This window comes from Cygnus atratus, unplaced genomic scaffold, assembly GCF_013377495.2.
Source record: "Cygnus atratus isolate AKBS03 ecotype Queensland, Australia unplaced genomic scaffold, CAtr_DNAZoo_HiC_assembly HiC_scaffold_66, whole genome shotgun sequence".
Taxonomy (NCBI): Eukaryota; Metazoa; Chordata; class Aves; order Anseriformes; family Anatidae; genus Cygnus; species Cygnus atratus.
The window spans coordinates 33,698-90,499 of NW_026110191.1; the positions used below are offsets into that span (position 1 = coordinate 33,698).

The window sequence follows — 56,802 nt, forward strand, 5'->3', positions numbered from 1 at the left end:
GTGTCAGTGGTGACTGTGATGAAGAGCAGTGACAAGAGGTTTTAGCACATCCTCGTGGATTACCAAAATAAATAAAAATATAAAAGGAACTACTGCTTTAACATTGCTTTGCATCACGTTTAGCTTTCATTGCCATCTTGGCTGTGCTTATTCCAGGTGCTGCAAACGGTAAGATGACTGTAGGTATTTTGTGTTTGTACAGGGGGCCAGAAGCTGTCTCGTAGCAGCAGCTTTGAGGGAGGTGAGAGGCAACAGCAGCGAGAGGTGGGAGCTGGGAGCTCCAGGCTTCCACTCTACCTGTGGCTTCTCCGTGGCCTCTCCCAGCCTCACTTTTGCCGTCTGCAGGTGGGAGCCCTGTAGTTGGCTGTTGCAGCGTGGGTTTGGGGATTCCAAGAAGTTAATGTGTGTGATGTGCTTGGACAGCGGAAAGGCTGGCAAATTATAACTTTGAAGGATTTCAACCCTCCAAACCAGGAAATCTTAATGAATGGCATGGCACTTGATGAAGATGGCCGGTATTGTTATTCCCTTATGGACAGATGAAGTCACTCACCTGTGCTCATCCACACAAGCTGGACCAGGCTCCCTGTGCCCACTGAGCTTGGCCCTACCCAGGAGAGCTGGAAGGAGAGCATCCTCGTCCCTGCTGGAAACTGGCGGAGTTGGTGAGGACCATTGGCGGGCCAAGGGATCGGTTGGCAAAGCAGAGTACAGCTGCAGCTGTGCAGCTCTCGCTGAATTTAACAGAAACTGCCCAGAAAGGAGCTGACCCGGGTTTCAGAGGCGAGGGGCTTCGGTGGGATGCATACAGTTAGCACAGCTGTGCAGGGAGCCTCCCCGGCTCTGCCTTAAGCTGCACTGGGATGTCATCCAAACCTATCAGCCTGCACTCTGGTAAAAGATAAAATTCGCTCTTGTAGATAGCAAAAAATGTCCTGAAATCCTGTGGGACTTGGTCTTGCTATTTCTTCAGAAAGCACGTAGCTTCTATTTAACAGTGAATGGAAATACTGATGGTAGAAGGGGGACAGAAAAGAGCCTTCCATAGAATTATGATGTGTCGGTGCTTCGGGTTCCAAAAGAAGCAAAATAGGAACCGAAAAGTTGCTGTTACGCTGACAAAGTGGGTCCTAGGAATGGAAAATGCCTCAAAGCTGTGAACTCCACTCCTTCAAGCAGTGAAGTAATTTGAGAGCCGTATCCTACCGGCCTGGTGCCAGCCGTTACATGATTTTGGGGGTACATCTGGCAAATCTGCCTGAAAATTAATGTGAGCCCCCACGGTGTTTGTTTTGGGCCACTCGACTGAAATGATAACCTCCGTTACCATTTAGCTCTTCGGAAAAGAGAAGAAAGAAGTTGGGAATTTTCACCACGTAAGAACAGAAGGCAGCGCTCTGGCAAGACGCGGCTGTCTCTGCGCAGCTGGGTGAGGCCAGAACTGAGCCCACGGGCAGAATTGGTCCCGCAACTGAGGCTGAGCAAGGGGCGCGAGGCAAACTGCTGCAGAAGCAGAGGTGAAGTTCTGCGAGGTGAGCACGGCAGCCCCAGCAGCGCCCGACTGTATTCTGCCGCTTGAAAAGGGGACAAATTTCAATTACATTACAGCATGGTACGCCGGGAGGCCAATTTGGCTCGTTAAAGCCGCATTGTTTTCAGTCGCCTTATTTCACTTCAGAATAGTCAAAGCTATAAATAGCAAATAATGGAAGAGCTGGCAGCTTTTTAAAACAGATCTCTTGGTAAATGTTGGTAGTATTTAGAAATAGAAGGAAAAATGATTAAAAAAATCATTTATTTATGTATTAATATTTCAGGATTGACTCAAGGCATTAAATACAGGGCTGGGGCAGGGATGGGAGCTGCCAAGGTACCCAAGGGTATGGAGATAAATGGTACCAAGGGCAAGAGGTACCCAAGGGCATGGAAATAAACGGTACCTGAGGTACTGGGATGAGCAGTACTTGGAGATGTGGGGACAAGTGGTACCCGAGGGCATGGGGATGAGCCTGGGGTTGTGGGGACAAACGGTACCTGAGGACATGGGGATGTACCCGAGGATGCGGGGCTGAGCGGTACCCAAGGGCACGGGGATGAGCAGTGCCTGAGCCCTGAGTGCCCGTGCTGCTGGGGGCCCGCTCCACCCCTGTATCCATCTACGTGTTCCACAATAAACCCGGACCTCAGCTGTGTTTTTTGCTGATTCCCATCAGCTCAACTGCAAAACTCCTCAGGCAACCGGGAGGGGAGCGAGAGCTCTGTTCCAGCCATGGAAAAACTTACTAACGTTAAACATGGCAAAAAATGACCAGCACTTTTCTGCTTGGCTTCCTCTTAGGCGATCAGGCCAGATCTGATACGCAGCAGCTAAGCCACCTACGTGCTGTCACGTGTGCCGGGTCAGCTTCCTTTGTCCTGTTTACTCGACCTGCAGTGATTTCAGTGCTGATACCCGTAAGCGATACTCCTGCTGTCATCCTCACGTTTGGGTAGTCTCACATCGACCGTATCTGCTGCAGATTTTGCAGGGCTCAGGATCAAGGACGGTGAGAAAAGGTTCCCTACAGAACAGCACTGGGCAGAGGCTGCAACGAACAACGAGCTGAGCACAAGTAACTCATCGCCAGCTCATCGTTGTCCTCCAGAGCTGCAGGTGCCCGGGGCTCCAGCAAATGCCCGGGCTGCTGAGCGGTTTCTGGGAAGGAGCCGCCGAAGTCGCTTTCCTCCAGTTTTAGGGGGATGCGCAATTATCGATCCTGCAAATGACCCCTGCAGAAATGCATCGATCCCTTTGGAGCAGCAGATCATTAAATACTTGACCTCCAGATCTTTCAAAAGGTGCCAAAGAGCTGACCGGGCACAATAATTATTTTATAGTGGGCTTAATTTTCCCAGCGACTATTGGCACTTGTGTAACTCCAAACCTGTCTTCACGGGAGCCTGCTGCATAAAATGCTCTTTTTGGAACGATGCTTCACATCTGCCTTTCCTTTTCTTTTATGTTTCCTCCAAATATGGGAAAACTAATTGGGAGAAAGCACGCCGAAGCAGGGGCTTCTCCTTTTGGCAAGACCCTGGAAGCCTCAGCACAGGGAGCAGCACTGTGAGAAGTAATCCCGTGGCTCATGGATGACAATCTAGGTTTGTGACAGAAACGAGCTCAACCCTTGATGGTCTTCACAACGTTCAAAGCGTTTTGCCAAAGAACAAGTATTTTTAAAAATTTCTGTAAAAACAGAAGCTCATAAAAATGCCCAGCCACAGCTTGCTTTCAAGCGCTGCTCAGTTCGGGCGAGCTCTGAATTGCTTGAATTAAAAACACATAGCTGGGCTCTATTACTTCATATTTTCTGAGCACATCTGTAACTGCAATAAGGCTTAGGAAACAAGAAGATGACTCTGCATATGTATGAAAAAAAAGCCATTACCTCACAGCCCAGAAATCTCTACTGCCAGCAAATATTTTCTTTTTAGACTATTAAAAAAAGGGAAAGTGAGAGAGAGAGGCTCAAACACTCATGCATGACTGTGATTCCTTCCCAGACTAGGTCATTTCTTCTGCTTAACGATTCTGGATGTTCTCCAGAAGCAAAATGTGTTTTCTTCAAATAAATAAAATGTGGAAATATCGCAGCAAACTTGTATCGATATCAAGTGTGCTGTCAGGCATCCCAGTTTCCATGTCACAGTTAACTTACTCCTTTTTATTCCTTCTATTCAAAATAAGCATCAGCAAAGTTGGGTCGTGCCAGTTCTCCCCCTGCAATACCTCATTGCGACTGGGACTCGAACCCTTCGATCTGTGGGAAGGCTCCCGTTCATTCACCGGCTTTGGCCGAGGCTTCCAGCGTTACAACTAGCGAGCGGCTCCTCGCACAACACTCACACAATAAAGTCGCTCGTGTAATAGGCACGATTTGCTCCCATGGCTGTTTTCCTTCTGAGCCAAAGGTATTAATTTCTGCAGATGATCCAGGATTATGGCCGGGGTTCAGCACCGTCCAGGAGCAGGGGTTTCGTTTCGAGGCCCCTGCTGGCAGCCCATCGGGGCGGGCACGCTGCCGGCCGCGGTGTTCCACTTCAACACACCAACGCTGAAATACATTAAAGCACGGTAACAACTAAAAGGCAATAAAGAACAATTTGTCACAGTTGGAAGGATCGCTGCCGTGGCCTGGAATAATGAAATATCTTTTTTTTTTTTTTAAACAGGGGGCAACATTTTTCCAAGCCACAGTCCTCGTTAGTCACGCCGGTTCTCAAGGGGCGGCAGCGATACAGTCATGAATTTCTGAGATGATTTCATCTCACTGTTATTTACAACTTAGTCCAAAAGCTCAGCCTCTTCCTATTATTTGTGGTTAAATATAGCAGCGGATTCTTTCCCATTCCTTTTTCTCTCGGAGCGGTTTCTCTGCCACCCACACGAATCGCATGAGTCAGAAGGCACACGAAGGAGCCGTTCCCATCTGGCCAGGCCCTCGCTGGCTGCATTCGCACATCCCGAGGTCACCCCGAGCATCGGGAGGTGAAATAATGTCTGTCTGCTCGCAACCGGGGGTTAGCTGGGGTGCCACGAGCCCGGGGACACGGGGACGGTCCTGTCCTCCTCCGGCTCCACATCCCCTGCCGCGTCCCAGCCGCTCTCCTGCATCCCCGTGCAGGGGTTTCAGGTGCCCCAGTTTTTTATCCCTGCCAAGGAGGGGGTCACCAGGAGCTGGGCAATGCCCCAGGCAAGCTGGAAAACCTCTCCTTTTCCCTTCTTGCCCTTCCCTTCTGCATTAAGATGCTTTCATCGAGCAGAGCATTTCCCACCCCAGTGCTGCCAGCACCACTCCATCCCCTTTGGGATGTGGCAGCCAGAGGGGTTTTTGCTGGGGATAAATCCAACATCCACCCGAAACGAGGTAGGTCAGGGCATCACCTGAGTAGCAGGTCAATAGGATGTTAAAAAATCAGAAAAAGGAGAAAAAATGCCGGTGGCTTCAGTGGGAGGTGAGGGATGTGCTCAGCCCCGGCACGGGCTGGCGGCCATCCCACCTCGCTCCCACGGAAAGCATCCCTGCGCGATGCTGCTGGATAAAAACCACGGAGAGCTCAGCAGCGAGGCCGAGGAGGCTGCGGTGACGGGGGCAGAACGGAGGCTCGGCCTCCGCGGGGGAGGACGGCGGGGCGGGGGCGGTTTGACCCTGCTATTTTTACCGCGGCGTTTATTCGCCGTAACTAACCGTGCCGGCACGGAGGCGGCGCAGCGGGGTTGCGATCGGCTCGCAAAAACAGGAAGGGCCTCGGCGTGGCCCCCGGCCCCTCCGTCCTCGTGGGCTCCTGCCGGTGACCACCCAGCAGGGCTCCAGCGGGGCTGTTTTCGGCAGCCCACGGGGTGCTGGGCCCTGTTGTGAAAGGGCAAACGTTCAGGGTTGGGAAATGAGGTGCGTGGGTCCCGTGAAGCCGAAATAGCTGATTTGCCATCTTCCCTCCACCTCTGAACCGGCCCTGGGCTTCTGCACACGCCGGATTTATTAATTCAGTCACATCTGGGGCAGCTGACATTTATGTTTGGGAAGTCAGGACAAAAATATGTGAAATGCATCACGGTTTTGCTGCTGAGAGAGGAAAACTGCAGGATGCTGTGTAAAGGGTTCTGCCGTGAAGCTCGGTCCTGTTCTCACCTGGGGCTATAAGGGCAGGAGAAATCGGATGTTTGCAGCTGCAGTGATGCACCACGTACATGGAGGAGCTGAAAACAGGGGCCTGGTACCCTGGAAAGCTGCTGGGTCTGCACAGGGACACAGTGGGTGTCCCCTCCTGGGGCTGAGTGTGTGGGTCCCGGCAGGATGGATGCATCCCTTCCTTGGCCCCTGGCTGAATTACTTACACGGCTTTTTACACTGCCTTTTTAAAGCCATTATTAAACGTCTCTCCTATTGATTTGCCACCTGACCAGTACACTGCTAACTTTGTAATCCCATTCTGTGTACCGGGAACTGGAGTAACGTAATTCTGGCCTTTTCACCTCACAGAAGCTGATGGCTGGTGGTGATTTCTTCTCCACGAGGGCGCACACCGTCACGGCTGGCGGTGTACGTGTGATGTATGTGTGATGCTCTCAGTTGCAGCCTGCCAGACAAAAGCCTGTCTTTGGAGCAGAGGGTGGAAATTCATAACAGCTAGCGCCTGTAGATTGTCCAAATGGCTGTACGCAACCAGGGAATCAGAAATAAAGCAGCAGGCAGATGAACTCGTTGTGATCAGTGGTATTTTTTCAGCTAAAATCCACAGGTATTTGTCGTGGCCTTGCTCATCCCACTGTCTGCTCTCCTGGGGGTCTCTGGATGACATTTGGATGGGAAACGCTGGCTCCCTGACCACGGCTGCCCCAAACCCAGCGCCGCCCCTTTCTATACATTTTATCAAACCGATGTGTCTGAGGCTAGAGCTCCGTTTTTCCTCTTTTCATTTTCATTTCCCCCTCGTGTGCAGGCGGCCTGGCTTGCGGCCCGGCTTCCTGTTTGCCACGGGCCGCGGCCGGGCCCTGTCCGTCCTTCCTGCTGCTCCCCGCTCCCTTCCCGGCCCCCTTTCCCCTCGCCGTGCCCTCTGTCCCCTCCTGGCTCTCCTGCTCCCTGCCCACAGCAGCCAGGAGCAGCCAGTCCCTGCCTTTTATTTAAGGAAAATAAATTTAAAAAGCACCAAAAGCAGCAGAAAGGTCTCAGCTCGCTGCCGTTATTTCCACCGGGCAGCACCTGCTCCGCCAGGAGAGCCGAGCCTGCAGCACCTTGGTGCTTCATTGAAATACAAATTATTGTTATCATTAAATTAATAAATAAACAGCACTCTTCCCAAAGGTCCAGCTGTCGCCAAAGGAGAGGGTGGGACTGATCTATCAAACGCCAGGGCGTACAGAGGGCAGTGCCTGCGGTGCACATCGGGTGCCACCTGCCCACCAGGGAGGTTTGGGCTCGGCGCTGCCTGGGGTCGGGCCTGAAACCACAGAAAAAATAGGGAACCAGAAGGCCCCGGTCTGCTGACAGCTGGGCACAACCTGCAGATCCCCGCTGCCACATGTGCCATGCCATGCTGTGCCAAGCCGCGCCGAGCCGTGCTGTGCCGAGCCGAGCTGTGCCAAACCGTGCTGTGCCGCGTGGAGCCATGCAGAGCCGAGCCGTGCTGTGCTGAACCACGCCAAACTGTGCCGAGCCGTGCCGTGCTGAGCCGTGCCAAACCGTGCCACGCAGAGCCGTGCCGAACTGAGCTGTGCCGTGCTGAGCCATGCCAAACTGCGCCGTGCCAAGACGTGCCGAGCCATGCCGTACTGTGCCGAGCCGTGCCGTGCAGAGCCATGCCGTGCCGTACCATGCCAAACCGTGCAGAGCCGTGCCAAACCGTGCCGAGACAAACCGTGCCGAGCCAAATCGTGCCGAGCCGTGCCTTGCAGAGCCGTGGAGCCGTGCCGTGCCAAGCCGTGCCGCGCCGTGGCGAGCCGAGCCGTGGAGCCGTGCCATGCCGAGCCGTGCCCAGCCGTGCCGTGCCGGCCCCAGCCGTGCCGAGCCGTGCTGCAGGCGAGGAGCCGTCGCCCCCTGCCGGCTGCAGCCGTGCCCGCGAATAGGAATATATCTATTCCTATACCTATATCCAGAAGCACCAGGCTCCAGCAGGTCTCCTGGCCGCTGCCTCCCGAGCTGAAGGCAGCCCGTTCCAGGCCGAAGCCAGCAGCGAAGGGCTCCTGGGCAAGTTGCGTGCCCCACTTGTTGTTGGGATGAAAAGATCTGGATTTTCTGACAGAAGGCGCTCAGCAGCACAGTACAACGTACTGTCCTGGGCAAACAATAAAGCCCACATCTCGAGCTTGGCACAGGACGCGTTCACAGCCGCCTGTATGAATGAATATGTGAGCCACTATTCTTTGAGTACATTCAGGCAAATTCTCCCACTTTGCATACATTTTAATGACCCCCATACATCTCTGGAACACACGCACCCTTGTGCTGGTGCACAGCGTGCCGAAAGCAGCAGCAGAATCAAATGCTGACTTAGCTTTTCTTAAAAAAATATGAGCCCGCTGTGGAGGTAGGCAATGAACTGGAGCTCTGAAAATCCTGCAGTGCTGTGACTTGGTGTTCTGGGGCTGGCTTGGGCAGGAACATCTCTGGGACCACCAAGTTCACTAGTCGGGAGCGTTTGTAGCAGTTTCTTTGTGTTTCCCTCTCCCTCTCTTTTTTTACAGCATATTGACAAATACATTAGTTGCTCAGAAAGAAAATGTGTAGACTGACTATAATAATTATATAGTAGTATATATGATAGTACGTATTTATTTATTTTATACTTATTTCTGGCGAGGAGAGCCCTGCCGCAAGGTCCCCATGGTGCAGGTAGCAGCTCGGGGCTCTGGCCCATGGCAGCTCCCAGGTTCGGGTACCCCAAGCCTCTTCCAGGATGAAAACCATCCTGCAAGCAGTGCCGGCCGGCCGAGCACGTGTTCCCGGTCCCAGCTGCTCAGAAGGAGCAAGTGCCGTTACAGCTGCCCATAAATCACCGCTAATTGTCTGCTGTCCTGGAAAGAAAGATGACTTCTGCCTCCAAAACTGACTGCAGGCCTTGCTCCGCTGCTGCGTGGCTCCAGTTTAAACTGGTGAAGGGTTGCTGATGCAACGCTGGAATAGTATTCCAGTGCTGGGGAATCAGGCCCGCTGTGGAAAAGGCTTAGTTGAGTGTTTTGGACCGGGCACTGGCACTTTGAAAGGCGATCTAGCTGCTCTGTGACTCTACAAACAATGAGTGCTGGGCTGGGCCTGCCCTGGGATAATTTAAGAATACTTGTGTTGGCATAGTTATCAGGGTGTTTATTGCGTGGATATATTTCTTCACCTCTGTGTGAGGGTGCCTGGAAATAGTCGGGAAAATAATGGCTCCAGACAGCTACCCTCAGCAAGCTGCTCGGCAGCCAGGGACGACACCAGGACCATCGGCTCTGCTTTTGCCCCTGTCCAACTCTGCAGCACTTTGCAGCCCCCCAGCAGCACTGGTTGGGTTACCTGATGACTGGCCCAGGAGCATGCCAGCCCCACACCACCGATGCCCGTGCACCACCTCCAGCTCTCCCACCCGAGAGTGTCTGACAGCAGGATGTGCCAGCAGTATCCTGCAATTTCGCTGTAAAATAAACACTCTGCTCTTCTTCAACGGCTGATTATATCTAGCCTACAGCCTTTCTGGAAAGGCAAAGCCACAAACCCAAACGCTGTGCATTATATGGCTGTCTTTGGTTTCTCATTTCTCCTGTTCTGTCTTGCTTTTCTTATTTACTCTTCATTGTATCCTATTTTGTGAGCACTTATTGTCACTTACACACCCATGTCATTGTTCCTGCTCCTGTGCTCAGGAACTGAACTTCTTCTGCCTCTTTTACTCTGTTACAGGCTTGACTTCCCGGTGCTGATTGCTAGGGGATTTCCTATGGCAACACAGCCATCCTTTTCCTTCTTCCCAAACTGACCCCTGTGCATCGCTTTTCTGGTGTTTCATGTGAAGCTGCTTTTCATTTCATCAGGTTTCCATCACACTTTTATGAACGCTCTTCGCAGCCCAGGCCTTGCACCTTGTTCCTGCAATGTCTGCACGAGCATTTTGGATTTTCCAGAGCTATTTAGTCCCTTGGGGTAACAATACTGGTGGCGTGCACGGCCGCACCCAGCAGCCAGGCTGGCAGGGTGTGAGGGCACAGGGGCAGTGCCGGGGGGGCTCCCGAAGCCAGCTCCAGCCCATTTGACCTCCGGAAGGGAGGGCATGGGAGCTGAGCACTTCAAAGGCGCCAAAGCAGCCTTCGAGACTGTGTTTACTTAAATACTTGTGCTTATTTATACAGCTAATCTTTTTTTTTCTGTCCTTTGCTCGGGGCAGATGCGCGAGCAGCGGGGTGTGCACGGCGGTACCCATCTGTGCCCAGGAGCTGCCTGTGAGAGGGGACAGTGACACCAGACAGTGCCACCCGCTCGCACACGCCAGCGCAGTGCCCGTGGAGGACTTTGTGCCCTGTTGCTGACAGGAGAGGAGAGGGTCAGAGGTTGTCATGCTTGGGGCAATGCAACGGAAGGAGGACGGCTGTGTGATCGGGGCCAGAGGGGCTCCTGGCAAACGGGACAGCTCAAAATGGACGTGCCTGAAGCACTTCCTGTAACACCCCTTCCAAAGGGCTCAGCCACGGCCCCAGGGGCCTGGTGGACACCCGTGTGTCCCTCAGGCAAAGAAGGCTGGTGGTGCCTGGTGGCACGAGCCCCGTACGGCCGGCAGCTGAGGGGAGATCCTGCCCCTCTGTTCAGTGCCGGTGAGGCCACACCTGGAGTGCTGGCTCCTGTTCTGGGCTCCCAGGTGCCAGGGGGACGTGGAGCCGCTGGAGCCCAGCGCAGGGCCACCAAGCACGGCCTGGAGCCCTCGGCTGCGGGGAGAGGCTGCGGGACCTGAGGCTGCTCAGCCTGGAGAGGAGGTGGCACCTGGGGAGCTCCCCCAAGTCCAGAGCAGAGCTCAGCGGTGCCCAGCACCAGGGGCAGAGGCCCCGAGCACAAAACCGGAGCCCAGGAGGCTTTTTTCTGGGCGCAGCACCCCCCCGCTGGCACCCAGGGCAGGAGGCTCCGGGTGTTTGCTGGACTCCGGGAGCACTCTGCCACCAAAACGCGCCAGGTGGAGAAGCTTCTACCTATCACCCTCTTGGTTTAATTAATAAGTCCCTGGTGTGCTGCTGCAAGTTTGGGCCGGCTTATTCTTTATTCCTTTTTTTTTTTTTTTTTTTTTTTTTTTTTTTTTTTTTGGTGCATTAGCAGCTGTGCCAGCACCACCTGCAGAGGCACGTCCCCCTGCAGGGCAGCCCGGTTCCGGAGGCGGGGGGAGCCCAAATACCCCCCCCGCTCCCCTTTCCCTCCCCCCCCCTCCCCTCAGCGCAGGGAGGGGGGGGAAAGGGGAGCGGGGGGGGTATTTGGGCTCCCCCCCCCTCCGGAACCGGGCTGCCCTGCAGGGGGCGTGCCTCTGCAGGTGGTGCTGGCACAGCTGCTAATGCACCAAAAAAAAAAAAAAAAAAAAAAAAAAAAAAAAAGGAATAAAGAATAAAGCCGGCCCAAACTTGCAGCAGCACACCAGGGACTTATTAATTAAACAAGAGGGTGATAGGTAGAAGCTTCTCCACCTGGCGCGTTTTGGTGGCAGAGTGCTCCCGGAGTCCAGCAAACACCCGGAGCCTCCTGCCCTGGGTGCCAGCGGGGGGTGCTGCGCCCAGAAAAAAGCCTCCTGGGCTCCGGTTTGTGCTCGGGGCCTCTGCCCCTGGTGCTGGGCACCGCTGAGCTCTGCTCTGGACTTGGGGGAGCTCCCCAGGTGCCACCTCCTCTCCAGGCTGAGCAGCCTCAGGTCCCGCAGCCTCTCCCCGCAGCCGAGGGCTCCAGGCCGTGCTTGGTGGCCCTGCGCTGGGCTCCAGCGGCTCCACGTCCCCCTGGCACCTGGGAGCCCAGAACAGGAGCCAGCACTCCAGGTGTGGCCTCACCGGCACTGAACAGAGGGGCAGGATCTCCCCTCAGCCTGCCGGCCGTACGGGGCCTCGTGCCACCAGGCACCACCAGCCTTCTTTGCCTGAGGGACACACGGGTGTCCACCAGGCCCCTGGGGCCGTGGCTGAGCCCTTTGGAAGGGGTGTTACAGGAAGTGCTTCAGGCACGTCCATTTTGAGCTGTCCCGTTTGCCAGGAGCCCCTCTGGCCCCGATCACACAGCCGTCCTCCTTCCGTTGCATTGCCCCAAGCATGACAACCTCTGACCCTCTCCTCTCCTGTCAGCAACAGGGCACAAAGTCCTCCACGGGGCACTGCGCTGGCGTGTGCGAGCGGGTGGCACTGTCTGGTGTCACTGTCCCCTCTCACAGGCAGCTCCTGGGCACAGATGGGTACCGCCGTGCACACCCCGCTGCTCGCGCATCTGCCCCGAGCAAAGGACAGAAAAAAAAAATTAGCTGTATAAATAAGCACAAGTATTTAAGTAAACACAGTCTCGAAGGCTGCTTTGGCGCCTTTGAAGTGCTCAGCTCCCATGCCCTCCCTTCCGGAGGTCAAATGGGCTGGAGCTGGCTTCGGGAGCCCCCCCGGCACTGCCCCTGTGCCCTCACACCCTGCCAGCCTGGCTGCTGGGTGCGGCCGTGCACGCCACCAGTATTGTTACCCCAAGGGACTAAATAGCTCTGGAAAATCCAAAATGCTCGTGCAGACATTGCAGGAACAAGGTGCAAGGCCTGGGCTGCGAAGAGCGTTCATAAAAGTGTGATGGAAACCTGATGAAATGAAAAGCAGCTTCACATGAAACACCAGAAAAGCGATGCACAGGGGTCAGTTTGGGAAGAAGGAAAAGGATGGCTGTGTTGCCATAGGAAATCCCCTAGCAATCAGCACCGGGAAGTCAAGCCTGTAACAGAGTAAAAGAGGCAGAAGAAGTTCAGTTCCTGAGCACAGGAGCAGGAACAATGACATGGGTGTGTAAGTGACAATAAGTGCTCACAAAATAGGATACAATGAAGAGTAAATAAGAAAAGCAAGACAGAACAGGAGAAATGAGAAACCAAAGACAGCCATATAATGCACAGCGTTTGGGTTTGTGGCTTTGCCTTTCCCAGAAAGGCTGTAGGCTAGATATAATCAGCCGTTGAAGAAGAGCAGAGTGTTTATTTTACAGCGAAATTGCAGGATACTGCTGGCACATCCTGCTGTCAGACACTCTCGGGTGGGAGAGCTGGAGGTGGTGCACGGGGCATCGGTGGTGTGGGGCTGGCATGCTCCTGGGCCAGTCATCAGGTAACCCAACCAGTGCTGCTGGGGGGCTGCAAAGTGCTGCAGAGTTGGACAGGGGCAAAAGCAGAGCCGATGGTCCTGGTGTCGTCCCTGGCTGCCGAGCAGCTTGCTGAGGGTAGCTGTCTGGAGCCATTATTTTCCCGACTATTTCCAGGCACCCTCACACAGAGGTGAAGAAATATATCCACGCAATAAACACCCTGATAACTATGCCAACACAAAGTATTCTTAAATTATCCCAGGCAGGCCCAGCCCAGCACTCATTGTTTGTAGAGTCACAGAGCAGCTAGATCGCCTTTCAAAGTGCCAGTGCCCGGTCCAAAACACTCAAACTAAGCCTTTTCCACAGCGGGCCTGATTCCCCAGCACTGGATACTATTCCAGCGTTGCATCAGCAACCCTTCACCAGTTTAAACTGGAGCCACGCAGCAGCGGAGCAAGGCCTGCAGTCAGTTTTGGAGGCAGAAGTCATCTTTCTTTCCAGGACAGCAGACAATTAGCGGTGATTTATGGGCAGCTGTAACGGCACTTGCTCCTTCTGAGCAGCTGGGACCGGGAACACGTGCTCGGCCGGCCGGCACTGCTTGCAGGATGGTTTTCATCCTGGAAGAGGCTTGGGGTACCCGAACCTGGGAGCTGCCATGGGCCAGAGCCCCGAGCTGCTACCTGCACCATGGGGACCTTGTGGCAGGGATCTCCTCGCCAGAAATAAATATAAAATAAATAAATACGTACTATCATATATACTACTATATAATTATTATAGTCAGTCTACACATTTTCTTTCTGAGCAACTAATGTATTTGTCAATATGCTGTAAAAAAAGAGAGGGAGAGGGAAACACAAAGAAACTGCTACAAACGCTCCCGACTAGTGAACTTGGTGGTCCCAGAGATGTTCCTGCCCAAGCCAGCCCCAGAACACCAAGTCACAGCACTGCAGGATTTTCAGAGCTCCAGTTCATTGCCTACCTCCACAGCGGGCTCATATTTTTTTAAGAAAAGCTAAGTCAGCATTTGATTCTGCTGCTGCTTTCGGCACGCTGTGCACCAGCACAAGGGTGCGTGTGTTCCAGAGATGTATGGGGATCATTAAAGTGTATGCAAAGTGGGAGAATTTGCCTGAATGTACTCAAAGAATAGTGGCTCACATATTCATTCATACAGGCGGCTGTGAACGCGTCCTGTGCCAAGCTAGAGATGTGGGCTTTATTGTTCGCCCAGGACAGTACATTGTACTGTGCTGCTGAGCGCCTTCTGTCAGAAAATCCAGATCTTTTCATCCCAACAACAAGTGGGGCACGCAACTTGCCCAGGAGCCCTTCGCTGCTGGCTTCGGCCTGGAACGGGCTGCCTTCAGCTCGGGAGGCAGCGGCCAGGAGACCTGCTGGAGCCTGGTGCTTCTGGATATAGGTATAGGAATAGATATATTCCTATTCGCGGGCACGGCTGCAGCCGGCAGGGGGCGACGGCTCCTCGCCTGCAGCACGGCTCGGCACGGCTGGGGCTGGCACGGCACGGCTCGGCACGGCTCGGCATGGCACGGCTCCACGGCTCGGCTCGGCACGGCACGGCACGGCTTGGCACGGCACGGCTCCACGGCTCTGCAAGGCACGGCTCGGCACGATTTGGCTCGGCACGGTTTGTCTCGGCACGGTTTGGCACGGCTCTGCACGGTTTGGCATGGTACGGCACGGCATGGCTCTGCACGGCACGGCTCGGCACAGTACGGCATGGCTCGGCACGTCTTGGCACGGCGCAGTTTGGCATGGCTCAGCACGGCACAGCTCAGTTCGGCACGGCTCTGCGTGGCACGGTTTGGCACGGCTCAGCACGGCACGGCTCGGCACAGTTTGGCGTGGTTCAGCACAGCACGGCTCGGCTCTGCATGGCTCGACGCGGCACAGCACGGTTTGGCACAGCTCGGCTCGGCACAGCATGGCTCGGCACGGCTTGGCACAGCATGGCATGGCACATGTGGCAGCGGGGATCTGCAGGTTGTGCCCAGCTGTCAGCAGACCGGGGCCTTCTGGTTCCCTATTTTTTCTGTGGTTTCAGGCCCGACCCCAGGCAGCGCCGAGCCCAAACCTCCCTGGTGGGCAGGTGGCACCCGATGTGCACCGCAGGCACTGCCCTCTGTACGCCCTGGCGTTTGATAGATCAGTCCCACCCTCTCCTTTGGCGACAGCTGGACCTTTGGGAAGAGTGCTGTTTATTTATTAATTTAATGATAACAATAATTTGTATTTCAATGAAGCACCAAGGTGCTGCAGGCTCGGCTCTCCTGGCGGAGCAGGTGCTGCCGGTGGAAATAACGGCAGCGAGCTGAGACCTTTCTGCTGCTTTTGGTGCTTTTTAAATTTATTTTCCTTAAATAAAAGGCAGGGACTGGCTGCTCCTGGCTGCTGTGGGCAGGGAGCGGGAGAGCCAGGAGGGGACAGAGGGCACGGCGAGGGGAAAGGGGGCCGGGAAGGGAGCGGGGAGCAGCAGGAAGGACGGACAGGGCCCGGCCGCGGCCCGTGGCAAACAGGAAGCCGGGCCGCAAGCCAGGCCGCCTGCACACGAGGGGGAAATGAAAATGAAAAGAGGAAAAACGGAGCTCTAGCCTCAGACACATCGGTTTGATAAAATGTATAGAAAGGGGCGGCGCTGGGTTTGGGGCAGCCGTGGTCAGGGAGCCAGCGTTTCCCATCCAAATGTCATCCAGAGACCCCCAGGAGAGCAGACAGTGGGATGAGCAAGGCCACGACAAATACCTGTGGATTTTAGCTGAAAAAATACCACTGATCACAACGAGTTCATCTGCCTGCTGCTTTATTTCTGATTCCCTGGTTGCGTACAGCCATTTGGACAATCTACAGGCGCTAGCTGTTATGAATTTCCACCCTCTGCTCCAAAGACAGGCTTTTGTCTGGCAGGCTGCAACTGAGAGCATCACACATACATCACACATACACCGCCAGCCGTGACGGTGTGCGCCCTCGTGGAGAAGAAATCACCACCAGCCATCAGCTTCTGTGAGGTGAAAAGGCCAGAATTACGTTACTCCAGTTCCCGGTACACAGAATGGGATTACAAAGTTAGCAGTGTACTGGTCAGGTGGCAAATCAATAGGAGAGACGTTTAATAATGGCTTTAAAAAGGCAGTGTAAAAAGCCGTGTAAGTAATTCAGCCAGGGGCCAAGGAAGGGATGCATCCATCCTGCCGGGACCCACACACTCAGCCCCAGGAGGGGACACCCACTGTGTCCCTGTGCAGACCCAGCAGCTTTCCAGGGTACCAGGCCCCTGTTTTCAGCTCCTCCATGTACGTGGTGCATCACTGCAGCTGCAAACATCCGATTTCTCCTGCCCTTATAGCCCCAGGTGAGAACAGGACCGAGCTTCACGGCAGAACCCTTTACACAGCATCCTGCAGTTTTCCTCTCTCAGCAGCAAAACCGTGATGCATTTCACATATTTTTGTCCTGACTTCCCAAACATAAATGTCAGCTGCCCCAGATGTGACTGAATTAATAAATCCGGCGTGTGCAGAAGCCCAGGGCCGGTTCAGAGGTGGAGGGAAGATGGCAAATCAGCTATTTCGGCTTCACGGGACCCACGCACCTCATTTCCCAACCCTGAACGTTTGCCCTTTCACAACAGGGCCCAGCACCCCGTGGGCTGCCGAAAACAGCCCCGCTGGAGCCCTGCTGGGTGGTCACCGGCAGGAGCCCACGAGGACGGAGGGGCCGGGGGCCACGCCGAGGCCTTTCCTGTTTTTGCGAGCCGATCGCATCCCCGCTGCGCCGCCTCCGTGCCGGCACGGTTAGTTACGGCGAATAAACGCCGCGGTAAAAATAGCAGGGTCAAACCGCCCCCGCCCCGCCGTCCTCCCCCGCGGAGGCCGAGCCTCCGTTCTGCCCCCGTCACCGCAGCCTCCTCGGCCTCGCTGCTGAGCTCTCCGTGGTTTTTATCCAGCAGCATCGCGCAGGGATGCTTTCCGTGGGAGCGAGGTGGGATGGCCGCCAGCCCGTGCCGGGGCTGAGCACATCCCTCACCTCCCACTGAAGCCACCGGCATTTTTTCTCCTTTTTCTGATTTTTTAACATCCTATTGACCTGCTACTCAGGTGATGCCCTGACCTACCTCGTTTCGGGTGGATGTTGGATTTATCCCCAGCAAAAACCCCTCTGGCTGCCACATCCCAAAGGGGATGGAGTGGTGCTGGCAGCACTGGGGTGGGAAATGCTCTGCTCGATGAAAGCATCTTAATGCAGAAGGGAAGGGCAAGAAGGGAAAAGGAGAGGTTTTCCAGCTTGCCTGGGGCATTGCCCAGCTCCTGGTGACCCCCTCCTTGGCAGGGATAAAAACTGGGGCACCTGAAACCCCTGCACGGGGATGCAGGAGAGCGGCTGGGACGCGGCAGGGGATGTGGAGCCGGAGGAGGACAGGACCGTCCCCGTGTCCCCGGGCTCGTGGCACCCCAGCTAACCCCCGGTTGCGAGCAGACAGACATTATTTCACCTCCCGATGCTCGGGGTGACCTCGGGATGTGCGAATGCAGCCAGCGAGGGCCTGGCCAGATGGGAACGGCTCCTTCGTGTGCCTTCTGACTCATGCGATTCGTGTGGGTGGCAGAGAAACCGCTCCGAGAGAAAAAGGAATGGGAAAGAATCCGCTGCTATATTTAACCACAAATAATAGGAAGAGGCTGAGCTTTTGGACTAAGTTGTAAATAACAGTGAGATGAAATCATCTCAGAAATTCATGACTGTATCGCTGCCGCCCCTTGAGAACCGGCGTGACTAACGAGGACTGTGGCTTGGAAAAATGTTGCCCCCTGTTTAAAAAAAAAAAAAAGATATTTCATTATTCCAGGCCACGGCAGCGATCCTTCCAACTGTGACAAATTGTTCTTTATTGCCTTTTAGTTGTTACCGTGCTTTAATGTATTTCAGCGTTGGTGTGTTGAAGTGGAACACCGCGGCCGGCAGCGTGCCCGCCCCGATGGGCTGCCAGCAGGGGCCTCGAAACGAAACCCCTGCTCCTGGACGGTGCTGAACCCCGGCCATAATCCTGGATCATCTGCAGAAATTAATACCTTTGGCTCAGAAGGAAAACAGCCATGGGAGCAAATCGTGCCTATTACACGAGCGACTTTATTGTGTGAGTGTTGTGCGAGGAGCCGCTCGCTAGTTGTAACGCTGGAAGCCTCGGCCAAAGCCGGTGAATGAACGGGAGCCTTCCCACAGATCGAAGGGTTCGAGTCCCAGTCGCAATGAGGTATTGCAGGGGGAGAACTGGCACGACCCAACTTTGCTGATGCTTATTTTGAATAGAAGGAATAAAAAGGAGTAAGTTAACTGCGACATGGAAACTGGGATGCCTGACAGCACACTTGATATCGATACAAGTTTGCTGCGATATTTCCACATTTTATTTATTTGAAGAAAACACATTTTGCTTCTGGAGAACATCCAGAATCGTTAAGCAGAAGAAATGACCTAGTCTGGGAAGGAATCACAGTCATGCATGAGTGTTTGAGCCTCTCTCTCTCACTTTCCCTTTTTTTAATAGTCTAAAAAGAAAATATTTGCTGGCAGTAGAGATTTCTGGGCTGTGAGGTAATGGCTTTTTTTTTCATACATATGCAGAGTCATCTTCTTGTTTCCTAAGCCTTATTGCAGTTACAGATGTGCTCAGAAAATATGAAGTAATAGAGCCCAGCTATGTGTTTTTAATTCAAGCAATTCAGAGCTCGCCCGAACTGAGCAGCGCTTGAAAGCAAGCTGTGGCTGGGCATTTTTATGAGCTTCTGTTTTTACAGAAATTTTTAAAAATACTTGTTCTTTGGCAAAACGCTTTGAACGTTGTGAAGACCATCAAGGGTTGAGCTCGTTTCTGTCACAAACCTAGATTGTCATCCATGAGCCACGGGATTACTTCTCACAGTGCTGCTCCCTGTGCTGAGGCTTCCAGGGTCTTGCCAAAAGGAGAAGCCCCTGCTTCGGCGTGCTTTCTCCCAATTAGTTTTCCCATATTTGGAGGAAACATAAAAGAAAAGGAAAGGCAGATGTGAAGCATCGTTCCAAAAAGAGCATTTTATGCAGCAGGCTCCCGTGAAGACAGGTTTGGAGTTACACAAGTGCCAATAGTCGCTGGGAAAATTAAGCCCACTATAAAATAATTATTGTGCCCGGTCAGCTCTTTGGCACCTTTTGAAAGATCTGGAGGTCAAGTATTTAATGATCTGCTGCTCCAAAGGGATCGATGCATTTCTGCAGGGGTCATTTGCAGGATCGATAATTGCGCATCCCCCTAAAACTGGAGGAAAGCGACTTCGGCGGCTCCTTCCCAGAAACCGCTCAGCAGCCCGGGCATTTGCTGGAGCCCCGGGCACCTGCAGCTCTGGAGGACAACGATGAGCTGGCGATGAGTTACTTGTGCTCAGCTCGTTGTTCGTTGCAGCCTCTGCCCAGTGCTGTTCTGTAGGGAACCTTTTCTCACCGTCCTTGATCCTGAGCCCTGCAAAATCTGCAGCAGATACGGTCGATGTGAGACTACCCAAACGTGAGGATGACAGCAGGAGTATCGCTTACGGGTATCAGCACTGAAATCACTGCAGGTCGAGTAAACAGGACAAAGGAAGCTGACCCGGCACACGTGACAGCACGTAGGTGGCTTAGCTGCTGCGTATCAGATCTGGCCTGATCGCCTAAGAGGAAGCCAAGCAGAAAAGTGCTGGTCATTTTTTGCCATGTTTAACGTTAGTAAGTTTTTCCATGGCTGGAACAGAGCTCTCGCTCCCCTCCCGGTTGCCTGAGGAGTTTTGCAGTTGAGCTGATGGGAATCAGCAAAAAACACAGCTGAGGTCCGGGTTTATTGTGGAACACGTGGATGGATACAGGGGTGGAGCAGGCCCCCAGCAGCACGGGCACTCAGGGCTCAGGCACTGCTCATCCCCGTGCCCTTGGGTACCGCTCAGCCCCGCATCCTCGGGTACATCCCCATGTCCTCAGGTACCGTTTGTCCCCACAACCCCAGGCTCATCCCCATGCCCTCGGGTACCACTTGTCCCCACATCTCCAAGTACTGCTCATCCCAGTACCTCAGGTACCGTTTATTTCCATGCCCTTGGGTACCTCTTGCCCTTGGTACCATTTATCTCCATACCCTTGGGTACCTTGGCAGCTCCCATCCCTGCCCCAGCCCTGTATTTAATGCCTTGAGTCAATCCTGAAATATTAATACATAAATAAATGATTTTTTTAATCATTTTTCCTTCTATTTCTAAATACTACCAACATTTACCAAGAGATCTGTTTTAAAAAGCTGCCAGCTCTTCCATTATTTGCTATTTATAGCTTTGACTATTCTGAAGTGAAATAAGGCGACTGAAAACAATGCGGCTTTAACGAGCCAAATTGGCCTCCCGGCGTACCATGCTGTAATGTAATTGAAATTTGTCCCCTTTTCAAGCGGCAGAACACAGTCGGGCGCTGCTGGGGCTGCCGTGCTCACCTCGCAGAACTTCACCTCTGCTTCTGCAGCAGTTTGCCTCGCGCCCCTTGCTCAGCCTCAGTTGCGGGACCAATTCTGCCCGTGGGCTCAGTTCTGGCCTCACCCAGCTGCGCAGAGACAGCCGCGTCTTGCCAGAGCGCTGCCTTCTGTTCTTACGTGGTGAAAATTCCCAACTTCTTTCTTCTCTTTTCCGAAGAGCTAAATGGTAACGGAGGTTATCATTTCAGTCGAGTGGCCCAAAACAAACACCGTGGGGGCTCACATTAATTTTCAGGCAGATTTGCCAGATGTACCCCCAAAATCATGTAACGGCTGGCACCAGGCCGGTAGGATACGGCTCTCAAATTACTTCACTGCTTGAAGGAGTGGAGTTCACAGCTTTGAGGCATTTTCCATTCCTAGGACCCACTTTGTCAGCGTAACAGCAACTTTTCGGTTCCTATTTTGCTTCTTTTGGAACCCGAAGCACCGACACATCATAATTCTATGGAAGGCTCTTTTCTGTCCCCCTTCTACCATCAGTATTTCCATTCACTGTTAAATAGAAGCTACGTGCTTTCTGAAGAAATAGCAAGACCAAGTCCCACAGGATTTCAGGACATTTTTTGCTATCTACAAGAGCGAATTTTATCTTTTACCAGAGTGCAGGCTGATAGGTTTGGATGACATCCCAGTGCAGCTTAAGGCAGAGCCGGGGAGGCTCCCTGCACAGCTGTGCTAACTGTATGCATCCCACCGAAGCCCCTCGCCTCTGAAACCCGGGTCAGCTCCTTTCTGGGCAGTTTCTGTTAAATTCAGTGAGAGCTGCACAGCTGCAGCTGTACTCTGCTTTGCCAACCGATCCCTTGGCCCGCCAATGGTCCTCACCAACTCCGCCAGTTTCCAGCAGGGACGAGGATGCTCTCCTTCCAGCTCTCCTGGGTAGGGCCAAGCTCAGTGGGCACAGGGAGCCTGGTCCAGCTTGTGTGGATGAGCACAGGTGAGTGACTTCATCTGTCCATAAGGGAATAACAATACCGGCCATCTTCATCAAGTGCCATGCCATTCATTAAGATTTCCTGGTTTGGAGGGTTGAAATCCTTCAAAGTTATAATTTGCCAGCCTTTCCGCTGTCCAAGCACACACACACATTAACTTCTTGGAATCCCCAAACCCACGCTGCAACAGCCAACTACAGGGCTCCCACCTGCAGACGGCAAAAGTGAGGCTGGGAGAGGCCACGGAGAAGCCACAGGTAGAGAGGAAGCCTGGAGCTCCCAGCTCCCACCTCTCGCTGCTGTTGCCTCTCACCTCCCTCAAAGCTGCTGCTACGAGACAGCTTCTGGCCCCCTGTACAAACACAAAGTACCTACAGTCATCTTACCGTTTGCAGCACCTGGAATAAGCACAGCCAAGATGGCAATGAAAGCTAAACGTGATGCAAAGCAATGTTAAAGCAGTAGTTCCTTTTATATTTTTATTTATTTTGGTAATCCACGAGGATGTGCTAAAACCTCTTGTCACTGCTCTTCATCACAGTCACCACTGACACCTACTCTTGCTTTCACATTCCCTTCCAAAACATTTAGTATATAATTTTCAGCAATTTACACCTTCAAGTTGTCAGCTGGTCATAACATATAGCCCTCAAGACAGCAACACTCAATGAGCAAGTTGTTACCTACAATTTCTTTGTTTTTCTATTTAGCACAAACACGCTCAGCATAGCATGTAGCTCAGGTCTGGAAGAGCACAGAAAAGAAATGAATCTCAGTGGTAAACACCTTTAGGTCTTCATTGTGCTTTCGTCTAGGTACAGAACCACCTTTTCCATCCCCTAAATATACAACACTTCTTCATACTTAGACATGGAAAACCAGCTTGCAGTACTGCTGCATCACTGTGGACAATGCAAACATCAACCTGAAGGGCAGACACTTTAACACAGGATCTTTGCAAGCACAACATCCATTCCCTCATTTTATCTCAGACTTTACAATTGCTAATTGTTGCACCAGGCATTTTTAAGAAGCTGAACAAATTTGCTGCTTCTACTGCACTTCCAGCTGGCCCAGGAATAGAAGAGCAAATTGAGTTGAGATACTGAACTTTTTATCACCACTAGCTGGTTTTCACAAATTGCTTACATTGCATCACAAATATAAGCCAGGCTTTATAAATCTAACATTAAACACTTGCCGTTAGTGATATTTTGGGCTCAATTCTGGAACTAGTAAGTGCTCTCTGCAAGTCAATGGAAGGTGAAGAAGGTGTTCGCTGTCACATGTACTTGATGCATTTGGGAGCTTCAAAGGAGCTACACCAAAATTGTTGTTTTATTTAGCAACAAGGCAAATCAATTAGATCGCCTAATAATTTATCTACCAGCTACATTAAAAAAGCCCACACTTATTTGATTATTTTTATTAAGAAAATGATGAACTGTGCAAAAGAAGTGTCACATAGTCATTTATAAAACACAAGAAATTCACCTGATATATATTTAACATTTCGATGGTAACATTTGAAAGATTATTCTAAAACATCAGTTCTGAATAACCTGCTCACATTTTTATACTGCAAAGGGCTCCTATAAAGAGCATCTAACATATGCAGTCGCTTTCTTATGTAGAAGACAAAAAAGTATGTACTGATGAAATAGCACACATGTAAAAATATTTTAAAATCAAATGCTTTGGGCAGAGAAAATACGTGTAAAGCTCTTGCCTATTTTAAGTGAATATGATATTTTAACCTTTAGCTCTGAGCATCATTCTCAATTAAATGTGCTATATGCTACAAAACCAACCCATAATGCTGTTCATTACTTCAAACAACAGTCAAAGCAACTTCCACAGTATATTGAACAGTTTACCCTACCTTAGAAAATACTCTTTATTATGAAATTGTTTGCTAAGAGACAAACCTGAGTTGCTGAAGCAATCTGAAATCATCTATTGAAGAACTTGCTAATAGATATTAGCAGAACTATGTACTACCAGAACTGTATAACTGCAAGTGAAATATTCTGTAACTGACAAGCGCAACCTCTTTTTTTTTAATTCTCAATGCTTACAGCTCATTTCAAGGCAATCTAAACACGTCTTCTCAGAGGCTCCCTGAGGTTGCAGAAATAACCAGATTACAATACCCAGATTATTTAACTGGTTGCTTAAACAGGGAAATCAGTACTCACCTAGGGGCAACCAATGTTAAACAATTTTAATGGCAATGAAAATTTAAAAGCCAATAATGCAAAGACAAAAATTAACTTCCCCTTTTTTCTTGTATGTACTTATTATGGACTATAGTGTAACTATTCACTGGAGTTAGGGCATCAGAAAGTAAATCCAGCCCGAAGTGAGACTGTAATAAATAATTCTGCCCGTCATCCAACAATTAACAAGAATACATCAACTCGAACTCCCGTACCCTGCGAAATGTTTGTTGATTTTTACTTGTTTGTCAAAATATGCCGGTACAAAATACTCAAGAAGCACTTACTAATATTGCCAAAAGGACAGTTATTGCTGCACAGTCACACTAGCTCTCACTGTGGCACTGGCTGCTGCTCGTTCTCTTTCTTTAGCAATTTCCATCTCTATTTTGGCTTTGATTTTATTCCAGTCAACTTCCAGCTGCAAGAACAGAAAAGTGAGTACAACAAGGTCAAATAATATTGTATAGATAGGTCAGACAGCTATTCACTGGCAGGAGAATCTGAAGTTATGAAGTGACCTTACTGATCTTTATATAGCTCTTCATGGATGTCAACTTACAGTAATGGAATGTACCAAGGCACAGTTGAGTTCTAGCAAACTGAGCTTTCCACCTCTAAATTAAAAGAAAACTTGACATAATTTAAAAAATATTTACATCTTACTGTGTAAAGAAAAAAAAACACCAACAACATTAAAACAGGAAAATAACTTGGATCATCTTACATCTAACTTAAATGTAATGAAATGTGTCCTATTACTCAGATTATACCTTTATCAATAATACCTGCAGTAGCATCTTTTGACTGCACCTAAAGTCCACCAAGTAAACTGTTGGCATATTACACTAGTTATTTAATATAACAGAAATCAGACTTCTGCTTGAAATTTGTCTTCTATATCAAGAAGTGTTTTAGCTTTATTTAGGCTTTTCTCCAGCAGCAGAGAATTGTTGTCTTCTGGTTGTATTCTACTTCAGTGAAACTTCAGACAATAGATACAGTACAATATCCATGGTACAGTTGGGTACAATAGTTGTCTTTGTGTCAAAAATGCCTGACAAGAAAGCATGGATCATGGTGTATTTGATGACTACAAAAACATGTCCAAAAACTGGACAAAAAAGTAATTGCAAAGTTCAGTTTCCCTGCTGGAGAATGAAGACTGTCAAAGATAGGATGGGGAAAAAATCTCAACTGCTGCACAGGGAATTTCCAGAGTAGCTGTTATCCTGTTAACTAAGTCATGAAATAAGGAAGATTCTCTGCCAGGGAAGATGTAACTGCAATACCCACATTCTCATGTGAAAAGGTTAATCCCTCAATTCAGGATGCATTTGCTGGGTCCAGGTGCTTTGGATCTGATGACTGAAATCTTTATGGAGCTCTAAGAAAGAATGTGTTTGCTTTAACAGATGTCACGCAGATGCTAAACATACCATGGAAAGGGCTAATTCTACCATCTAGCCCAGAGAGCTACTTGCCAGTGAAGCCAACAAGCCTTGCCAGTGACACCTAGTAACTGCCAAGATATGGATTCTCAGTATACATATTAGGTACATAATACCTTATATATAAAGATGTGAGATATAACAACTAAGCACATTGTTTAGATTCCGTATCTGATCGCAGATCAGTGGTCTCAGCTGCAGTATAGAAAAGACATAAAGACCTTGGTTCTTAAGCCTGGAGGAGTTTTTGGTGGTGAGAAAAAAAAGCGAGAGATCTTTCTTTTCCCAGGGATGGAATAGCAACGCAAAATCTTGATTTTTCTCTTTGTCGTCCTCATCATTTTATTCTAAATTCGCTGCTTGAGTTTGACAGGCTGCATTAGGAATTTAGTTACCACAGTAGCCAACAGCATCAAACTGACTTCATTAGGTAGGTCCCCTCCTAGCTTCAGATCCAGCAGACAAGACCTCCAGGACATGGACAGGAATACAGCTCAAGGACTTGTTGACTCCAGGAACTTCCCACACTCTAACACCCAATCTTCAAGACTGAGTGTAAGGTGAAACCCCTGCATAGGCTCTACTCACATCACTCTGCTCACACCCTGTCACTGACAAGATGTTATTGCTTAGGAACCCTTCCAGCTCTCTTGATGATTTAAAGACAAGACAGTATTATCTAAAAAGTGTCTTTCAGAAGCATCAGGGGATTAGTATGATTTTTGCTCAGTAATGGATCTGAAGTACATAGAAGGCATACTTTTAGCTCAGCAGCTGAAAATGCTGCACAATAAGAGTGGTTGGAATCCGTTCTGTTATTTTTCTGCATTTCCTAGGTAAAGTACTGTAGAGCAGTTCATCAGGCAGCTAGATATTGTGCAGATTTTTATTCTTGTTTATGAATTGAAACATCCTCAGAAGTGCTAAAAGTTAATGACTTACATTAGAAATCAAACTTTATTGCAAGTAATGGGCACTGTCCAATTAAAGGATCTGATCTAACAGCTCAGATGCAGTTCCTGATCCATCAGCTACTGTGGCTGAAAGGATCTGTTGAAGTACACGTCTCTTTTCATAGCTGCACCCTCAAAATGCTTAGAAACAGCAAGGGGAAGAGCAGGAGGGACATAAGGGCTGCTCAGTGAAATTGCCATCTAAGGTACACATGCGGTACCTCTCATCAAGGTAACGCACTGAAGATACTCCGGTGGAATCTGAGATACTTTTAGCTTATGAAAAGTAAGATCTCTCCTCAATCTTTAAGATCTGAGGAATGCTAATATATTGAAATAACCAATTGATTATGGAGAGATTTTCCAGAGGTTTGAAGAAATATTATATATAGCTATTTATCGTATTTGGCGGAACAGTTCATAATCCACTCTTAACATATATATGGATACTTTCAAAGTTTGTTATTGTTGCTATCCATAAAAGTATGTAAAAATGCTGAAGACATTTAAGAGGTCTACATTTAACCATACTAAGTTCTAGCTCCCTGTTTATAGAAAACAACTGTGCCTTCATTTGTAGAATCTTTGCCAGATACTAAATATGTACATTCCATATCTGTGCCTTCAAATAAAACACACGCACAATGATGACTAGGCAAGTAGCCACACATCAAGCCATGAATTTGCACTCAATCAGATGTAAAATCTTGAGATTTGTGTCCGCATTTGAACCAAAGAAGGAAAAATGCAAAAATAACTCCACCCTCAAAATGGCTACAAAGAACAGGCTGACCTAAAGCTGTAGGAATAATCCCGAGGAATACTTACACCTTCTGCATACTGCAAAAATCTTTTGTTTGTTTCTTTTTTACCAAAGTCCTCTAGGAACTTCTGTCGATAAGCCAGGACTGTGTCAACATGTGTCTTGTGCTTTACTGCTAGCTCTAGCGCCCTGGAATAAAACAGAAACGGGCTTGTCAGGCTATATAAATGTTCTGGCACAGCTACAATCACCACGGTTTTGCAAAACAATATGCTGAACAGCATTTGGGCTGCAGGCAAAGATTCTTAATCTGTAGTGCCAAGCGGTTTCACATTAGTATCAATCACGGGTTGATGGGTTAAAAGCAGTCAGTGAAATGTGACTGTCTACTTTATGATGCATGCTATGAAAAATATCCAACAATTTATTTCTGTTGACAACCTCATCACTCATTGGAGCTTGACAATAAGAATCTTTATTTCAAGAGAAAAAAGAATAAGAATGCTTAGAGTTCAGCACTTGATAAAAGGGGGCAAAATTAATCATTTTTAATAACTTTATAATAGTCAGGGAATAACATATGTATTTACCGCATAGGCTACACAGCATTTAAGAATATTATCTAGGTAGGAAAGATTAGCCATTGGACTAGGATAATTGCCTACCCTCATGTCTGCTTTCATTTGAATTGTATAAGGAATACTTAACACTTGAAAAGTTTACTTTTTACATGATGCATATTAAGCAAACACGATCACAACATACAGATATGAGGGGGAAAACAAATGTTTTGCCCACAGCAAAATGCACATAAGTAGCAGGGCAATTAGTAATAAATAGCCTCAGAGATTCTTTTAGAAACGTGGGGTTCTTGTTTTAAAGGGAGAAATTCCTACTTTGTTTTCTATTCCTAATCATATTTCATCACCTACACAGTGCTGGGAGGTCTGAACAGCCACATACCTATTTTTAGCAACAAGACATTTCAAACAGCTTTAGTTCCTTGGGGGTTCGCATACACTTGAGGTATTGCTAGGGACTTTTATGTGTTTAAACAATAAAAAAAGTAAAATGTTACTTAAACATCTTCTAAGCACGTTCAGACTTTTTATCACAGAGTAATTTTACTTCTAGATCTGATAGAAAACAATTAATTTTACTTCGTTAGTTATTGTGATCGTCTTTTTACAGCTTGGGGCAATTACAGACAGAAATAATGAGGAAAGCATCTGCAATAACACAGTTGAACTAAAAAAAAAATTACAGGTTTACCTTAGTAAGACTGCTTATAACATATGTGTTTAAAGAAATACTACCTATCCCAGTTGTAAGATTAATGTTGACTTGAATAGCTTGATAACATAAGGCCTTGTCTGAAGAAGCAGGGTTTCAGCTTCTTGCGTGTTTCCACTGAAGATAGGAGTATATGAGCCATCCTTGACTCTTTTGTGGAAAGATCTTTGATGAATTGATATACTGAACTTTGTCAATCTGTTAATGAGATTATAACAGTTTTAATGAAGGGAAATCAATTAATTAAAATCATTTTTGCAGCTATTTAACTCAGAAATAGTTAACTCCATTTTCTTACTCACCAATTGATGCATAGGCAATTTCTGCTGTAGCCATATCTTTATTGGCAACTGCCATAGCTGCTAACATGCCCACATAGTTTGATCCTGAAATTAAAAAAAAAAAAAAAAGAGAAAAAAAAGTAATTCCCTCAAACTTCAAATATTTAGCATTATACCAAGAATGACTTCTCAAAGCAAGTAATAAGTCCTGAAAATAGTGTAGAAAAATACAATATCCTCAATATGCCATTCACTGCACTGTGGTCTAAGTCTCTTATTAGAAATCCCTATGTAATTATTTTTCAGAATTCCTTACTATAATAACTCTGCTGTTGTGATCAGCTGAGATTGACAGTGTGGCCGAATGAATTCATAGTTTTCACCATCTCAGCCAGTAATGAACTCTTGCATAGTATTATTTTACGACCTTATCATTGTGTCCCCATCACTACTTGTGAACTACATTGGACACCAAAGCACTAAGGAAGGTTAAAATAATTATTTTAACTTGGGTCATACCACCTGGCTTCACAAATAACTACTGGAACCATAATGCTGACAATAGCAATAATTTGTTCTTAATAGTATGCTTACGTAAAGGTAAGAGAAAGGAACAAACACTTGATAGTGGAACAGATTAATGAACCTGCTGAAAAGTAATAAAGTAAAAATAAATGTTTAGAATTAAGGGAATTAGAAAAGCTTGGTAGTAATGGTAATAATATTATACCCTGTTCTCTATTTTCATGCCTTTTGCTTTTTTTGTGCATTCTTAAGGAAACCCCACAGACTCAGAAAAACATTTAGGAAATCCTAACATTTTTCATGTCCTCCTTTTTTACATTAACTGCACTACACAAAAGACCTACTACTTAAAAATCTTAGAGTATTCTTAAGATACAATATCTGAAACCAGCAGGTGGTTATATATTCAAAATATAATTTGAATGCACTTGTCAGTCCATATGCACTCAGACTTAAGTTGTTTTTAATGTTTCGTAAAGTATGTTTGATGGTAAATTTGAAAATAAATATTTTTTGTAATGTAAATATGTTTTTAAAAGCTGCAGAGAGAACTGCTGATTTAAGTAAGAATAAACAGCCACACTGAGTATGCTCTAAACATATTCCCATATCCTGACTTATAATCACTTTTGTATAGAAAAACTACTAGTAAGACCCGTAAAGTCAATGAAATACAGAAAAAGTTTACCTACAGCTACAACTTCACTATCAACAGAAAGAAACAATACTATTAATATTACTACTTATACAGATGTTTTGTTTTCTATTTTTAAAGATGCTGCAATTAGATTATTGAAAAAAGTTAACATTTATACCATATTGAAAATCCCAGTTCCCACTAAGAAATACCAGAATAGAAGCCTACTATTAGAAGGGCAACACAAAAAATAATTATACTTCTCAATTGTTTGGATACGTATTGATTTATAAAGCAAATACACGTTTAAGGTCATGATAATCATACAGAAGTGCTAAGCTCTTTTCTAGGAGTAGCAAGCAGAGTAGCTAGAATAGCTAGAGCTACTGTGCTCTCATGAGCCTCCACCTGCACTACTGCGTCCAGCTCCGGGGCTCACAGGGAAGAAAGAGACGGACGGACCTGTTAGAGCGTGTCCACGAGGATGACCAGAGGCTGGAGCACCCTCCTATGAAGGGAGGCTGAGGGAGCTGGGGTTGTTTCAGCCTAGAGAAGAGGGGGACTCCGGGGAGACCTTATGGTGGCCTTCCAGTACCTAAAGGGGGCTGCAGGAACGCTGGGGAGGGACTGTCAGGGAGTGCAGTGACACGACAAGGGGTAGTGGCTTTAAACTAAACGAGAGTAGGTTTAAATTAGATATTAGAAGAAAAATCTTCACTATGAGGGAGTGAGGAATGGGAGCAGGCTGCCCTGAGAAGCTGGGGCTGCCCCATCCCTGGCAGCGCCCAAGGCCACACTGGATGGGATTTGGGCAGCCTGGGCTGGTGGGAAGGGTCCCTGCCCACAGCAGGGGCTTTGAGGTTCCTTCCAACCCAAACCAGTCTATGAATCTATGATTCTATTAAACAGGGGGAAGGAGGCATGGTTTAATGGGAGTTTTTCTTTGTTTAAAGACTGCCAGACTCACCTCATCTGTTGCTGTTGCCTAAATATATACAAATGAAAGCGAAGAAAAAAAAAGTGAAATAGAATATGAAAAAATACTAGACAACTGTATGTGGAGATACAGAATATTTTTAATCAGTTGTATTTAAGGCCTAAAACTTAAGCTTATTACCAGCTTCCGTGAGTACCTGTGCTTAATCCATTGGAGGTGAGAATAAAATAAGATTTATATAATTTTTCACCACCAGCCCCCAGTCATCAACAACAAAGCAGAATGGAAATAAGATCTAACATCTTACATGCAATCATCATTATTAAAGTAATATTTGAAAACAAACAAAACACATCAGTGAAACTGTATCTGAATGTTGCCAATTATTAAATTTACCTTGACAAAGCGACATAATCTGACAGCATCTTCCCACTTAGAACTACTAACATACTCATGAAGAATCACAGGGTAAGGTGAAATATTAAGGTGAATAAGTGAACCATCTGCTCTTCTAATTGTTATTTGATTTTCCTACAAAATGTACAATCTGGGGATTTTTGCTAAACTCACTGTGTAGAGAAAGAAAAGTCAGTTAATATTCACTTCTTTTGTACTGAAAAGAACATTAGCAACTTAAAGGAATCTTTGTTTATAAAATTACAAGCATGATTATACTTTATTTTCAAAGCATATACAAATTTAAGCACCTAGTTATTCAACAGTTATACCTATTGTAGTTCTATTGTTCTCTAAAACTAAAATATAGCTATGCACATCCACTGGCTGTTAGGCAAATGCGAACCGTGTATTTGTGCAAAAACTAGTTTATATATATTTTTTCAGTAGAAAATATATTTAGGCTCCCATAACTCTTAGAATGAAATTATGAATTCAGGCATTCTTTATGAAAAATTTCCTATCACATATACATGCTGAATTAAACATGGAAAGTAAACACGGTGAGATGAGAAATAACGTTATGTGTGACCAGATGTCCTGATACTATTGATTTACAACAGATACTTTAAACTGATCAATTTCTTTCTTTAAACAACTAAGACATCATTCTGAGATATCTGATTAAATTTTGCTTCTGCATCAAGATGTTACTCTACTTTTAAACAGCGCATCATTATTTCAACTCCAAACTTTATGGTATACTTCATGAAACACTTTTTCCTCACTTCCTAATCAAATAACATTAACACTGAAAGTAATTCTGAAGATGCAACCTGGCTTCTCCTCCTTCAACTGCCAAACTAATATAATCCTTTAAGGAATGAGAAAACTAGTTAAAAAATATACTATACTTTGATCAAAAAGGATATATTACCTTGCATCTTTTTCATATAGAGTTTTTGTCAAAAGATCTTTATCTACATAGACCGTGTTGGGGTAAGTACCAGACTGTAAAACGGGTATCCTGAATCCCACAAAGTATGTTAGATGTGTCATTCCAAGCCAACGTTTGAACCATTGTTCCTTAATTTAAAGGTAACAGAATAAGAATCAGTTGCACAAGAACCTTCAAAATAAATGTATACTTCTTGAAACTCTACTGGAGGAGTAAGTACTTTGTACTTACTGATCATGCATCTGTCTACAGAATTTAGACTTTTAATTAAAAAAAATATAAACCGAAGTGTTTGCTTTACAAGAAAATGTCTGAAATATTCTGTATTCAAACAGCTTGAATTATTCTGAAGAATACATCCTTCTGCTATATCCTCTTAGTTGCTCACCCTGTTATGCAGTAAAGAGCAATTAAATGTTAACAACTCCTTTATATGTAACTGATGAAAGAGTTATCAGAATTTAGATAAAACGTATTAAAATTGTTGCTGTCACTGTATTGTATGAAAGCCACAGAACTATTCCCAATGTTTATTTAAGTCCAATCTCACTAATAATTACAAAGCAAAATTTTGTCTCTTATACTAGATAAAATCTGTTTCCCTGGTAGCATGCTGATTAATGTTATTTAGATTTTTTTCTCACCTATTTTGACAATCTTCTGTTCTTTCCCAAACCTTTTAACTGAAGTGATATAAAGGTCTCTGTTCTTATCAATAAAAGCTATTTTTTCTTTCACTTGTAAGTCCTTTCTGGTCCAAAGCAATCTCCACGATTTCTGTCTAAAAGAAATACGAAAATATCTAATTTTTATTTTGGAATTTCATATCATGGAAAACGTGATATTCAAACAAATGATTTAATAAAAACAAGACACAAAACTCTTGAAAAACTGGATTGTGCAGACACTTTTTTGGTGTGTGTTTTCTCTGTTGAATGAAGCATTACATAAATTGAATTTCATGCGGAGTAGGACAGAACTGCAGCAGAGAAGAGTTCAGAGTTTAGGAATTTACTACAGAAGACTACAGAAATAGAAATGGCAGTCCAAAAGTAAAAGCAACATAAATGTTGATCCCCCCTGTAGTTTCAGTCTCTCATGTTTAGGTGAAAAACACTACAATAACTGAATACAACTAAGAGTAAATCCCTTGGTACACGAGCACTGCATAGAGAATCTAACTTTTTATTTTATTTTATAACAGTAAACTAGAGTTGTCAAGCTGCTCTGTATTAAGATCATAAATTTAATAGGTTATTAAATATATTAATATCAGGCAAAGCATTATTGATTATTAATTTCAAAATATAACAAAAAAGAGACTTTCTAGCTTTCATCTTACCTTATGGGTTAGAGGCTTTCCATCACCCAGTGGTTTTCCAGACAAAGCATCAAATATGTAGATAACTGAAGGACAAAAATATGGTTTATTAGTTAAAATCAACAATTCTTTACAGACTTTTCAAACAGTTCCATTCGTTTTCAGAGTATGATAGAACTGTAAGTGGATACATATTACTGTGTGCTTAGTTTACCAAAAACTTTCACGCTCTGGTCAAACAAGAATCTTAGTTTGGAAAATGCAGTCATCGTAGTCTGCTGAGCACAGGCAGGAATATTCTCATTTTGCAGTCAGAGTATTCTGTGAAAATTCCCAAACATTGTTATTTTCAGGGCACTGATAGCCACTGTAATACATAATGAGAAAATTAGCACTTTACTCCCAATTTAAACTCCAATTTAAACACTTGATTCAGCATCAGTTCGTGGAAAACACAGATGTGACAGCATTTCAGATGCTTGATAACACATCCCACCTGAGGATTTGACGTGCTACCTGTAAGCACACACTATAAAATGAACATGCATGCTCACTCCAAAGGATGGCGATGTTAACATGTTAATCCTGCTGTGTCTTTCTCTCACTAGGACACAGGATGTTGCTTTGAGGTCAGTGGTTATTTAGGCAGGAAAAAAAAAAGAAACTGTAAGAGCAGGTGTTCGGAAAGCATCGGTCGAGTTTGCAGAGGAGGAAAAGAAAGGGTTTTGCACAAGCATTACTCTTGGCAGCTGGTTAAATATACAAAAGAAAACGAGTTGTTCCTGAGAAGTGGTATTTTTCTCACTTTATGCATGGCTCCCTGCATGATGTTTATTTTGATGTTGCTGTACAACCAATTCTGCTGCTACTATAATAGCTATAGGAAGTGAGATTAAGGGGGGGTAAGAGAAATCTGCTGTACCTAGCTGGCAAGTGAAATTGATTAACTTTTTCTAATCTACAATGCTTATTATGATATTTCAGGTTAGTGCGATTTTGTGTATGTGTGTGGTTTTTGTTTTTGTTTTTTTAAATCTTGAAATCTTAACATTACTTAGAAGCTAAATTATCTCTTTCACCAGTCCGAGAAAGAACAGCTCTTGTGTGCCTTCAACACACACGTATTTTCATGGAATAGCTGGTCACAGCTAGGGCCAGGAGCTCCTTTTTCAGAAACAAGCTCTGCTCCCTCCTCCAGCTTCCCTAGAGAATGAGGAAGGACACTAAGTGCACAGATCCACGTCTTTTTTTTTCTGGATTACTGGAAGAGGGAGAGTATCCACATAACGACACTGAAGTTATGCCTGTCTGTGTTTGGGAGTAAATGGGCTTGTAAAGAGCTCCTGGCTCTGATGTGCAAACTGCTTCCTGCAGCACGCTCAGCTCTTAGATATTTCTATAATGCACTGCATTATGAAAAAACAGACCTGCCCTCAAAATAGAGCAAAGAAAAAAATGCTTCTGCTAGGGTGAGTTGAGAAGAATAAACAGGCCTAGATAAGCCACAGCTTCCTGTGCCAAGAATCTGTTTTCCATGTGCTGGCATATTATAAGGCTTTTTACCACTACTGGTGGGATTCGTAGGAAGAATAGGGAAAAATAAAAATACAAATCCCTACTTATTAGCAGAACAGAAGCTGCTATCAGTAGTTTCATTTGGTGAACTTATTTTGAAAACATAGCCAGATACCCAAGCTCTGTAAATTACAATTTTGATGAAGATCAGTCTATGTGCAGAACTGGCTGACAAGATTTTCAGGACACTAATAGCAATGATTTGGAGCTGGAGATGCTCTTGGGTTTTATTCAGGATGACGGCCAAAGGAACAGGGCCAGAGAGTGGATTTCCCATCAAAATCCAAAGTTTGTGTAGATACAGATACAGACAGCAGTCAGTATTCTTGTATGAATTTTCCATGTTTCTTCATTTATCCATAATACTTCTACTGTTTTTATCCTAACTGCATCAAAGGTGTCAATATGGCAATAAAGGCTGTGTTATACATACTAATATGTAAAAAAAACATGCATACACTTGTGCATTAGAAATACACAGAGTAAAATACACCAGAAAAAATCCAACTTTTCACTTACCTGTTTATAATTGTTTTGAAAACCACTTATTTCTTCTGAATACATTTCACTAAAACATATTGTTACTTATAAAAGTTCATTTTATTATTATGGAAGAGCCACCGTGCAGGTATTTACTGCAAATATTCCATGGTTTTCCAATGCATTACATGCAGCTGGAAGTTCGGAAACATATATATATTCTCATTCTTTTTTTTTTAATCAAAGGTATACAAGACCCATCATTTTAAGTCGTTTTTATTATATTATTATATTTGATTTATACCATCAATAAATTCTTCATGCTCTATGCTTACGTTTTATAACAATTATGCTAAGCAGGGAAAACAAAGTTAAATGCACAGATGCTGAAAACTTCACAATAAATTATTAGCAAACATGGAACTATCAGAACTGAAAACTTACCCTTTTCATCAGCTTTGTCTTTTACTGCCAGAGTATCATTACTCAGAGATACTGTCTGGGCATTTAAAATGTCTGTTCTCATTCCTGGAAATTTTGGAGAGGAAATTAATCTTCCTTCATAGGAATATAAATAAAGTCCTCCACCATCTACAAGAAGAAAATGCCTAAAAAAAAAAAAAAAAGCTAATTGTTTAATAATATAGAAAAGAAGGATGACCATTTCAACCATTTGAAGACAATTGTCTAATATTCTGCAAATGTTTTCAGTTAAATGACATAATTTCTAAGCCTTACATAGTTGACATTCTGAAAGCTCTGAGCAGATGACTTCAGTTTTAACGTGAATGTTATGTTTTTCCATAAGAAATATTTATTATCTGGAATTACCATGATTTTATCAGTTATAGATATTTAAGCTTTAATCTTATGATGCCTGATGACACAGCATATAACTACACACAGTATTCCCTGCACATCACCACACGTGAAAACCCTGACCATTGGTTTGTGTACTTTGTGAATATATTTGAGAAAAAGTCCTAATATTTACAGCTAGCTTTGAAATAGTATTATCTGTATCGTTTCCTTCACTATGACTGGATTATAACGTAAAGAAAATAGAAGACACTGTTAACAAACTGCTTGCCATCTATTTAGACGTAGAGCTTCAGTGAAATAAATTATTTGCCAGAACACATTGCAATCTTTTATATAGAATATAAATACTTCTGCATAACAATAATTGTTTGTTAAGTACAGTATCTATAGTTCATAGACACAAAATACATCCATTAAAAAAAAAAAAAAAAAACAGTTCGTAGACTCCCAACTATTGTAAATATCATTGCCGTGGCACCAAATGAACCACCATCTGTTTGCACACAGATCTGCCAGCATAGACATATTTTACTAAAATTTTAGGTTCAGTTCTGTGGAGTAGGGATCACCTTCACTGCCACAGAACCTGTATCGTGTTTGCAAACTATACTTTTAATTAGCAGCACAAAACTTCAAATCTAGAATTCGATCTTCAGAATCCTGGCTACTTGCTTCCCCTTCCTGTACTGCAGTCTCTCTGCAGTCCAAGACACACGTGTTTAATCTGGGGCACTCAACAATGCAGGGAGTATTGCACTGCATTATGCTGGAAAAGTTGTCCAAGAATACTTGCCCAAGAGAATTAAGACTAAAATTGAAACTGAAGATTTTTGAATTCTGCTCCTATTCGTAGTCCTTTAAAAGACTCTCCTACAAAAGCACACGTAAAGATCTCTGACAAATGATTTTCAGGAAATACAGATTAAAACATTTTTAAACTGAGAAAAAAAAATGTAATTTCTTGTAAACATAGTACATATATGTAAGAAAAATGAAAGCATCATTTATTTTTTATTTTGCATACCTGGCAATGTTTCTAATAAAACTTGGAGGCCTAAGATAATTTCTATAAAATATATTCCACTTCAAAAAAGCAATATAGCACATAAAAAAGAGACGTTACTGTAATAGACGATGGCGATAAAACTAGAGGAAGGTTTACTTTCTTCCATAAATAAGTATAGCCATACACATGTAATATAGGATAAGATTCATTACCACCATTACAGATGTATGTCAAATACACTGGCTACGCCTTCAGAAGCTACTTACCAATACTGTACATTTTTGTCTATTTCTAAAATCTCCTGTGTGTTATTTTGTTTTGTTTCCTAAGAACTTGGTGGCAAAGTTTTTCAGAAACACATCTTAAGAAGTATCTAATAATGAACATTACAGTAAGCTACCTTTCTGCTTGTAGAATCAAAGTGACTGTTCCTTCCTTCAGGTCAAAGATAAGTGGTGTATTCCAGTTCTTTGTACTACAGGAAAAAGAAATTCATCATTTATTAAAACCGTTATCATAACATACCATTGTAAATACAAAGTTGAATTCACTAAGTAAAGCACGCACATTTTAATCATTTAACATTTTTATAAAGGGAGATTTTCAACAAGGAAAACGGCATATAAGAAGCCAAGTAACACTGATAACTGTGCAGTATGATCCAGTAACACTTCTGCTTTCTTTTTTGCATCCCTTGACATTAGCTGTAGCTAACCTAGGAGTCTGACTGAACAGCAAAATCATGTTTATATGAAGCAAGTACACTTTTAAAGTACTTCTAAATCACAGCTCAACTCTTAGAGTGATCTGGAGTCAGGATACACGCCCTGTTACAGGCTGGATTATTGTTCAACATCAGTCGTCTCACTGAGCTGATTAGTTGCTTCAGCAGTAAACTTTAGATCTCAGCATATGAAACAAAATATCACGCTTCTTAAAAAATGATGTAGGATTGAATCATTCTGATTTTATTCCAAAACAACTGGCATGCCAGAAGCAGTATTCAAATAAAGTCACTGGATGGAGTCACCTAATGGGGACAAATACATTTGCATCCAGCCATCATTACTGCTGCCTCTATCTGAAAAGAGCAGAAATTTTTGTAGCCACATGTTGGTGCACTGACTGGCTGTACAAGAAGCTAGAAGAAGCTGGAAGAAAGGATGACAGAAGGAGGGCAACTGTACTCAAATACATTTTGTTGTATATGATGCTAGATAGAATATTTCAATTAGTTTCAAAAACAAATAGGTCATGAACTACTGTACTTCAAATAAAGTTTCTGCTGCTTTCTTACAACAGTTAAATAAATTCAAAAAAGCTTCATGAATACGTATTACTTACGAAAATACGTAACATTGAAGAGAAGTTGAGACAACCAAATGCCCATAGTTCAAAGAGGCCTTGATAACCCTATCACGGAATTCCAGCAAATCAACTGCATCATTAATAACATTGTGCACCTAATTGAGAGAAATCTTTAGATGAATAAAATGGCAATAAATGAAATGAAAGTTGTTAAATATTATATTCTTTCTTATTATAAGCACATGCTGATACTATTATACCATTAGTAGAAGAACACAATTATATTGGAATAGGCACTTGCACAGTACTGGTGGAAAACTTAAAATGCAAAGGTTCTATAAACTCTGAATAAACAATGAATATGCTTTTGAAACAAATTTTGGGAAAAAAAAAAAAAGAAATTTTGCTTTAAACGTAATTTTTATCTGTTAATTTTCTGTCTTTGTGAATGGATGTTCTATTCAAAAATCAAAAGCATAATCACAGCTGGGTACTCCAAGAGTCAATTGTTAAAAACAGAAAAAAGCACAACAGCAGGAATGCTCAAGGAATAAAAATTACTCAAGAGCTGGATAGACTTCCTTAAAAGAAAGGAATGAATAATTAATGCTTAATTGGAACACAGAAGGTATAAGCAAAATATAATACATGGAGTTGATAAAAGCATCTGTGATCAAGGATGTCTGAAAGTTCCCATTTTAACACTCACTGTTCAGCTGGTTAAACAATTTGAAATGTAATAAATACTTCAGTGATCCCATCATGATCCCATCTGAACACTTAGCAATAACCAAGGTTTTGATAAAGATATGCTGCCTAGTTATTAAACAGTTCTGGCTATTTAACATACTTTAAGAGAAATTTAGTATATGACCTTGATAAGTAGGCCATGTCATTTCTGTGAAAATTTGCTCAGATGACAATGTTACAAGAAAATCACAGTTTGCCTGTAATCATCACAGATTTTTGAGCTCAAAGATGTCTTTAGATTGTAGCTGCATGAAATCTACTAGGGTGGTAATTTCTCCTTGATTTTCTCCAGTTTTTCAACCGATTGCAAAACGAGGATTGAACTCAATTATTATGGAAGTCTAGAACGATTTCCAAAGGCATATTAATTTTTGTGTCCACTGCAGTGATATGTCCATAACTAACTTTCCTATTGTAATAATAAGAACAAAAGAATGCATCTAGAAAGTTTTTGTGGGTAAGATTTTTCTATATAAGTATATAGGAATAAAATAAAATAAAAATTAAAATAAAAATAAAATAAAAATAAAATAAAAATTAAAATAAAAATTAAAATAAAAATTAAATAAAAATAAAATAAAAATAAAAATAAAAATAAAATAAAATCTTGGATCAGGGTTAGCTATCCTTCCTCAGTTGTTTGCATATTCAAACTCCCTGGAGTTATTAACAGAGCCCATCTGTTACGAGTCGATGTCTGGGAATGAAAGAAGAAAATATGAATTTTTACCTGCTAATTTGTCTTCTGTGTTCCCAGACACTGACTCATATTATCCCACCCACTAGACACAATTGTTATACAGCATTCCTGTTGTTACAACTTTTCCCAATTACATAGTCAACATGAAAGAATTGAGACCAAAAAAACATTTAAGGGCCTAATTAGGAATTTAGGAACTTGAATTTGATATTGAAAATATTGGCCTGGTGTCTAATATCAAATGTGTAATTTGGAAAATTTGTAAGATGGAAATTTTATATTACCCCACTGTCCACTGAGCAAATGTTGTGAGTCAGTGTCTGGGAACACAGAAGACAAGTTAGAAGGTAAAATTCATATTTTCGTATTAATTCCCAGATATCTGGTAACCTAAATGTGGATCCGGGCCAAGATTTTTCAAAGGAAGGATCCTGAGCTTAAGCTCCAGAAACCACATGTAGGGCCTGCTGGCTTCCAGCAGCGCTGAGACTTGGCAGCTCCCCCGGAGCTCGGTGCTCGACACTCAGGGGCTGGAAGCACCAAGCGGGTACCTGATGTGTGATATATGATGCATGACAAAGTTCTGTACCTTTGGAAGATCTGGATCTAGGCTGCAATACAGCATGTGGTGCAGATAAGCACCTACAGCCAGCAACCAAATGTATCTGGAAATTTGCTGAGACAGCAACATTCATCACAGCTTCACTAACGACATGGGCATGGCACACCTAGCTAAAGAATCAGCTGTTACGAGGTGCATCAGTCCCTCCAGCATCTTATGAATGCAGGTAAGGCAAAGAAAGTTCCTCTGTATTGTCTACACTTAGGCAGCTTCATCTTTGCTGACAGTTACTGTAACACTATTGAAATAATACCATGCTTTGGTTTTGGCCCACATACTTGTATTGTTTTCTGCATAAACATTTTCATTACACTTGAAATTATCTCTCATAAGCTGCCTCCCACAGCTAATTTCACATGTTCTCCAAATGGGCTTTATTTTATTCTGGAGGATAAAGTACTTCTGGCTCATCTGGCAGTATGGTTTAGTTTACAGAGATCTGATCTTTTGTACAAGGGATAACTATTTATATTATTTGCTAACTCTGGCCATTTTATGATCTTAACATTTTCGGTGATATATACATGGAAATAAAGGATAGTCAATAATATTTGTTACTTGGGGATTAAAATTCAAATCTTGTACTGAGAAAAGCCTTAGAAAGCGACTACTCGGGATGTAGAGTTCTGCATAGTTAAGATTACCTGCATGGTTCTCCTCTTAATCAATGTTATTTCAAAGTTCTTCCACTCCCAGCGCTGCTCCACAACGTGGGCAAAGATGACGTGTCCATTGCCACATGCTCCAGCTAGCTGAGTGCCGTCAACAGACCAAGCAATATTAAATATGCTGCCAGTGTTGGGCTTCTCTAAAGCATAGGACCACTTGCAGAAAAAAAGAGAAAAGAATTCTTAACCATTTTGTACTTTTTGGAAATAATTGATGTAATAAGTAGTTACAGAGTTATTCACATTTTTTAACAGAAATGTATCGATGGCATAACTTTTTATCACAGTTTTAACAAGCAACCAAAGAGATTAGATTCTTAAATTAGATTACTTGAAAAGTGGGGACACAAAAAAAGAAACCATCAGATACGGCAGAAATGAAGAATGTCCAGTGCCTGAAGTACATTAGGTAAAAGTTAACTAGACACAGTATATTTAAAGCGTACGTAGCCATCCATAAACCTAGGCAAACACTACATGAAAATTAAGGAAGCACACTTAGAAACAATGACACTGGTTACACTGGTACAGTAGGCTACAGTCCTAAGTGTGTGCATTCAGCTTATGCTGCAGTGGCGGCCGTTCCTGCACACAGAACTAGCAATGCCCAGGCAAAATCAGCTTAAAGCAGCCACTGCTGCTGCACAGAGAGCTGCCATTGCTCCTCTACATGCTTCCAACCTAAGTGGATGAAGAGAAGCACTGAAAGCGATGCCTACGCATCGTTTCTCCTCCTAGCACAGGAAGATGCTAGATACCTTGCCCGCCCTTTTCCCTAGTCTCTGTTATTGTTATTTTGAAGGGGAAAGATGTATTAACGTTTCCAGTTGCTATGCCTGCAACAAAAACAAGAAGTTGAAACATTACTGCAACCACAGTCTGAGATCTGGCCTAGCCTTGGAGACACCTAGAGCAGCTTACATTTAATGCTAAGCTTAATTTTATTCCATTCCCATATTTACACTTTCTTCAGTGAAAACCTTTTATTCTCAAATTCACTCAGCCTTATGTGCAAGACTCCTCTAAATTTAGGTGGATCCTTGTCAATACACTCTTGTCAAAAACTAGAATTATCAGACCAAGACACCCGTCTTCTCTTTCTTGCATCTCAGACACGCAGTTCAAACAAGTCATCCCAAACCTGAGAACAAGCGTTTCCCTGAAAGTGGGTGACAAAAATGAAATAACCTTTTTATGGACTTCTAGGAAGAATTTAAACCAGAGTTTAAAAGGAGAAGCAAATCTCAACTATAGCCCTTCAGAACTGTATAACAGAATATTTTTAATAGCATTTAGCTCTTGCAGAACTATCTGAATATTCAAACACATTTGAAAACTTAAGAATCAAATCATTAAGAAAAAACATGTGATCGAAGTTAAATGTAGACATTGGATTCTCGTGACTTTCAGATACATGATATTACACCAAAGGGGAGACAGCTGGAAGAAAATATTCACCTAATGTTTCTAACACATTTCATACTCTGATTTCTTTTGCAGTACCCATAAGACCAAAGAAATATGAAGTCCTTCACACAAAGTCTTTGTATGATTATCCAAAATGAAATCACAAAAATCATATTAAAATAAAGGTGTCAGAGCAACTTTCAATAGCAAGGAAACCACAATGGGATGAAAATTCAAGCTCCCAGTTGTGCTAACGATGTGCAGCGTACTCTCTGAGATGACTTACTGAGTTACGGCTCTTTTACTGCCGAGGCACACAAGGCAAGTGAAAGACAATGTCAGCACTGACTGACTTTCCAATTTCAAGCACTCAATTTTAAGGTTTTCAGCTTCCATGCCTCTTGGCTCAGACACACCATTCACTGCCTATATAATCTGCAGTTGGGGAAGGTAATTGCTTTTTACTTTTCCTTTTTTTTTTTTTCTTTTTTGAGAAAAGTCCGTAACTTACTCTTCTGCCTCAACAGGATGAGCTCTGTATGAGACACTCCATAGTAATTAAAAGCATATCTTTAATTTGTGTCTGACATCCTTACATGGGGAATGAGTAAGCTCTTGAGTTGTAGGGCCACGCAATGATTGCAACAAGCACACTCAGAATGCTCTACAAGTCCTCCTACATCTGAGACATTTTTCACAGCTGGCCAGATGTGGTCTGAAAAGAGTGTGAAGAAGCGCTATTTCAGAGCTGGGTATTAGGATCTTCTCAAGCAGACAAGAGTTTTTTTTCTAAGGCCATTTACGTCAAGATAAAGGCTTCAAGCCATCAACTAAGAACCACATCATGGAGCTTGAAGCATCTGGCTGTAGGGCTAACTTTTTTATGCAGAGCAGATAGACTGCACCTCTGAAAGAGAATACATTTCCCAAATTACCTCTTTATAAGACAAAAGTCTGCTTTTCTTTCAGGTATTTCAAACACTTAGTAACATGTTTCCAGATTACAACCTAAAATATATACATTTTTAAAAATATAAACAGTTAGAAAGTTCTATTCCTATTCCTTTCAGGAAGCACCTGATGTAATTCAGAGCACTCCTGTGATCCATACTCCCTGAGATGTCTGATACATCATGCACACAAAAGCTCCGATAAATAAAGATAATTTATCTCTGCATTTGCAATATAGAAACAATTTCTACAAACTGTTATGCATCTCCTCAATACACTGAGTTAAAAAAAATCAGGATATGGCTATGACTGTATCGATGACTGTACGAATGTTCTTCCAACATTGTCTGAAAATGCTGCAATATTATCCTGTGGTATTACTCTTCGGCTTATACTTCTCCTGTGTCATAATTACTTCTTTATTGAATTCAATGAACTACCCTGAAGAACAAAACCAGTAGTTATAGAAGTTTCATTATACTAAATGAATACCTAAAAGCAATAACTTAAGCTTCCCTTTTCTGATTACACAATGTAGTAAAAATAGATGAAGCACTGCAGCCATTGAGTATTGTCTGACTTCCAGAAATGGAAACGGAAGTAGGCTCTTGAGACGTGGGTCAATTTAATGAGCAAATTCAGAGGAACAAGGATAGCCTTTCAAATGCATAATATTGATAGATCAAGACTCAATATGAAGGGATCGAGTTAGTTATTATTTCTGGACTGAGTGCAGTAAGTTAAGAATGGTTATCCACATAATACCAGTGCATAAATACATTGAAAAGAAACATAATGAAGAAAGAGCATTCTGTTATATTTTAAATAATAAAAATAATACTAATGTCAACCGTGGATGGTTCGTTGTTCCTGGCTGGTCTCTGTTCAGGGTCTCTTTACAAGTGCGCAGAGCTTGGTGCAGTGAGCACTGACACAAGCTGAACTAAAGCTGATACTGCTGAGCCTCCCATGAAGTCAGAATTCTGCACAACATACCTAATCAGCTGGCTTTAACTATCATCTTTGCTAATTTTGCCTTTGTTTACAAAAAGAAAACACACGATCTCCCCTGCAGACCATTCCAGGATTCATAGAGCAGAAAGGACCAAGAGGAAACCACACGCTCTTGGCCCCACACAGCCCGACCGGGCTGACATCTGCACAAAGGCTCAGGTCCTGCTAATAAGAACTTTTACTTGTTTAGTTTTAAAGTGAAGGACCAGTCTGGCACGTGCCCCTGCTGGGGAATTCACATTAGTGCACTGGTAGCTGATACCTCAAAAACTTATTGCAGTCTGCATGCCCATTAAGCTGGCAAGTGATGTTTTAGTGCAAAACTGCCTGGAAGCTTCGCTTCAGAAAATGCCTATTAATTTTATCATATAACAGAAGGCACGTCAAATATTACAGATTATAAAATCAATTATCCAAAGCAAATCTATACTCGGACGCTTTAGAAGCACCTGAATATTCATACACATACAGACCTAGCTTGTAGGATGCCTATGTCTCTATATGACTCCACCCTTATTTTACTGAGTATAAAACAATAAAGCTTATTGTATCAAAAACACCCTCATCAGGCTTCCAACCTCCCACACCACCAGCATCCACAGAAGATCCTACAGACCACAGACAACATGCATAACTGGTGGTAAGGAATCCGAGCTACGGGTGGATATACAGCAATTTACTACCTGAGAAGGAGGAAACTTTCCTCAACGTGTGGACTTTGAAGAAAAGCACAGGGCTAGAAGGGTTCCTGTTGCCTTCTCAAACATTTGTTGACTTAGCTCTAGTAATTAAAGTTAATTATCAAAAAAAAAAAAAAACGACTAGCCAGTACTCCTAGGGGAGGTATTATGCTGCTTTCCAAAAATTCTCCTGAAATCCCCAAGGCAAGCTCATCTGTAATTATTGGACCCGCAGGAAGAAACTAAAAATAGGATGACAAACTGTCCCATATAACTTTCTTAACCTTAGAAAATGAAATATTGATGTAAATTCTTTATATAGATTTATTACTTCCATAGACAATCCACATGTTTTCATTTTCTTCCAGAAGTCACATTAGCCAATTCTAATAAATTAAAATATGTCAGTTTGGAAAGAATTGGTCAGCAACATAACTCCATGGGAAACCATCTGTAAATTTTTTTATTTTATTGAGCTACAAAGAATTCAGCTTCTTGATTGTATTAATAAAGGTAGTATGAAATAGAGACAGTTCACAAGAAAAAACACAAAAACTTTTTTGCTACAGTGCCAAATGCATATCGGTGTGAAGCAAGACTAAATGTAATGGTTCAAAGCGCATTGTAACTCTATAGGAAAACAGATTTGCGGTGATTTTTATAGTGCTGTCTATAGGACAATTCTGAATAGTATGAAAACACATGCATTGTATACAGCCACTTTCAAAATCTTGCCATCTTTTTTGTAATTAGTCTAATATCTAATGGTATATAAAGGACATATTATAATGTTAATTTACAATAGTCACATCAATTCACTCTCCTGAATGGGAATCATGGTTTTAAAGATAAATCTTAAATTATTTTCAAAGCTTCTCCTGTAGATACCTGCTACACACTGTAGTTTAAAATCCTTAGATGCTTTTATTTCCCCTCATTTATCAATAGTTTAAAAAATAAGGAAAAAAAGAACACCGCTAACTATTTAACATATAACCAATTCTGGATATCAAATAATGCAACAAATAATGCAATAACTCTCATTATATTTGTCTTCTTGGGAAAAAAGCTGAAAAGAACCACGTAACAACAGAGCTCAACAGAGCCATAGCACCATACTTCCACTTGCTTTAAATGGGGTGAGGAATAGCTGTTACACTTGCAGATATTTTTTCCTTTATTTCTACAGATATTAGGCAATGTTCCCTCAAATTTTATTACTGTGGTTTTTATATTATTATCCTACTCTCCAAAGCCATTCACGACACAACCTGTCTTAGGAGCAGTATGGGTAGGGTCCATTTTCTAGGCACTTATGTGGGAGTGGAGTGGAGAAGGAGGAAATCAGTGGATTTCAGTCATTCTTACCATCTCTTACTGTGTAAATATTTTGACCTGATCAGTAATGTCAAGGGAAGCACGCAGAGCCACAGGAAATAGCTTACATAAATGAAACTTTTTAAGCATCGCCCTCCATCAAGTGATTAGATTCGGAAAAAGCTGTGAACACCAGGAGGTTCAAGTCTATCTATCAACACATCCAGCATTACATTTCGATATTTATGCCTTAAAATTAATCTTAGTAGCCTCTACAGGATAATGATCACACAGGACACTTAGGGCAGACAACAAATTCCAACAGTAAAATATATTTTGTCTTGTTATTCTGTACGGTAGCCATAATAATTTATTTTAATAAACAAGCTATCAAGAGCAAAGGTGATTTTTAAATGAAGAAATAAACTTTTCTAAGAGTTACTGTTATATTTTTAGTTTTCTTTCTTAACGTACAGCTGCCAGAACAAAGTATCCAGGAAGAAAAAAAGAATAGGAGAAAGAACATATCACTAACAGAAGTTAATTTAATTATGTCCCAAAACTGAACACATATGCTAGAGAAGAGTTAATGTATATATATCGCCTGATGGCTCCCTAAGGAGCAATTTGCCAATATAGCTCCATTACATCAGACATAATAAAAATGTCTATGTTGACCAGTAAAAGCCAGGTCTGGTTCTCTTCAAACTCCATCACTCTGGTGGTATGTGAATCATTCTTCCTTTTCTCCCATTACTAGCAAAGCTAGTTCTTTAGTAACTATTTACATTTAATGTCAGGAAAAGAAACTTTCATTAAAAGTCACGACTTTGAAGATAATAATTTATCATTTGCTAGCTGCTAAATAGAGAAAAACATCTGGCACTAGCTACTGTACATGCCTTTATTTCTTTGAGAGTTGAGAAATAAACCAGGTAAAGAGCTCTTAATTTTGTGAAAAAAATAAACCTATCTACATTTTTTAAAGTCCACATAACAGACTTATTATTATATACTGATTAAAAAATTACTCATTTTTAGTTAGTTAGGAGTTTCAACTGTACTTACAATAAATTAGATTATATAATGGCTAGCAAGAAAAACAGTAATGCCCTGGGGGATCAGAAACAAAGCGTATAAAAACAGCCTACAAGATGGCAGAAAAAAAAATCTAGTATTTGTCTTCCTTTTCCAGTACATCAGCCTTCGTCACACTTAAGCTTAAATCTATGTTGAGTTGCAAAATGTTATTTAAATTGTTGGCATCACCCACAAAGAGCATATGTATTTCAGTTTACCATTTGCTAATTAGCTCCGTAATCCCAGTACTCAGAAAGGAGGCAGAAAGTGGCTTGTGAAAGAAGAGAGCACGGTTTAAAGTGCTCTTTGAGGAAGAATACTAGTGGTAACGGCTAGTCTGGTTGTTTAAAGCACTGTGTTACATAACATAGACCAACACAGATGTAATTGTACTAGCATAAATATAATTTATTTGGCTGCAAAATATGCTATATGTATAGAAACACTTCTACAATGGCATATTTATATAGGGAGATGGAAAGGCAACAGAGCAGGTTACTGCTTTAATTACATTTTAAATAGAGTTACGTGGCATATTAAATGGAGACAAATCCTCTTATCCACTTTGCCTAGGAAAAAACGTTTGGGGGCAGTCAAAAAGACAATGCCACACTCTCCACGCCTAACATTAACCCGACCAGAAGGATGCCAGGGAGAAGAAATGATGTCCCCACTGGCGGTAGAGACTGTGAACAGCTATCTGAATGTCCCACCATCTGACAGTTGAGAGGTGACCGCACAATCGTTATGATTGCATGCACAGAGTATTTATCCATTTTCTTCAGAGAGGCAGTATTTAACTCTGAACAAAACACAGGCAGAGAAATCTAACAGTAAGATATACCTTCTTTTAAAAGAATAGTTTCAATGATGAAAAACATTACACGATGGAAATTGTAATCTGTTGTAACAATGTTTGCACTGTTTAATATGCATTTTCTCTGCTTTGTATAATCCACGTGAAATGTGAGGTGATAAAAGGAAACTTCTCACAGTATATTTGTTCTCAAAACATATACCAAAGAGACAGGAAATATCTTTTTTACTTCTATATTTTTTATACCTACTTCAGTCCCTTTTTTTTTTAAACCTATGTGAACGTTACCTGTTCTCGTTTGCACAAGTTAATAACTCAACTTTACTCTTCTGAACTTTCTAGTGTGCTTTTAACACATAGGTGATAAAAAAAATCTCCTTAACATAAATATCTGAAAAAATCAGATATAAATGAAGCATATTAAACAAAAAATCTGCAGAGTAATGCTTTCCAGAAGAAAATTGCATGTGAGGTGTTTTCCTTCAAGACAACTATACACAAATTTTACTTATACAGATTAAGTAGCACGAGGAATTTCTCAAAGCAAGAGGGAAAGGCACAGAAAATTGAAGCAATCCCCGCTTCAAATTTAAAGGCCTCAATTACATTTATTTTTTTTAGTTAAGATTACCAAAATCAGAATCGGTACAGAAAGTGAAATACGAAGACTCAGAGATCCTACCCTGCATGCCTCTTCTCGTACAATTTTTAAAGGCTGTTCTCATGAATGTAAAGCTACCTGAAACGTGCCGTCCCAGTTCACAGCAGGGAAAAACCCGAGGTACTGAGGATGCCCCAGACACCACAGCAAACGCTGCTTTCCCAACCTGAGCAAAAGTGCAATGAATGCAACAACAAAAGAGGGGTCAATGGGTCAATGAAAGTCCCAAACCGGCAAGGTTTGATGCAATTCGAGTCTGAACAAAAAGATGCAGAACCACAGGAAATCCACAGAGACAATCAGGTCAATCTGTGCTTTGGGCTAACTTTTTTAGAATACCAGCGAAGGCAGATGAAACCACATTAATTTTAATTGGAGACCAAGTTGGAAGAAAAAAAAATACTAGGTCAGCAACAGCAAACTCGGAGTAAAGCTGCAAGTCAGAAAAAAAAAGCAAACGACAACAACAAAACGAGAGTTAGCTCCTTTAGGTGCGTCTTTCTTCTGTTATTCTACAGTCAGGTAGTAATAGAGAAGCTCAGATGAGAGGATTAAAGTATATCTTAGCTAGAATAATTATGCCCTGTCCATCCACTAGAAACAAAATCATAAATGTTCTCTTAGCTCCTCTTTTACTACTGCTTTAGCGTTATCATTTCTGATGTCTGACAATTGCATTTTGTGATCTTATAAAATATGCCTGTCAATTCTTAGAATTTTTTAAGGAAAAATAAGCTAAATAACATATGCATAGGAAATTTTATTCTTTTTTTTTTTTCCCATGGACATTGTTCTTTTATCTCCTTTTTTAAGACAGCTCATTGTCATTCACTACTTACTTTTTACAGTTAGTAGCATTTCATTATAGCCTTACAGGATATGCTTGTAAATTCTTACAGTTTTAAAGGAAAAATATGTAAAAAAAAGCAAGCAAACAAACAAACGAGCAAACAAAACCAGAAAAGTGTAATGTCCTGAAAGACAATATTATTTAAAGAATTTTTACCTACCAGAACATATTTAGATGTGCAGCTAGGAAGATCAAGAAGTATAACCCCAGGAATATTTACTGTATTATCAATAAATTTGCACAGTTCTACATCTGCCATTTCTCAGCATTATTACTTACCCCAGTTTTATCACATAGACGTAAAGTATGAAAAGACCCCACAGCAAATAATTCTCCATCCCCAGACCAAGCAATGGATGTTATAGGATATTCATGGGGCTGTGAGCTGTACAGCAGATGCCCATAACTGTCCCATACCTTAAAAAAATATATTAAAAATGTTATATGACCACACCTTGAGTGCACCTCTACATATTCTAGAGCTAACCCTCACAATTACAAAAGTTACAGAAATACAGTCTCCTAGTTACTTTAGTGTATTGTTGTGTAACTGGAAAAAAAAAAAACACACATCGTATTATAGTTCATCTTTCATTATAGGCTGCTCCTAATCAATATTGGTTAGTTTAATGCAATGGACTTGACTTTGCTGCTATGGCAAATATTACATTATTCTCTATATAAAATATTTTGAAATAATGAGTTTTGTTTCCTGTACTTTACTGTAAGTCTGTAACATAACGACAAGGTTTATTTTATTTGCACTTGCTTCCCAAAAATGCAAGGTACTCCTCAAATTTCTAGACCAAACAGATTTTCTCACTGACTGTAACCACTAGAAGACCAAGAAGTCAATTAGTAGCGTCAAGTCATTTGCAGTGGCTTTACCTCCTCTAATTTTGTCATTACTCCTTTCAGATATGTCAAATATGTCATAGGTTACATTATTCCAAGTACTCATTTTTATAGTTCTACGTATTTTCCTGTAGGAGTTTATTTCAATTGCGTTTTACTAATTTTTGTTCTAGCATACTTTTTCAGACACACTTCTAATTTTATGCTACTAGACAGAGTGAGGCTTAAAAATAATGTAAATAGGTAACAAGTTTTTCTTGAAAACTGAAAGCCTTCTCATTTAATTTTGAGCTTCTCAGTGTTATTAAGATTAGAAAACTTCAGAATGCCTACAAATATGTTTTTGATAATTTAGTTTCCCCGAAGAAGTTAACCAGTACACACCTTGTATTTACAGTCTTCACCTGCAGAAAGAATAAGTTCATTGACTGAGTTCCAGTCAGTTTTTAAAATAAGGCCATCGTGGGCTTTCCACTGAAACAGAAAAACAAAACAAAAACATAAATGCAACAAGTCTGAGAATTTCTATGTTTAATACTTATCATTAATTATCATTTAGTAGTATTCACACACTCCAGTGTAGATCAAGGTTTCCAACAATATAAATGCACGGGCTTATTCTCTTCTGTAGAAGAATAAATTAAAGACAGCCTGGAACAAGGCCGAATGAAAGCCTAACAATCTGCACGAAAAGAACGTTCCAGAGGATTGCTGCTGTATCTTTCAGCCTTTTTCTAACAAATGGAAAGGCTCTTGCATCTTTCTGCTTCCTCTTTGTTCATTTCTGTAAATTAAAAATTATTTGACAATTTCTATTGTGGATATTCTTCAGGCATGTGATTAAGCATTTCCCTTTTTGTAAATACTTTCTCTCTCTCTCTTAAAAAAGGAAGTTTTAGTTGAAATAGGAGGTGGACAGAAAAAAAGAGCCACATGCACACTGCCTGGAAAATTTTAGCACAAACGTTCAATGTTTGGCAAAGCTATAGATAACTGAAAAGAGTTTTCACATGGGAAGTGAGACCTTAATGTATTAATGATACCTGTAAAACTTTAACATTTGGTTGGAGAGGTTTAATAATCAGCTGCTTTCCTGAAGTATAGAGAACCTTTTCAGAATCAGGTCCCCAGGCTACTGAGTACACCGGTGTTCCTGTAGACACAAAGAAAACATTTCTTATGACTTAACTGATCAAATTATGCAGAAACTGCAACAGCCACTTCAAACTGGTTACTTCAAATCACACATCAAAGATTCAGGAGTAGGAGAAAGCCAGCCTACAGGCAACCATTTGTCCTCCACATGCATCTGTCTGCACTCACAGCCACGTTTACTGGTTCACTTCATGTTTTAGACAGCTGCGGGAACAGCAGTAACATGGACACAACCCTGAAAACCAGCCCTGAAGACCTTCAGCTCACACTGCGCAGCCTTCCCACACTCCTCAAAGGAACAAAAACACATGGAGTGAAGTCCTGGCAAATCCACTCGAGAGAACCAACACCTACCACTTTCAGTGGGACCACTCTAAACTGACCTCTGAACAAAACATCTACACTTACAAAACTATATAAATAATTGATGACTTTTTCCAATGCTACACCTGGGTTACAGGAAAATGTATACGGATTTATTACTGTTATAGGTAGTTTTGTATTGCACCAAAAATATTTTTTAAGATGCCCAGGATCCATAAAGAATCCTCTAACATAACACATTTGCTGCACTTTTTTTGTTTGCTGCACTTATAAAACAAACAAGCATTGCACATACAAGCAGCTTACAAAATCAAATGACAAAAGATAACACTAGAAAGACTGGCCTGCAGACTTCACAGATTTTTCCCAATTAACTGATTTTTTGTTCAGGTTGAAAACTCCACAACGAGGTATCTGGAATCAAACTGACTGTTCTGTTTTAAACACATGTTATGTTACAGTTTTTAAATGACCTTTTTTGAAAATAGAAGAAAGTGAAAAATTGCACTGAAAAAGCATCCAGGAAAAAAAAAAATCAGACTTGCCAACTATGCAAATATTTTCCGTAGTACTTGACAGGATTAGTCTCCCCTCAAGAAGAATCAAAGTATTACCCTACTTGATTCCTTGCAAATAGAAGTAAAAAATTAAGTACAGAGCATGTCCAAACATTTGTTTCTATCACAGCAAAAGCCCTGTAGCAATGAGCAGCAAATTTCAGCACAGCCTCAACATTACAAGACATGGAAACTGTGCATATAAAAGTGCAAGGAGAGGGACTGGGTAGTAAGTCCCTGTCAGATCATTGTTCCTTTTTGTAAGACTTGCTTCAGCATCTTCTGAAATGGGAAAGAGAAGCCTTATTTCGCACCTGTTTTTCACCTCCTGACTGAACATCCTAACTGGCAGAAATGAGGCCCTTGAAGACGGGTTCGGCTGCCTAACATAAGCACCCAGAGCGATGTGATGTGCCTGGGGTACTCCAACAGAGCCACACAGAGCTTCCAGGCACCCCACAGGACCTGACGAAGGTCCATCCCCTCTGGAGTTCGGCAGAATAGCCTGGCTAACCTCCAAGGGTACACCTGTATGTACGCAACCAGAGCTGTGCCCCTGAAGTTCTACCTGAGAAATAAGAAACCTCAGAAAGAGCAGTTGCTACATCCTAAATACTTGTGTTTGACGACTTCATAACTTTAGAAGAGGAAAACAGCAATTCTCCTAAATTCTCAGAAGCTGCACTTCTAGGGATTCCTGCATATTTTAGCTGATAACTAATTAGCAAATTGATCAAATGAATTAATATTGAGTAAATAAACCATTTTTAGTATAGCTATCATTTATGGTAATTAAAAAAACCAAAGGCCTGAGAAATGCTCTTAGGTGGTAAACTTTCCAAATATACTTCTGGCAATTATGCTCCATTTCAAAAAACAAATGACTTAGGTATTACCTCTTAATGTGAATATTTTGAGATTTAGACAGCTAAGTAATTGAACTGACATATCGACTTTCCTAAAATCATCTAATATCTTACCACTTCAGTCTTCAGATGTTCTCTCTGAAGAGAAAAAGGTTTTATTATGGCAACGTCAATTCAACACACTAAACTTGATTCGAGCTTCCACATACTCGAAAGTCTAAACTGCAAGTGATGTCATTGTTCCTGAATATTTCTGTACCTTGTGCATTTTCTTTTATGAGGTCATTTATTCTATGTTACTTAGAAATATAGGATGATGTAATTTTTGTTGTCAACCATGATAGGAGTCAACTCAGAAACATACAGCATGCATTAAGCAAATCTGGCACTAGCTATTATCCTATTGGCAGCAATCTATGCTTAAAATGACAAATTCTGTCACCAGCTGCACAGAAATTCTAAATAAACTAATTTTTGTCCTGCTCTGATGCTGATTTAACAATCAGAAGACTTTTAGATTTAAACCAAATGTTTAACTTTTTTATGATGGCTGACTACTTAACCACAATTTCCAGGGCTTAACAGCAGGAGCTAAGTTAACTCATTTCCTTCTGCACTTAACAAGAACTTGGTTGGGAAAAGACTGCCAACACATTGCACTGCTGTGCAGAGAAAAGTTCAGCAGGACAGAAACTGCAGTGAATTGTACTGGTGATAAATAGCTTGAGGACAAAGTACTGTGACAAAAGATGTGATAAAAGCAGACAAGGTGGACTGAGGGAAGATCCGAAGACGGAATATCAGCGTGAAGCATACAGGGTGGGCTTCTTCACATCTCAGTGCTCTTCTTGCAGATGTTAATCGCCAGTGAATCATCCCAGCGGCCACTGTGTGTAGCAGAGAAGGAGCTAAGGTTGAGTGCCAGAGTGATGGAGCAGCCACTCAGACACTTTCAGCCACAGCAGATACTTTGGTATTTACAACAGCAAGTCTGTGTGAGACCTCTCCCATTCACAGGAGTAGAAATATTAATTCATACAACGTATGTCTCTATTGAAGCACTATAATAGGAGTGTCATTTTGAATACATTTTGAGTTTGTCCCCTAAAAAGTAAGCTCCACTTCATAACACCTTGTAATTAGACTGTTTCCAGTCCAGATGTTGTCAGTTTGCTGCCAGTAGCCAGAAAGGTAAAGGAAGAAGATGAAGATACTCTACAGGTGAAAAAGCGAGCTTGTGCTCAAAGAGCAATACAGCCACGAGAGCAGCACACGATGGCCAAAGGCTGGATGCAGCAGAGGCCGTGGGCTCACACGAACTTGACTCCGTGCATTGGCACAACGGAAGGACACGCGGCCACAGCACTCCGTATAAGTTCCAAAAAGCAAAAAAAAAGGGGAAAATATATGTTCATGTTTTTCTAGTGAATAAAAATCCAAAGATAGAACAGGCACGTAGACCATCAACCAAAGATAAGAGCCTGAAAATTTATTCCTAATACAAAGAGTGGAATGACTAGAATGTTAGCAACAGTAATCCTTGCATTTCTCAAGATTATCGATAATGAAGTGAAAAATTAGCTCAAACCCAATATAACTCTTAAACTACATACACATTTCTGCAGAATCCTATTCTGACCTTAGGTATGTCAGCAGCTTACAGAATGGTCTGTGGGAATCTGATCCTATCACGTTTAAAGGGCTTTGGAGCCTCATAGGTCCTTATCTTAAAACACAAACACATAGATAATTATTTCAAGCAGACCCAATTCTTATAGCGTACCAGAAATTCTAACAAATCAATGGAAATTCAACTTGCATATTTCAAACTAGAATGTCTCCTACTTTAGAATCTACATGAAACCTCAAATAAGCATATAAAAACACAAAAAAAAACTCGAAACATATAACAGAAAAATAAAGATGAGTTTGTGCTTCAAGCATTTTTTTCCAAAAGTCACAGTTCAGTTAGCTTACCTTTTTACATTGTAAGCATGAAAAAAAAATATTACATCTGAATATGAACTTCCTCAACAAAATTGAAATACATTTTACATTCACTCCTGTGGTTAAGATGCCTTCAACAGGTTGAAAGAATTTAGATAATTTGTTTTAGAAAGAGATAAGGGTCTGACATTTAACCCAACCCCAGGTGCATGTGGTTTCTTAAAAAATGTCAAAAGGTCACATGATCTTAATGTATGAAGTCTGAAAAACAAAATCTAGCTCAGTATCTTCACTGAAATAGTACAGAAATGTTAGAAATTGTAATTATAAGAAAATAGCATTTCAAAAATACCAAACTTCATTTGTATAAATACGTATTTTCAGCTTGCACTGTTGTATTTTTACAATAATGTAATTTTAAATTGATTTATTAAAAATAACTGAAATGTTCTACTATGCATAGAACTGTAGTTGCAAAGCCAAGATCAAGGTTAGGTCTCCACAGCCCCAGTTCAACAAAGAAATGAAGTACAGGAATGGTTTCACTTCTGTAAGACTGTTTGCATATATTAAATTAGTTACTGGGTTAAATAGGGCTGTTAAGAGTTTTAAAGGGCAGAGGAACTAACCTATATACATTTTGCATCTTTCAAGCATTCTTGCAATGCTCTTAGTAACTTTTTTCCTCAGTTTCGCTGTAAGAGTCTGTGGCTTAATATTTAAAAATGATTCTTCTTATTTTTAATTCTTTAGTCTCTCCAGAATCCTTAGCGTGGAACTGAAACTGTTGTCTGAAAATATTGCAACAGTACATTTAATTTTACCTTTTTTGTCTTGAAAAATATCTTATTGAAAATTCAAGCTACACAGCTTCCTTTAAATTTGTCATATAAAAACAACTGTTTGGAGGGAGGGATCGAATACAAACCATTTCAGATGAAAAGCAAATGTTAAAAAAACAAAAACAGGAAAACTGGAATCTATAACAAACTATTTCATACTCATAACAGAACTTCTAATCACAGTTGAGTAATAAAAATTAAATATATATTTTTGCCATTTTCCTTACATCTTAGCAATTTATCTAGCCCAAGACAAAACAAAAGGCAAACACCCACTGAGAAACTTCTACAGGTTGTAGTTAGCATGTCAGGAGGAAAAGGTGATTGTGCTCTATCCTGAAAAAAAATAATCACTTGACAAAAAATTCGTAAGAGATATGATATTCAAAAAAAGACAAAACGGATAATAGAAGCTCTTCTTCATTGCAGAGAAGCTCCTGCTTTGAAAATATTTGCTGAAAAATGCCATGATTTATCTTTAATTTAGTGAAGGTTATCTGGGCCTAAAGATCAAACCAAAC

At 42.6% G+C, this 56,802-nt stretch overlaps 1 pseudogene; it reads right to left on the reverse strand.

The window, feature by feature from the left end:
* Positions 1–23,712: 23,712 nt before the first annotated feature.
* Positions 23,713–51,773, reverse strand: LOC118253120 (intraflagellar transport protein 80 homolog; annotated as a pseudogene).
* Positions 51,774–56,802: the final 5,029 nt, after the last annotated feature.